General features: G+C 43.7%; 1 protein-coding gene across 1 annotated transcript; it reads left to right on the forward strand.

The window, feature by feature from the left end:
- Positions 1–26,573: 26,573 nt before the first annotated feature.
- On the forward strand, positions 26,574–52,726 carry MMD (monocyte to macrophage differentiation associated). The gene is made up of 7 exons (XM_056127352.1): positions 26,574–26,879; positions 34,374–34,455; positions 38,996–39,156; positions 41,899–41,973; positions 44,055–44,156; positions 45,960–46,029; positions 51,871–52,726. The coding sequence occupies exons 1-7, from the start codon at positions 26,854–26,856 to the stop codon at positions 52,069–52,071; spliced, it is 717 nt and encodes a 238-aa protein (XP_055983327.1). The 5' UTR covers positions 26,574–26,853; the 3' UTR covers positions 52,072–52,726.
- The last annotated feature ends 19,363 nt before the right edge of the window (positions 52,727–72,089 follow it).

The raw sequence follows: 72,089 nt of genomic DNA on the forward strand, positions 1-72,089 counted from the left end.
TTTTTATAAAGGTCACCCCAGCAGTGCTATAGAACCTGGGCCGCTGGTAATAACCTGAGCTGTGTGGCAGCCTTGACAGGTCAGTGCTCAGCCACATGATGCTCAGAGGCCACCAGGGCCTCCTGGAAGTGCTGGGGGACCATGGAGTATAGAACTCAGGGCCTTGAATATGCTGGGTATATATTCTTGCTACTTCCCCGGCCCTTTGATTGTATTTCATATTATTTTTATGAAGGTAGCATGGTTTACAATAGTGTTCATGATTATACTTTAGTGTTCACTCTTTTTACGCTACACCCATGAGCAAAGTGCCAATATCTCTTCCACCATTGTTCCTAAGTCCCTTCTCATCTGCTCCCTCATTCCCTCACTCTCTGTGACTCCTCAAACTTTAACCCAAGATTTAAGGGTTTGCTTTCATTGGAAAGTGTCTAGTCCCTCATTTTATTTATTTATATACTGCACAAGTGAGATCATGTGTTTTTTGGTTTTTCCCTTCAGACTTATTTGCCTTAGCATGACATCTTCTATTATTATCCATGTTGTAGCAAAATGTGAGAGTTTATCTCTTCTCATAGCTGAGGAGCATACCTTTGTGTATGTACGCCATCAATTCTGTTTTTGGTGGTGGAATGGGAACACACAGCAGTACAGCAGTGTTCATGTGGTATGCAGGATCAAGCCCAGGGCTCCCACATGCAAAGTGTTTGCTCCAGCCCTTTGAGCCATCTCCCTGGCCCAAATATAATTTTTTTATTCACTCATCTGTTGTTCTGTACTTGGATTGCTTCCAGGTTATAAATGTTGCTGCAGTGAACACAGATGTATGTAAGTCTTTTCGTGTGAACGTTCTTGCATTCTTGAATAGATCGGTATCTATATTTTTTAAGTATCCTCTATGGCAACTCTCTGGTCTCTTTTTACCCCATGAGACTGTTTATCTGATAACAAAGTTCAGAAGCCCTTGTGATCTGAAGCATGAGAATTAAGGTTCTAGCCACGGGTTTTAGGGGAAGATTTAAAATTGCATATCTCTTCCTCAAACTAGAATAATCTGGCACTCAAATCTCAGTCTTCTCTACTTCCTCAATTATATATTTCACCAATCCCGGGGAATGTGCTACCTAAACCCTAAATTTCAGGTTAGAATTAGTCATATTGGTAACACAGTACACAAGACTTTGACTAAAATCATATCAAATGGCCTTCCCATCTTAAGATCAGCAAGACTGATCAAGGTCAACTGAGAGTGGTCAGAGTGACACAGATTCTAACAGTCTAACTGAATAGTCAGGATGAGCTCTGGGTTTGATTGTGATATTTTTCATGCTCGTTTTCTATGAGCTTCATATTTTAGGTGGAAATCTCCAGGCCAATACAAGTACAGATGATCTTGCAAGAAGGGGAAAAGGAAAGGAAGACAGAACAAGTGTCTGAGCTCCTACCTTGTGTTCTATTCCTGCTCCCACCAGTCCTATCCCAATACCCAAATAGGATGATTCCTCAGCATCTTCTCTATTTGGGGCTGAGGGGATGGGAGGATGCTGGAGTCATATTCTGCAAGTTCTCAGGGATCCCTCTTGGTGGTGCTCAGTGTACCATATGCAGTGGAGGGATCAAACCACCATCAGCCCCATGCAAAGCAAGTGCTTTAACCTCTGCACTACCTTTCTTGGCTTCCTCTGAATGTTCTTACTTATAAAAAGGTTTCTGGGGAAAAAAAAATTTGCATTGTGATCATTTTTTTCCATTTATTAATTTCTTACCTTTATTTTATACACATGTTTGGAGAGTACTTAAATGGAGGCCCTTTAAATTTCCTCTGGAGGAATTTAAGGCTGCTAGAATTGTTGTCATTTTAGTTTTAAATATTTACACAGTGTCTTTGTCAGTTACAATTTATAGCACTACACTCAAAGGGTCTATCAAAGTGGAAAGAGACTGTCAAAGTGGAAAGAGACCCCTTTACTATCCCTGCCAGGAATCGTGGGAAAATGAGAGCTGGCCGCGCTGCTGGTCAGACTTGGCTGGGACCATGGGAAGGCATCATTCCACTCTAACAATGCCATCCTTGCTCCCTTCTTTCACCAGAACATTCTGCACCAGTACTCCTAAAATAGGATAAGAGAAAAACAAAGTATGAACTCTACATTCCATTCCTTCTGTGAAAATAAGTCCTAGGAAAGTTCCCTTCTTGGCAAAGGATCAGGGGGAGAATGTAGGGGGAGCCACCAGGCTGCATGCTTTCAAGGCCAATTATCCCTTATTCCCCTAAAAAGAGACTTTGAAAGACAGGTTAGGGCAGTATGGTAGCCCCAAAAATGTGGCTTGTGTAGATTCTGATACAAAACAGTTCTTGGGTGGGGGCCTGGAGTGGGTAGGGCATTTGCCTCGCATGCAGATGACATGGGTTCAATCCCTGGCATCCCATATGGTCCCCCGAGCACTGCCAGGAATAATTACTGAGTGCAGAACCAGGAGCAACCCCTGAGCATTGCGACCGGGTATGATCCAAAATAAAAACAAAAACAAAACAAAAAACAGTTCTTGGACATTTTTTTGTTGGTTTTGTTGTTTTTTGCTGGGAAGGGCAGGGGGTTCTTCCAAGCACTGCTCTTAGGGCCCAGAAACCACTCTCTGCATTACTTGATCAGGTAACTGGAGCAGGTAGTTCCATGCTTGAACCTGCAATGGAACACTGCACAGGCACAGCTATGCTGGGGATCATCAGGGTGATACTCAGTGAGCCAGGTTGGGGGAGGGATGGGAAAGGGACCAAAGGGGTCTGGGGAGAAAACATACAGTGCTGGGGACCAAAGTTGGAGTATTAATCATCCAAGGCATGTGCTCCAGTCCTTTGAGCTATCTCCCCAACCCATAAAGAGTACAATTTGTGTGTGTGTGTGTGTGTGTGTGTGTGTGTGTGTTAAGTAAGTCCAGGGATATTAATAAGGGATATTAATAACTCAGAAAAAGATTCTGAAAAAGTCTACCATTAAGAAACTTCTTATGTTTAATTCAAGATTTCCAAAAGCTACTTAATTATGTAAGCTTTTATCCTTTTAGGTGCTGTCTAGGAGGTACTGTTCTCAGGAACACAGACCAAGAATGCTGGTTTGATAGGAAAAGGTGATCGGTGGCATACTCAAGTCTAGTTTGGAATTAATAGCTGATGACTTTCTTGCTGTGAAGTCTGAGAAATATACTCAACCTCTCTGAGTTTGTTTTTCTACTTGTAAAAATGAAAATTCCAACTTTATAAGAGGACAGTAAGGGCCAGTGATGGCTCAAAAGGCTGAGCACATGGTTTGCATGTGAGAGACCTGGGTTTGATTGATCCCTAGTACTGTTGGGTCCTCTGCACTTTGCCAGGAGCCATCCCTAAGCACCAGTCACCACCACCACCACCACCACCACCACCACCTGCCCCCCCCCAACACACACACATACACACAAAGAAACGAGAGAACCATAAAGATGAACTAAGAGAAGATATTGCTGGAGCTTGGTAAATCATATTTTCCATTCATAAAAATGACAGCTATTGTGATTTTCAACACAGATACTGAAAGGTTGTCATGTATATTCCTTTACTTACTTTCAGCACTCAGTTCTTGTCCGCCATGATCATTCCCTGCTATTATCGGCATACTGGTCCCTTTTCTATTTTACCTATCCTCCGTCCTCCACACACTTGTGGTAGATTCCAACCATTGACCAGTCTTTCTGGCCCCTATTTTATGTCCAAAAGGTGAGAGAGAGAGAGAGAGAAAGAGAGAGAGAGAGAGAGAGAGAGAGAGAGAGAGAGAGGTGCCTACCATAGAGGTAGGTTGGGGTGGGGGGAAGTTGGGGGGTGGGGGGAGGAAAACTGGGGACATTAGTGCTGGGAAATGTCTGCTGGTGGAGGGATGGGTGTTGAAACACTGTAAGACTGAAACCCAATCATGGAAATCTTTGTAATGGTCTATGTCACAGTGATTCAATTTAAAAAATAAAAAGAATGACACCCACAGCATGGTGGTTGGAGGCACTTTCCAGATTTCTCTAACAAAGTAAAGGAAGGACTTGCTTACTCAGTTAGTTGCCCATAATGCAGTCAGAAGACAGCCTTCATCTCTCAGCCCTCAACTCTCAGCCCTCAGAGACCCCATAGGCTAAGGACCTGTCCACCCTCAAGGCAGCTCTGGAGAGCTCACAGTTGACAAAGGGCTGACGTCTCTTGCTGTTTAGGGGACCAGTCCAAAGAGTTTCAGCTATTCCCTTGGGGATTGCTGAGGTCTTTCAAGACTGTGTTGCAGCCTATCTTTGCCTTCTCTCTTAATCTTCCTCCTCTCCCCTCCCCTCCGCTCTCCAATCACCTCCTCTCTCTTCTACAGCTATTAATCCAAGGCAACGACTTCCTGCCCATGAAGATTCTACACAAAAATTTCCTACACACTTCCCACCTCCTACACAGAATTTCCAGCGCCAAGTCAGTTTCCTGGGGTCCCAGCCAGTACTGCTGCGATTCTAAGAGTACCCTATCAGGACTTTGTTGCAAGGAGTGGCAGGAAGGAGAAGCCTCGGGGGCCTCAGTGCGACCTGGGTTTGCATATCTGATAAGAACTGAGTTCCTTCACTCGTAACACTCCCTCCTTTGCAGCTCCTCCCTTGGCTGATTTTAATCTTAGTCATTCTGCTACAGTAAACCGTATCTGTGAGTTCTCTGAGTCCTTATATTTAAAAAGAAAAGTGAATGAGTTCCTTCAAGAAATGCATCCCAGGCCAAACAAATGTGCTCCCCTCCAATCACTCTGTCAGACTAGATAAGACAGTCTACAGTCTTGCTTCTTAGTCCATGAGCCCATTGGCATCATCTAGCAGCTTGAAAAATATGGGGCTTGCCAGGTGTACCCCCTAACTGTCTTTAAAGGAGATCTCGGATACCAGGAGTCAACATGCGTGGCAAGCCCTCCAGATGATCACAGACGTTGGACAGTTTAGAGCCACTCCTGTCGAATTGTCATTTGTTCTGCAAAGGACACCTAGAGGTTTGAAAGGTTATAGAGTCTCTGCCAGATCTACTCAACTCAGTCATAGACCCACAAAGTCGGCGACTAACAGTACATAAAACAAATGAACATGACCATATTCCAATTAAACCTTTATTTATAGGAACAGACATTGGGCAGGATGTGGTCATAGGCCATGTTTGATCAACCCTGGCCCTGAGCTTTACAGTCAAGGGATAATCCTATGATCATCACTTTCACCTTGGACCCCACCCTCAACCCTCATTCTCGAAACTGACAACAATCAGGTTCCAGTCCCAGAATTATGGAATCAGAAGCTAGCTACAGCTTAACAAACTGGTTAGATAATGTATTTGTGTTCAAGAAGCAATGCTCCAGAGCATCTAGTGGGTCCAAGCTGATGAATGGGGCTGTCAGCTGGCAAGCTTCTCTCAGTTCAGTGATCACAGCGAAAAGACCGAAACCGGGGTGGAGCCAGCTGTCTTGCAAAAGAGCACCATCTAGGGCAGATCAGCTCCCTGGATCCTTTCAAGGATGCTAGCCAAATGAGCTCTGACTCTCTAAGGAGGAGACCAGCAGTTAATGAATGTGAAGGTCACACATATGTAAAATGACCTACATAGGTATAGAGAGAAAGGGAAAATCACCAGAACAAAGAAGAAGAAAATGGAAGTTGAGCGGAAGAGATCAGCTGGGCAACTCGCCTTCCTAGTTCCTGCTGTCCTGTTTTTCCAGTAGACATGTTGCCTTCGCCAAATGATTCTGCAACATCATTTAAATGACAGAAAATGTCTGCTTGTGTCTGAGCATGACTCCGGGGGCGGACTCTTGCTGGCCCATCTGTTTCTCCAGAGAATAGAGCCAGAAGTAATTCTATTAGAAATAACAGGCTCTTTTTGGCATGAGAACTCTGGTAAGTGAATTAAAAAAAAAGTCTGTGTGGCTGCAGAATTGTCCTCAGAAGGGAAATTATCACTTTAAGGGCAGGTGGCTCTTGTTCTCTGTTCCACCTGTGCTCTGAAGGAAGCCCAGAGATGCATTTTTTAGCTGGATTTAGCCAGTCCATCTTTGGAAGATTGGAAAACACTTTCTGGAAAAAGCCAGAGTTACGGTACTGAAGACTTTGTCAGCATCACATCTCTTAAAACTGTTCAGCTCTGCCTCTAGCACTTAGACAGTCTCTGTGGGTATGTAAATAAAAGAGAGTAGCTTATCTATGTAAATTAACAGGAGTGTCCTATTTAATAAAACTTTTACTGAGGCCGTCAGAAAACTGGGTTCTACTTGGTTTTTTGGAGGGTTCCATTCACACACAGTCTTGGGGAGGGGTTATTTCTGGTTCTGTGCTCAGGGATCCCTCCCAGAGGTGTTGGAGGGAACAGGTGGTGTGATCAAACCCTGGCCACACACATGCAAAGCATGTGTTTCAACCCATTGAGCTATCTCTCCAGTCCCAGAGCTAAATTTTTTTCAGTGAGGTTTAGTTTTCTGACTCCTGGCCTGAATCTGGGTTTCTTAAACTTTTTCCACCAAAGACACCTTTTCACCTCAGAAGGGCAACATAGGTGAATTTATCCCAATGCACCTCAACTCATTATATGGCTTGAATTAAATTTTGGTCATTTGGTTATTTAAATTTTGGTCATTGCTTATTCAGAAACTTTTCACAGTAGCCAAGTTTATCATGACCCCAATATTCAGTTATGTGACCAATTTGAAACTATGGGACAATATTTATTTCAAAATCAATTTATGATTTATCATCAATAATGCTTGATTTGTGTACCTATTTTTAAGTGAAATGAGAAAACAATTTTTTTTATTTTATTGGTCTTTGGGCCATATTCAGCAATGCTCAGAGGTTGCTCCTGGCTCAGGAATTACTGTTGGTGGTGCTTGGGCAACCATATGGAATGGCAGGGATCAAACCCCAGGTTGGTCGTGCACAAAGCAAGTGCCCTGCCGACTGCACTACCATTCTGTGTACCTATTTTTATACACAGCATTGCATAAAATTTCTCATGTGAACTTTATAAATTTTAATGTACCCTGGAAGCAGCAAGCTATCTTGTTTAAATGCAGATTTGTTCAATAAATGGGTGCTGTGGCTCTTTTTGTTGTTGCTATTGTTTGTTTGGGAAGGGCACTCTTGACTGTGTTCAGGGTTTACTCCTGGGTCTGCACTCAGGATCGTTCCTGGGGGGATCTGGGGACCATATGGGGTGCTGCAGATCAAACCCAGGTTTTTTATGTGCAAAACCTATGTCCTACCCACTGTTCTATCACTCTGACCCCCAGTGATTCTCCATTTGTAAACAGCACCTACTTGATGTTGATAGTGTAAGTCTAAGATCACATTCTGAAGGATTGAGTGTAGAGTAAGACTTGTCAACTTTGGTTACCCCCAAGAATCATTTGCAATTTGAACAATACCTCTGCCTGGTTCTCATTCTACCACCACCTGAAATTCTGATCTCACTGATCTGGGTTGTATCAGGTTTTTGAATACTTCCCAGATAATCCATATTTGCAACTAAAATTAAGAATAGTGATATCAGATGAATGAATGGTTCCGAATTTTATTTTGTTTTTCTGTTTGGTTTTCTGGGCTGCACCCAGTAGTGCTGAGGGATTACTCTTGGAAGTGCTGCGGATCAAACAGGGGTCATCCATGTGCATAGCAAGTGCTTTATGCTCTGTCTTATCTCTTGGACCTCTTTGTTTGGGTGGGGATGGAATGAGTCATTATTCAAAAATTTTTAATGAGTCATTATTCAAATGTCTATGATGGCACATTTGCTCAGATCCAAATTTTCTTTTAAGGGAAGGAAAAGATTTCTACCTGGAGGGATGGCATGATTGCTTCTATGTAAGTACTCAGTCTTCTGAATTAACTTGGAGGGTCCAATTAAGAACCTGTCACTGTCACTGTCATTGTCCTCCCATTGTTCATTGACTTGCTCAAGCGGGCCTAGTAACATCTCCAGTGTGACACTTGTTACTGTGTTTGACATATCGAATATGTCACGGGTAGCTTGCCAGGCTTTGCTGTGCGGGCGAGATACTCTCGGTGGCTTGTCGGGCTCTCCGAGAGGGGCGGAGGAATCAAACTCAGGTCGACCGCATGCAAGGCAAACGCCCTACCCCCTGTGCTATCACTCCAACCCATTAAGAACCTAAATGGACAAATAAGCTTTATAAAGGTAAGGTAAAGGTAAAGGCCCTCCCGTTGATCGTTGATTTGCTCGAGCGGGCCCAGTAACGTCTCCATTGGAGACTTTGTTGTTACTGTGTCTGGCATATCTAATACTCTGGGTAGCTTGCCAGGCTCTCCGAGAGGGGCGGAGGAATCGAACTCGGGTCGGCCATGTTGGCCACGTGTAAGGCGAACGCCCTACCACTGTGCTATCAAGAAAAACAAGATTTTCTTAGACTAAAGACTATAAACTGTGGTACATATCAGCTGTCTTATCAAAGAAAAAATATTCAGCCACTTAGTGGCTTGCAAACACTTTGTGAATATCCTAAAGAAAGTTACCTGTCCAATGTAGGACTTAAAAGAATTGTGAACATTTGGAATAACTTTTAAATACACTAAAAGAAGATGAAGAGTAGAACAAAGAGATATCCTGGTTCTATTAAAGATTATTTCTAAAAATATTAGAAATACTTTTCAACTGAATAAGAAGAAAATTTTCTGACTTTAAAACCATCCAAAGTTGTCAATGCCTTTCGTTGGAAACGGTGAGCTTCTAGTAACTGAACGGTTTCAACCACTAGCAAAATTAGTACTTCTTTCTCTCTCTTTCTGTTTTTGCTTTCGTTTTTGTTTTGTTTTTTTGGGGGGTCACCTCTGGCAGTGCTCAGGGCTTACTCCTGGCTCTGTGCTCAGGGATCATTTCTTGCAGCATTCCAGGGACCATATGCCGTGATGGGAATTGAACCAAAGTCAGCCACTGCAAGTGCTTCCCTCCCTTGTAATCTCTCTGAAATCAGCAGTTCTCATCAATAAAACACATCAAAAATAGCCTACTCTGGTGCTACTAGTGTTTTTTTGCTATTCATGGTTAAATTGCCAACCTTTGCAAATGTGTGATTTTAAATTTTTGGTAGGGAGGGGATTGAACCCAAGGCTTCATCCAAGCAAGTTACAATGAGCCACCTCCATCCCTGGCCCCTTTAGAATAAAATCACCTCTGACTCTGTAATAGTATCCTTCCTAATTATTTGCATTATTGATTTACTTTGAGTGGAAGGAAAAGGTGTGGCATGCCAGGAACTACACACAACCCACAAACAGTCTTATCTCATCAGCAGAGGTAATGTATCTTGCTTGTGAGCTTTACCCATTCAGTGTGGGGTAGTGGAAAAAGGGGTTATGGACTGCTGAGACATACGATAATGTGGTAGTGGGGGAATCCAAGAAATGAATTCAGAGTGATGCTGCTGAGAGAAACAACAGTAAAAAGTCCTTCCAACTCTGGTAGACAGTGATTCTAAGAAAACACCTGTGCTTCTGCTTATTTTTTTGATTGGAAAGTAAAAGCTTCATGTTAGAGGAAGAATGAGCCAGTGCACATAAATTATTCAGGGATTTGAAGACTTGTTCTCTGAACTATTATTGAAGCTGGGATCTTCTCCCATATCCCAAGTCTAGAGTCAGGCCATGTTTATTGATCTTAAATATTCAGAGAAAAGCCAGACCTAGATAACTGGTCACTGACAGCCAGCTAACAAAAATAACTAGACTTCCTCCTCTTTATGATCAAAAAAAGCATCACCTTATGTATAACTTGAGATCAGTTTGTTTCCCTAAAGACCAGAATTGTTTTTTATTGTTGCTGTTTAATTTTTTAACCGTATCTAACAGTGCTCAGGGCTTTCTCCTCAGGAATCACTCCTAGTGGGACCATATGGGGTGCTGGAGATTGAACTTGACTAGGCTGAGTACAAAGTAGGGATACTACCTGCTGTAGTATCTCTCCAACCCTGGATTGGTTTATTTTTATTTTTAAAATATTGATGAGGAGAGGAGGCACACCTAGCTGTGCCAGGGAACGAATCCAAATTGACCACCTAAAGACAAGCACCTTATCCAGTGTACTATCTCTCTAGCCCCAAGTCCAGAATTGTTGACTGAGCTACCTTAGATTTTGCTGCAAAATGACTTTTGCAGCTAGCAGAGGACAGAGTGGCATAGCAGTCAGCCTGGTGTATGAATCACCTTTATCACCTTCCAGGTGGTAACCTTTGGCTGCTTTCTGTTCAGCGCTGCCTTCCTCTTCAGTAAAATGAGGGTAATGATGCTTACTTCAGTGGGTCATTATGAGGGCATAATACACATCGAGTGCTTAGATTAGCACCTGGCAAGGACAAAGGTGAGGAACTCAGGCTAGGTTAGTTATTATATAATGGCTGTCTTCTAGGAGCTGGGAGAAAGATATGCTTAAGAAGACACACTTTTACAACACATGCAGCCAACAAAAATGAGAACATAAAACAAAATTAGATAGCAAGCATTTTATTACTTCTCTTTGACAGGTTCTACTTGTTTATAAAATTAAGCACCAATTCTTAAGCTTGGCATCAAGGTCCTTTGTGATTTGATGCCAATGTTCCTATAAAGATTCTTCCCCATTAAATAAATAACATATGCTTGAACAAAACCAAATCACTTACTGAGGTCCACTAGGATTTATACAGTGCCATCTCTGAAAATATATTCATACTATATAGAATATACTTTATAACTTGGTATTCTTTGGGCAGTACTAGAGATCAAAGCCAGGGCCTCAAACATGCAAGTCAAACACTCTATCCATGAAGCCTATCCCCTGGTCCTTATATATCTTTGACCCATCTTTTCTGGCTAATATCTTCTCTTCCTTTCCTATCTGGGTCAAAAGACTTTCCTTCATGAGGACTTATTTTCCTTCTCACAATTCATATTCTGAGTGCTGTTTATAGCTGGCATATTTTTATTTTATTGGTTGAATTATATTTTTGCAGTTCTGGGGGGGAATCTAACCCAGGGCCACTCACATGAGAGGCACACACACTCTACATCAGAGCCATGTCCCTGGCCCTCCAGAAGATTTTCCTCGAATCCCCAGTCTCCAGAGCATATCTATCCCTCTCTGTGATGTTTTAACACTTTATTCTTCCATTACCATAGTTATCATATATGGGGCTGGAGCAACAGCACAGTGGTAGGGTGTTTGCCTTGCGTGCAGCCAGCCCAGCCGAGCCAGGTTTGATTCCTCCACCCCTCTCGGAGAGCCTGGCAAGCTACCGAGAGTATCTCTTCTGCATGGCAAAGCCTGGCAAGCTACCCGTGACGTATTCAATATGCCAAACACAGTAACAACAAGTCTCAAAAAAAAAAAAATGGAGAAGTTACTGGGCCCGCTAGAGCAAATTGATGAACAACGGGAGGACAGTGTTTTTTTGTTTGTTTGGTATTTTCAAGTTATTTTTGTTAAACCCATCTGATTTTAACTGCCTTGAAAGTCAGAAATTATACATTTTTGTACCTCATTCTCCAACCCAACCTTACCATCTATCACCACTTAAGAAACAGTAGTACAACAGGTAAGGCATTTTCCTCGCATGCAGTTGATCTGGGTTCGATCCCCAGTATCCCAATGGTCCCCAGAGCACCTCCAGGATTAACTCCTGAGTGTAGAGCCAGGAATAACCCCTGAGCATCACTGGGTGCCACCCAAAAAGAAAATAAAAAGAAAAAAATGCATGTGGTGCAAACTAAGGTCCCTTATGCTCAATAAGCATTTGATAAATGAAGGTTGAGTATATGACTCCCTGGGAGGTGGGAAAGCATATAATTGGTATGGAAATGAGAAAGAATTCTCTAGCCCAAAGGGGACAAAAAAGAGCAGGAAGGTAAACCCCAAGGGTTTCACACACTTTTAAAATTCAGTATTTGATACCTGCAAACAAAAGCTTTCACACACTTAGTATTAAGCATCTTTCAAAAGCTAGTCATACGCATACACCTTCCAAAAACACTACCTTTCACTCATAGTCCCTGATGACATTTGAGTAAGTCAACAGTGCGTCAAGTCCACCTTCCAAACAGTTGATTGGATCAGTGCAACCAATTCACAGAAAACCTAGTTACCTAGTTACCCACAAGACAAGCTCAAGCAATATTTGTCTCCACTGAGAATTTTGAATTGGGACTTGGAAACACCCAACCAGGAGCTATAAACACCAGAGTTGCTATAATAGTAATAACAACAGTAGCTGCATTTCTAGACTATGAGCCATATACATCGCTGTGCTCAGTATTTAGGAACATTACCTAACTTACTCCTTGTAATTTCCTCAGAGTTGAGGCTGTTATTAGTTCCATTTTACAGATGAGGCTTCAGAAACATGCAAAAGTGAAGAGGTAAGGCAGGAGTCACACTCAAACCATCTATCGAGTTTGTGCTATAAAGCTCAGCTGTACATACGTGCACCCAGGTGCTTGAATATTTGTTTCCCAGGAGTGGGTAGGTCAAGATGAAATGTCCTAAAAACTTAGAGATGGGACACTTCTTGGAGGACCATAGACAAGTCCGTGAGTAAGAGAAAATCTGTGTAGAGAAAAATAACAACAACGGAAGGAGAAGGGAAGAGCAAGACATCAAGGAAAGATGAAGCAGGCCCAGAACGGCCTCACTTCCGGTCGCCTATACAAGTCCCAGAGGATGGGCAATCCTGTGTTTCCTGCAGAAGGGTTGTTTGAACCTTGCTGCTTAGGATGACCTGATATTTGTGTGAGTGAACTCTGGGGCTTCCTGGCTCAGAAAGGAGCCTATGCACATCAGTGCCAAGCCTGAATCTCCCCCTGCAAGCGCAGCCGGGGCTCCAAGTCCCACTCCTGGCGTGTCAGATCTAGCTGCAGACCCAGCCTGTGGAGAAAGGATCCTGCTACCACGCTGAGGCCTTTGTTGGAGCTCCAGCTCTTCCTCTTATTAATGGTGTGACCTTGAACGAGTTCCTGAGGCTTTTGAATCCCCAGGGCTTCATTTCTAAAAAGGGGGAGAGGACAGCCAATAACAGAACATTGGCTCCTGCCTTCAGTCTCCAGCGAGTTATAGCTGCGGCTTAACTCTGACATAGGAAAAGACTGTACAATTTTTTTTTAACCTTCTCAGTGTTTTTTAGGGCGTGTGTGTGAAACACGTCTTTTATCAGTGGTGCTGGGCAGGTCAGTGAAGAAAAAGAGAATGTTATCACCATGGCATTGCCCTCACTCGTGTCTTTGTTTACAAAGCCATGGGCATTGCCAGAAAATGCTCACATTTCTTTGTTCTCACTAATGAGTCAACCCTGGAAGCTCGGATCTCTTGATCGGGTAAGAGCGATCTATTTTTTCAGGGTTTTGTTTACTATTCAGCAGAAATACTCTTCTGCCCTGCTACTTCTCCAGTCTTGGCTCTGAGGCTTCTCTGTTTATCAGCTTTCCCCAAACCTACCTTCTCTGCCAACTAGGGCCTAGATAGCCTCCCTGCCCCTCCATCCTAAAAAAAAAAAAAAAAGAACAGAGATAGGTTGAAGTGATAATACAGCTGGTAAGACCTTGACTTGCATGTAGACAACCACGGTTTGATCTCTGGCATCCCAATATGGTCCCCCAAGTCCCCATGAAGTGAACCCTGAGCACAGAGCCTGGTGTGACCCAAAAACCAAACCAAAACAAAACAAAAAGGAAGTTGTTATTTCTGTCCAGGAGACCCTTCATTGGTTGTTTGGGGAGAAACTTACTTATAACTTTGCCACAAAGTGCTCTACTAGATAGAGAACAGCACTGAGGGCCTGGTCAACCACTGTATAATCATTGGATACAGTTAAGTTTACAAGATAAACAGGCATGTTAAAGTTAGCTTAAGCTTTTTGGTGGGTTTGTGAATGAACCATGCCAGCTTCATAAATAAGACTTTGTGGAGTTTACTCAACTTCAGAAAGGTTTAGTATCTTTCAGAAGTTTTAGCATCTGTCAAAACCACAAAACTCACTAGATTATAGTCTTCCTCTCACAAACTCATGCATCCTGACCACCAATTCCTGCAAAGAAATTATGTGATGGTTGATGCTTTGTTTATTAGGTTATAGAATGGGATGGTCCCTAGGAAGTTATAGAGTTGTCAGATAAACTATAGTTAAGTTTGTATTTCAGGTAAATACAAACTTCACTATAAATAAACAACCAACATTTCAAGAGACAGACTCATACTAACAATGTATCTGTTGTTAGTTGGGTCTCCTGTATTTTCGTTTGTTATATCCAACAACTCTACCCTGTTGTCACTCTCACAAACAGCTAACGTTTAAATCATCCTTTATAAAATCCTCTGCTCAGAACGTTTAATGAAATGAAACTTCCAGTTTCCTGCAGCTCAATAATTATGTAACTTTATGACTCAGTACTAGTGAATACTAAACGTGTTATTGGTACGATCATTTACTCTCTAAGAGGATCAATTTCCTTATCTTGGAAATAAGAATGATTAAACCCACATCACAGAACTGTAAAATGAATACACCTCTTTTTGTCAAAGAGAGACAAAGCTGGGCATTATTCATTAAAGGGGTGAAAACAGATTTTATTCAGCAAATCCAGACAACCTGAGCTCCATTCTGGTTCAGGCAGAGGCCCTTGGGCATTTAATTGGAAGAATAAGGGACCTCAGAGTCACAGAGAAGGCTGTAAAGAGCAATGGGAAGGTGAAGCCAAGACAGTGAACATCACAAATGTTGATCAGTATACAGTTACTAAAGAGATTTTTTTTTGCAGGGGAATAAGGGGGAAGGAGGGAGGTTTAGGCCCTGCTCAGCAGTGTTTAGGAGTTCTTGCCCTGTGTGGGGGATCCAACTGGTGAGCTCTCTGCTTTTGGAGAACAAACGCAGCTGCTCTTAGCTCTTGTTTGAGGATTGAAGTAGGATTGACCACCACAAGGCAAGCACCTTAACCTCTATGCTATCAAAAAAGCCCCGATTGAAGAGAGTTCTATTTTCCTGCATAGATTGGGAACAGAGGCTTCGTGATGATTACATTTCCAACCAGCGGCTTTCAAGTCTTAGAAAAATAGTCTGTAGGCAATAAACAGAGGAAGGGGTCACAATTCTAAGACTTTTTTTAGTAATGTTCTAAGAAAGAGAGGTCGGTCAGGGGCCTATTGCCAAGAACTGGGTAGAACAAACAATAAATTATTGTGACTGCCCTAAGCTCTTCCGAACAGGAACTCCAAAGGGGGATGGGTCATCCCAGGAACATGGCCTAAGGCAGCTAGCAGTCCTGCTAGAGTTGGCTGGTCAAGTGTCTCCTGCAGAGGGTGGAAGTAGTACTGTCAGCGGCCCAGAACTCTCTGCAGTTCTCATAGTCAAAAAGTGCCTGGTATAGGAATCTATGCTTAACAAATACCCATTTATATGCTCAAAATATTGTGTCGGCCCAGAACTCTCTGCAGTTCTCATAGTCAAAAAGTGCCTGGTATAGGAAGCTATGCTTAACAAATATCCATTTATATGCTCAAAATACTGTGTGATTCTTCATAATTAAACTGGATTCAACTAATTTTTATTAAGAGAAAAATAAAGGCCATCCTCGGAGGGTGCCAAGAGCCCAAGAGTTCCTCCCACTGATGCTTTACCCAGTGGTTGATACTGGGACCATTTGGTGTCAAGAGATAAATATTAGGAACTTGAACTAAGTAGGTATGTGCTCTGACCATTAGAGCTATCTCATTGCATCAACCAAAATTTTTGTATAATTTAATTGCATGCAAATAAATACCTTTTGATACAAAGTTTTTAGTGTTTAAAAGAAAGAAAGAAAGAAAGAAAGAAAGAAAGAAAGAAAGAAAGGGAATGGGAAACTTGCTTAACTTGCTTAAAATATCTTTAAGTCTTAGCAAATTGTTGGCAAGCAATGGATATGTTGCAATTTAAAATAAATCTTGTTTTTTCACTAAAGCATCTCTAAAAACTTGTCATTGTCAACTTAGAATTGTGATCTGTGGTCATAACATATACATATTTAAATTATTCTGGAGTTTGTACTATATGTTATTTCTTAGCTTGCCCAAAGCTGACGAAGCTTTGTTTGGTCCAAAATAAAATTTCTGAATAGGTCAGGATACTACATTGATTTAATTATATCTCCATTGCAGCAGTTCTGAGTTGGGTCTGAGAAAGAGCTAATGCCCTATTTTTGTTTCTCTTTACTCATTAGATTTCTATTTTTAAATGGAACTGAATTGTGAGTTTAACATAAGGCTCACAGAAGTCCCGGGTAGAACTGTATTTCTCCTTGAATTCTTGAAGATCTAGGCTTTGTACAAGAACCTTTTCCTCCTTCTCACAGTAGTCCCTTTTCTTCTGCTCACACTGATGTTGCCTGAGCTGACCTTCACCATTTCTTGTCTGGAATTATTCTAATCTTGTTCAAACCAGTCATTCTACTTCCAGCTTCCCTCAGTCTCTGTTAAGATAGTCTGCATGTGGCAGAAGCCCAAACTAAGAATGTTACATATAAGATATGCCTTTCTCTCCTGCTTAAGACTGACTGACATGGCAGAGGACCAAATCCTGCCAAGCCCACAGTCCCTTCATGTGGCTGCTCTGCCACATGATCCAGATACCCTACTTCTGTGTCCATATTTTAGCCTGTAGAGAAAAAGGAAAAGGTTAGCATCGCCTTTAAAGGCATCACTCAGAAGGCATAACCCGGAAGTTGGATTCAGCTCCCATCCCACTGCACAGAACCTCGGCACAGACTCAGACTTAGCTATGAGGCAAGTTTGAAAATGTGCCCTTTGCTGGAGTTAAGCTTGAAATTTCTATTAGTACAGCTAAAGAAAAGGATTTATAGTGGGTTTCACCTAATAGTAGGTACTTAAATGGTGACTGCTAATCTGAATCACTTATCACTTATCACTTAACTTCCCGTTAGTCGTCGATTTGCTCGAGCGGGCGCCAGTAACGTCTCCATTTGTCCCTGTCGCGTGCTAGTGTAGCCCAATGGCATCTCTTCGCTCCGGGAACATGGAGGGCCTCAAACCGATCGTTCATGATCTTGACAAAGAAGTCTGACCATCTGGTAGGTGGGCGGCCACGCGGTCTCTTGACATCCCGTGGAATCCAATCAGTAACAGCTCTAGTCCAACGGTCGTCTTTAAATCTCATTACGTGACCAGCCCATCTGATTTTCGACACCTTGGCATATGAGACAGCGTCCCTGATCCTTGATCGTCGACGGATGTCAGAACTCCGGATTCGTTCTCTCATTTGAGTGAAACGTGTTATTCCAAGCATAGCTCTTTCTATTCTTCTTTGGGAGACCTGAATGGCGTTCTCATCTTGTTTGCATAGGGCCCAGGTCTCTGAGGCATATGTTAATGCAGGAAGAACAGTGGAATCAAAGAGATGTGCCCGGAGCCGGAGGTTCTTCGTCCTCTTAGCTATTTCTTCGACGTTCTTGAAGGCGTTCCAAGCCGCTCTCTTCCTCCTGCGCAGCTCGGGTGCCAGGTCATTTCTCATGTTGACCTCTCGACCTAGGTACACATAGCTGTTGCATTCGGAGATGGTCGTTCCATTGAGAGCGAATGGGGCGTCAGGAACAAGGCTGTTTCTCATAAACATTGTCATAATCTGAATATTTTTTTAAAATTAAGTGACAATTTTAAAAAATTCAGTTTCTGTGCTGGTCAGATAGTTCAACGTGCTAAAGCACATGTTTTGAATGCAGGGATGGGGGTTGGGGGTGGGATGGGGCGGGTTTGATCTTCAGAACTCTATATGGTTTCCTGAGCACTACCAATAGCAACCCCATACAGCAAGCCAAGAGAAATCTCTGAGTACCTCTGTGCATGGTGTCAAACAAACCAAACATTTATTTCCTCAGATGCATTAAGCCCTTTTCAAGTACTCAGTAGTATAAGTGTCTAACCATTTTGGTAGGGACAATAGAGATAGAGAAAATTTCTATCATCATTGAAAGTCTGCCTTTAGAGGTTTGCTCCATGGCTTGGAGGCCAGCCGCACATGCTGGGGGAAAAGGTAGCTCAGATAGAGAAGGGAGCACCAAGTAAAGGGTGTTGGGCGGATCTTCCCAGGATGGGAGATGCATGGTGAAAGTAGACTATAGATTGAACATGATTGCCACTCAATGCCTCTTTAGCAAACCACAGAACCCGAAAGGAGAGAGAGAACAAAAGGGAGTGCCCTGCCACAGAGGCGGGGTGGGATAAGGGGTTGGGGAGGGAGGGTGGGAGGGATACTAGGATCATTGGTGGTGGAGAATGGGTACTGGTGGAGGGATGGTACTCGATCATTGTATAACTAACCCAAGCACAAAAATCTGTAAGTCTACAACTGTACCTCATGGTGTTTCACTAATATTTTTTTTTTAAAAGTCTGCCTTTAGACTAATACCAAGTCATTTTGATTAATATAGCTTTATAGCGGAGTCTGGCAAACTCCCCGTGGCGTACCCAATATGCCAAATACCAGTAACAATGATGGGTCTCATTCTCCTAAAGAGCCTTGAATATAATCTCAGGGTTAGGATGAAGGAGACGTTACTGGGGCCTGCTTGAGGCAATCGACGAATAACAGGATTATCTGTGATCTGTGATAGCATGATCAGGAATTGCAATGCTGCCTATCTTTTATTTTCTCAAAATTTGCTTTGGCTATTTGTAGAGTTTTATGAATCCATACAAATTTTAGTCGCATTTGTCCTAAGTCCTTGAAGAATGCTATTAGTATGCAGCTATAATAAAAGATGAAATCTTGCAATTTTCTGCAACTTGGATGGAAGTAGGGTACATCATGTGAAGATAAATATGTCAGAAGATCCCACTCATCTGTGGTTTATAGAGGAAAAGAAAACAAACAAGGGTATAGACAATATCTAATGATGACAAATCTTTGGTGTTTGAAAACTGAGATTACCAAGCAGTGGGGGGGATGAGAGAAGAGGCAGAGTAGAGGATGCATAAGGACAGTAGTGAATGGTTTCAAGAACTTTGATAGTGGTGAAGGTGCAATAACTTTTTACATTATATCCAGGAAAGATAGCGCTACCATAATCATGTTACCCAAACTACAATAAAAAATACTGTATTTTTTTAAATTTAGGGGCTGAGAGGTAGCACACTGGATAAGGTATTTGCCTTGCAAAGAATTCAGCAGGGTTTGATCCCTGGTACAGAATACGGTTCTCCAAGTACTGCCAGTAGTGATCCCTGAGCACAGAGTCAGGAGTAAGGCCTGAGCACAGCCTGATTTGGGGACTAACTCCAAAACCACAAAATTTTTTAGTTAAAAAATAAGATAACACTCTGAGGAACAGAGATGATAAAGACAACTAACAGCCTCACCCACACCCCATGAATGAATCATTCTCCATACAAAAATATTTTTGAAGGGACACACCTGGTGTGGATGTGTGGCTACTCTCAGATCAGAGCTTGAGGTCATGGCACCATGCAATTCTGGGTACTGTGCCTGGGGTTTCTGCTTGCAAGCACTTACTCCAGCCCCTTGTGAAATCTCCTTGTCCCCTCCAAACAAATTTTGTTACAGAGCTCTTTCAAAATATAAAATGATCACTTCCTTTATGTGTTTATAGAATTTTTTTTCCCCTGTGGATCTTTGCTGGCTGTTTTCAGTATGAATTAAAATTTCCTTGGCTTAGCACATCATATCTTTGTTTAGTCTGAACCCTTTGCTAACCACCATTTTGTTGTTGTTTTTTGGGTCACATCCAGCAATGCTCAGGGGTTAGTCCTGGCTCTGCACTCAGAAATTACTCCTGGTGCAGATCAGGATATGGGATACGGGGGATTGAATTTGTGTCTGCCATGTGCAAGGTAAATGCCCTACCTGCTGTACTATCTCCTGTCCTGCCCCCCCAAACACCTTAATCTATTGCATTTCTCCACAAACACTAATCTATTTCATTTTTCTTTCATCTCTATTATATGGGATTGTAGATCTTCAAAGCTATCATAGTACTTTAGCATATGCTATGCCCTTTCTTTCCTCTAAATGTCAATTTCTGACCTTCCTTAACTAGCTAACTCTCTCACCTAATCACTGGATGCTAAGTTCCAAATGTCACTCCCTCTTAGAAGTCTCCCTTTCCCACCCCCACTCAATATCACTACAAATTCTTATATGGGCCATTAAAGTGTAATAAACAATAATCATCTTTGTATTGAATATAGTGAATAGTGATTTATGGTCAGCTGTTTTCCCTCCCATCACTGGAAATTCTTTGAGGATTAAGTACTTTTGGGGGCAGGGTTTGGGCTACATCCAGCAGTTCTCAGTGGTCACTCCTGGCAGTGCTTTGGCGATTATATGCAGTGCCAGGAATCAAACTAAGGTCAGCTGCATGCAAGGGCAACCAGCCCAAGTCTAGGGTATCTTATTCAGCTTGGTATCTAGCTCCACTATTAGATGTTCAATGTTCATTAAATAAATATGTGATAGGGAAAAATTATTCTAAAACTCTACCTTCCTGCATCTTTCAAAAATAGCTAGATTACCATAAATACTTTCAGATTTGTTCAGTGAATCTTGTTGGGGGATGCCAACGATGTAAGCAAATGATAGATGTTCAGCAGAATGGCTGTTGGGTGATGCAAATGATATATGCGAATGCAAATGATAAAGAGAAAGAACACATTACTTTCCATGAAAAAATGTAAAGACAGACCCTATGGAGGTGGAGGGTTTTCCCCCAGTTGACCTGGGGAGAAAATGCTGAATGGGAAAATGGATTTGTATGGGAGAAAGAAATGGAAGCTCCCACAAAATGCAGAACTTAGGAGAAACAGATGTTTAAGAATGATGCATAATATAATCCCTTTTCCATATTCATAATAACTTTGGTAATTTATGGTTGTCTGTGCCTGAGAGAATGATTTTGGGTTTTTTGCTTCCAAGTATTAGAAATCTATACACCAGGTGCAAGGGTTTGCCCAAAGAGGCTCAGTGGCACTTGAGCAGTTTTGTTTTATTTTTTATTTTATTTTATTTTATTTTTGCTTTTTGGGTCACACCTGGCGATGCTCAGGGGTTACTCCTGGCTCATGCACTCAGGAATCACTCCTGGCAGTGCTGGGGGGACCATATGGGATGCTGGGAATCGAACCTGTTGGCTGCGTGCAAGGCAAATGCCCTACCCGCTGTGCTATCGCTCCAGCCCCACTTGAGCAGTTTTAAATGAAAGACAAGGGACCTGGCACTACCAGAACAGGTGAAATTTTGGGGAAAATCTTTTCATTGTAAATGTTTAAGAAGTTCAAATGTTGCATTCACACCAACATGCTCTGCTTCGCTGTGTTCGGAAGAAACTTTGCTGTGTTTAGAAGAAACTATGCTTCATTTTCACCAACACTTCTTATTTGATGTGAGCAAATAGACTAGCTGAAACCTAAAGAATCTCTCACATCTACTTTAGAACAGGGTTGACTTTGTTTGAATAAAACTCCTCAGAATTGACTACTTCCAATGTCCATAGCTAAGTATCAAGGTCCATGGTTGAATGACTCCAGTGAAGGAGCATTGACATTTTTGTTAAGCAGAATTTTTTCAGGCTTGAGACACAGTACAAGTGTTAAGAAACTTGCCTTGCACATAACCAGCCCAAGCTCAAAACCCTGGCATCACATATGGTCCTCTGAATAGCCCCAGGAGTTGACCCTGAGCACTGCCAAATGTGTCCCAACCACCACGCCCCAACCCTCACCACAAAAAAATTAAAAGTGCTCAGAAATATGTATTATTTTTGACCAAAGCTAAGACATAGAAATGCATTTTATACAGACCGATACTAATCTGTTTGTGTAAAGTTGTGGCCTCACCCACATTCTGAGAACTATGGCGACCAACTTTTGTTGTTCCTACTCCTCTTTGGGGGAGTCTTTTCTTCAGATTCCACTGCATTTCCATCTCCTTTCTTAATATCTCTTAGACTCAGGTGGGGGAGGAGGAGTGTTTCCCAAGCAGTGTCAGGAGGCATGGAGGCCCTGCCTGCAATTCTCTGGCAATCAGAATATTAATATAATACAAGGACTCAAGGATCTGATGCTGCCAGGGCCCTGCAGTGCCAGTGCCAGAGGCCTACAGGGCTACACCCAGTGATGTTCATGATATCATGTGATGCCAGGAATTGAACCCAGGTTGGGCACATGCCAGGCATGCATCTTAAACACTGTACTATTTTCCAGCCACACCTCCCAAATTTTCTTGAGAAGGAAGAGCTACAGAAGTCCCAACCCTCAGTGCTGAGCAGGGGTTTTTACAATTATCCAAGGCAAGGTTTTAATTCTGGATTCAAATAATGCCCCTTTTGGTAATTGTGGAAGAGAAAAACTAGAGCCAATAGACCATCAATGACTGATAGTCCACTGAGCACAGAATATGACTGGCTGTAGTGAGGAATAACATGCAGCCATATACTGAAAAAGGGGAAAATCACTGGATTTAGTATCAGGAACTTAGACTCAAAACTTGGCTCATATTAAACACTTAGCAATTCATATAACTTGGGGATAGGAGAGATAGTACAGCGATTCAATCACTTGCTTTGCACATGGCTGACCCTAGTTTGATTCCCAGCACCCATTGAGGGTCCTCCAAACTGAGAGGAATCCCTGAGCACTGCTGAGCATAACCCTCCACAAGAAATTTACACAACTCACAACTTCTGTGCTCTCACTTTTTCAGCTTAAAAACAGATATGATATTATGTACCTCTAGGAATGGTGTTCAAGATGAAATAAACTAATAGATGGAGAGGTCCCAGGACATCTTAGGGAAGCAAGAAGTAGACTCTGTGTGTACACCTTTCCTCCCGATACCTGTAAGGAGTCACTTTCAAATAAATATAATGAAACATTGAGAATAGTAAAAAAAGAACTCAGTTTTTTCTTAGCAATAATTCATTACCAACACTTAGGAAAACTCACAGTCCCTTCCTACTTTTCTTAGATCAGCATAACTAAATCCTTCCACAACTCACAAGTTACTTCAACCAAAGTCCCCAGATTACAGAATGCGTATTTTCTAACTCATCTTCATTATGGCACTCAATATAGCCTGTCTACCCAGGATATTTGCTCCTGTTATTTTCTCTCTTGGGGTTTTCATCATCAAAGTCAAAGAACTGAGCATGAAAAGGATAGATATGCTACAAAGTTGAAGTATGTTAATCTATTTGATAATTATCATGCAATATCACTGGAGGTACAAAATCCAAGATCGGAGTGCCGTTATCCTTCAGGTTCTGGTAAAGTCCATCTTCTGGGTTACAGAATGCCGACTTCTTCCAGTGCCCTCAGACTTTTGGGTCAGCAGCTCTGTCAGGCCTCTTAATGAAGGCACTAATCTCATTCACGAGGGTGGTGGCTGATCTAGTCATCTCTGAAAGGCCCCACTTCCTAATATTATCACATCAGAGGATTTCAACATGTGGATTTGGGGTAGGGGAAGGGCACAAACATTCAGACTATAGCACCTGGGACTGTCAGCAAAAAAAAAAAGTAGAAAGAAAGAAAGAAAGAAAGAAAGAAGGAAAGTGCCTGCCATAGAGACAAGCTTCGGGGGAGGGTGACCGGAGGGAAACTAGGAATTAGTGGTGGGAAATGTACACTGGATGGGTGTTGGAACACTGTATGACTGAAACCCAACTGCTTTGTAATTCTATTCATGGTGTTTCAATAAAAAAATAAAATAAAAATAATAATAAATAAGTAGAAAAAAAAACATTCCTCCTTTCTGGAGCATTCTGAGTGAGTACATTTACATTTTTGTGTGTTTGTTTGGGAGCCACACCCAGCAGTATTCAGGGTTTACTCCTGGCTCTGTGCTCAGGAGTCACTCCTCGTGGAGCTCTGGGTATCAAACGTGGGTCAGCCTTATGAAAGGCCAGTGCCTTACCTGCTATACTATCTCTCCAGCCCTATCACGCATGTTTATATTTTAATGGTTGCCCTATTTAAAGAGACAGATGAAAGCCAGTCACAGAATTAGAGTCAGCAGAAGTTTGGTCAAACTTGCTGAGGCATCTGGAGCAGAGCTGCTGCTCTCTGATTGGAGTGGGCTAATCCCAGCTAGAGGATAGGCTTCCAGATGCTTCCTGGTAGGGTCAGCATCCAGTCCGGGAACCCCACGTCCTCAAAGAGCAGAGCAGGTGCTCTCCCGGGAGATTTCTCTGCAGCTGCCATCTGCTGCAGCACAAAATATTCTCTTCTATGGCTAGGCAGTGTCCATGTAAATGAGTGTCTGCCATTTTGCAGAAGGAAGAACTCTGTCTCTGAGTTCAACAAAAATGGTCACATCCTGTAAATACAGAAAACTTTCCATTTCCCTTAGGTCACACTTGTCTCTAAGTGGAATCTAGTGCTGCTTTTCTTCATACTTGGGATTCCTCCTCAGAAACTAATTCAAAGGGACATCTCACTTTAAAAAATAATAAAGTGGCTGTTGTTTAGATAATTGATTCAAGGCAGTGTCTGGTGTTTTATTTGAATCTTTTGAAGAGTTTTTCCTCCGAGGGTGGAGGTAGATTTTTTGTTTGTTTATGTTTTTGTTTTGTTTTGCTTTGGGCAGTGCTCAGGGGTGTCAGGGAATGAATTCAAGTCAGTGGCATGCAAGGCAAGTGCCATACCTTTACATATTATCTCTCCAGCACCTGGGGGTGGTGAAGACCAAGGCATTTTATTTTATGTGATTTTTATCTAATTTTAGTTTCATGTCATTCTTTTTTTTAATTTTTAGAATAAATACCATTTACTTACAGTGGTATTTGCAAACCTAAATAATCTCTCATCAATTTTCTGTATTGACCATTTTCATCTTCGTTGAAGCCATGCTCGTCTTTGGAAGGCAGTGCCAGGACATGCCCATTATCTCGTTCGGAATCCATCTCCATTCCCTAATTAGCCCCGCCATACTGATAGCCTATTTCTGCACATTCCTAGCTCTGAAAGGATGTGATTTGGCATCTGTGGGGTAGTTTTTTTTTTAACCCTTGCATTATTTCATATTGTTACCTATATTTATTATTTTATGTTAATCTTTTCCTTACAACCAACCAATTCACTTGGCTTAGCTGCCTTCACATACCAGATTTTTAATCTATAGTTATTCTTCCTACTTGGTGTAGAAAAAAAAGTTTACATTTTTCTTTTTTTTTTTTTTAAGAGAAAGAGAGGACTCGGGATGTAGCTGGGACATAAGCTTTGTGTGTATGAGATTCTGGGTTTGATTCCTAGCTGGGCGGTGGTGGGGGAGAGAAGGGTGAAGGAGAGAGAGACTACTTCAAACCTACAGAGAGGAAATATGGATATTAAAAGTATCCAATACTTTGACCTTAGAAAAAGCTGAGTGCAAAAATCTTTATTTTGCTTTTAGTGATTTTCAAGACATATTCCTATAACGTTGCAATGTCTGCCTGGAACTCAGACCTCACACATGCAAGGTAAGAGCTCTATGACCAAGCCTCATTCCCAGTTCCAGATTCCCTTATCAGTGAAATGTGTAAGATAATGCCTATCTATCCCTAGCATTGAGGGAAAATTTAAAGATAAGCATGGAAAGTACCCTTTGAGATCCTGGACCTTGGAAGGTTTTAAAGGGAAGGAAACCAGAATTGTGAGTGAGAGAATTTCCAGCACTTCAGAGCTCTACCGAATAAACACTTCTAGCAGGCTGACCTAATACGAGAGGCTCAAGTTTGTGCTGGGGGGATGGGGGGTGGATATAGACAGACTATGTGCATAGAAGGAGGCACAACTGAATTCTGGGAGAGAAGGGAAAAGATCAAGACATTACGCGTTCATTTATTTCTCAGATCCTCATTTCCACCAAGCCTTTTCGTTTGGAGTTAGCGATAGTACCTTGCTTCAAGTCCACCCTGGGTTTATCTGATAGCTACTTGAGTTAAACACGTGCACATACACACAGGTACATGATATTTCCTCCTGCTTGTAATTTTCATCATACAAGAGTGATGCAGATGTAGATGCCTTCGTGACTTCTTCCAACTCTCTCAGCAACAGACTCATGGAAGGTTCGTAAATCTGCCCTGGGGCTTCTCACTGTAGCCTACCTAGAGCTTCCTCAACATGCTGAAAAAATAAACGGAGGGATAAAACAGTCCACGATGAAGAAGAAATGACTCACTCAGAGCCAGGACCAGAAGGCAGAGAGGAATCTGATTGCTGCTTCACAATCACCTGATGGTTCTGGGGGCTCAACCTGCTCCACCGTGCACCTTCCTCTTGCTCTCCCCCGCCGCCCCTTCTCGCCCCAACTGTACCCCGCAAAACCCCAGCAGCCAGCCCCCGCAGCTAGCCTGGCGTAGCCCCTTGGCCCCGCCCCCGGACGGAGGCCCCGCCCCTCGGCCGGGCCCCTGAGGGATGAATGGCAGCGTGGCCGCCGCGCCGCTCGGGGCCCTGATTGGCCGGCGGGCCGGGTGACGCGCCGGCGGCCGCGGGAGCACGCAGGCGGGCGGAGCGGAGGGGGGCGGAGCCGGGCTGCGGGGCGGGGCGCGGGCGCCCGGGGGCGGAGGAGCCGGGAGGCGGGAGGCGGGAGGCGCCGGGGCCGTTTAAGCGGTCTCCCTCCCGCCCCCAGCCGCCCGGTCTGGCTCCGGCCCTGTCGCGACCCCCGTGCTGGCCCACTCGAGTCGTGCCCCGCCGAGCGGTCCGCGGGGCACGCGGGCGGCCTCCCGAGCAGCCCCAGCCCATGAGGGCCGCGCGCCCGGCCGCTGGCGCTGACGAGACGGAGCTCCCGGCCCCCGAGGAGGAGCGGAGGATCAATGCGGTTCAAGAATCGATTCCAGCGGTGAGCGGGATGGCGCCCCCCGGCCCGCCGTCCACGCCGGGAGCGGGCCCCGGTGCCTGCCTCCGCCCGCGTGGCTCCCGGGCTTCCCCACCTGGATCCATCCTCCCCTCCGGTGGCTCCCGCGCCCTGGCCGGGGACCAGCTCCCCGGGGATTCCCCGCCCTGGCGGCCCGGGGATCCCTCGGCCCGCCCCGATCACCCCCCACCCGCAGCGCTCCGCCCCCGCCCACCCTGATGGACCCCCCTCCCCTCGGACCCTGGACCCTCCCTGCCCCCCGGAGGCGGGGGGTCCTCTGCTCCCTCGGCTTCTCACCCCGACTCCTGCCTGGCACTGCTCATCCTCTCATCGCCCGATCCCCGAGGCGCAGGCGTCTCCCGGCACCCTCGCCCCTGGCCTGATCCCCCACCCACCCAGCTCTCAGCCCCAGAATGTGTTTGGGGAGAGGTGGCGAGGGGGGCGGAGGGGCACCCCAGGCGTGCAGCACTGGGGCCGAGGAGCTGCTGCTGCGCCCTGCAGTTTGCTGTGCCGTAAAGTGGGGGTGCTGGGCGGTTGGGGTGTTTCGTGCGTGGCCCCAGCCAGCAGGGAAACTGAGGACTTCCCCCCTCCCCTCCCTGCTGCTCCAGCCTTTGCTTGACCAGGTCCCCGGGGAGGGGGAGGGTCCGGATTCTCGGGGCTCCGAGTCCCACAGGGGCGATGCTGTTTCGGGCCCGAGTCGGGAGGGGGACCCTGGAGCCGGGTGTGTGTGGGGGTGCTGAGATAGTGCAGTTGGGGGATGAGGAGGCACCCAGGCGGCACCGCTTGCAGCCTGGCTGGGTGCTGGAGAGATGGTGGAGGAGGCCCCGACCCAAAATCCCGGGCCACCCCGGGATCTTGGAGGCCGGCCCGCGTTCGGGAGCAAACTGTGAGCCCCTTTTTTGGTTTGTTTGCGTACATTCTTACCCATTGAAGTGGGTGAAAGTTCAGCCCCCCCCCCCCCTTCCTGTACCGACTCTCCATCCATCCCTTTGTCTGGATGGGGCAGCCACCCCTATGCCCAGTGCCCAGTCTGGCCAGTTTCGTGCGTGCGGTGACAGGCAGCGCTTAAGAGGACAAAAAGGGATGAATGCGTGACACCCTTCCCCGGAGTTCATCGCTGAGTGTTCGGGCACTGCCATAGTTTATGTCCCATCTCAAAGTGCACTTTTTTTTTTTAATGTGTGTGTGTGTGGGGGGAGGGGTGGTGCTGGTCACTTCAACTGAGTGTTCTCTCTCTGCGCCCCCCTCCTCCGTTAAACGTTGATCTCATTTCTTCCCTCGACCCAAAGAGAAAGCAGCCAGAATTGTTGAGGAGGAGTCCCCGCGGACTGAGCAATCAGAAGGGAGATATGGAGTAACTTCTGATTTGTGATCAGCACTTAAGAGTGCTGTGAATGCGTGATTCTAGCCCCCACCCCACCCAGCAGCAAGAACGCGGTGCTCCCCAAAGGCGAAAAGGAACTGCTCCAGTTCTGGCCTGAGACCCCAGTTCTGGCCTGAGACTCAGAGAGAGAGAGAGAGCGTACAGCCTGGGGGGCCCGGGGGGCAGCGAGGAATGCAACATGCACCCCTTGCAAAGGCCTGTGCCTCGTGCACGTGGCTTGTTTGATCTGGTTTTACTTCTCTGCACATCTGTGCTCTTCCTGTTTTCAGAGAAGAGTGGTAAAAATAATGTGAAATTACCCGTCCTTATTTGATTATGAGTTTGTTTTTTCCTGTTATTTAATGACATTTTTTTTTTTCAGGAAAGAAACACAAAAGTCAGTGTTCTTATTCATCACATTGATATTAAAATAGTGTTAAAGGAAGTTTTAAAAATATTTTAGAGGGTCTTAGCTGGTTGATCTACTTGGAGGTGGGGGAGCTCTAATCTCTCCAGTCGTGATTATCACAGTAATGATGTGGTTTTGCACTCTGTGCTGATGGAAGTGGCAAGAATAAGCATTTTCCTTTGGTGGGAGTCCTGTGGTGGACTGCACAGTTTTTGCCTGTGGCTGTACAATATCAGTGGCTATCTCAAACCTACCCTGGTTTTGTATTTTTTCCATGAAAATCGCGTGATTCTGTTACTTCTTGATTCTCTTTTATAGACTAGATTTTGAAGAACTTATTTCTGGGGGTCAATTTGAATGTAGAAATAAAACCTGCAAATAAAAAGTAAAATAACAAGGTCCTGGTTTTTTTTTTGTTTTGTTTTTTTGTTTTTTTGTGGCCCACACACTGAAAGGTTATGCCTCTAACACCACAGTCTGTTCTACCACTTTGGAGCATGCAAGGTAGCTACAGGTCAAAAAAAAAAAAAAAAAAACAACAACTGTCAGAGGGCTGGAGGGAGGGACCTTCCACCTTTGAGTACCGTACCGAATGCTGCTTCTCCTGATATATTCCTCAGGATTTAATTGTAGTGGACCAGAGTTTGTAGCTCTGCCTGAATTATGAGAAAACCTGAACACCTTGCCGGTGTATTCATAATGGAAACTTGGCAGATGTTGTGGCTTTGGCTCAATTTCCGGAGTTCTGCCATTTCTGTGGAGGAAGGCTGGAAGGAAACAGCCCACGCTCTGGGAGGAGGACTCTGCACAGATGACTTCAAAGCTTAGCATGAACAAAATTCTCCTGGGAGAGAAATACTGAATTTTAGTCTTCTCTTCACATGGGCATCTATCTCCCGACAGCAGCCACACATACTTACACACAGAGAGCCATCTCTTCATCCTAAGAAGTCCACCTGACTGATAAAATAACAGCTAACATACCAAATGTCTTTCCTGTACCAGGGTATTGTCTGAGTCTTGATAAAGTACCTGGTACAGGAGAGTGACTGAGGAATCTACTGATAGATTCCACTGTAGCCCTGGAACTCGTCAAATTGCATCCCTTTTTATAGAGGAGCAAGTAGGGTTAGAGGATGAAAGACTTTAATCTCACCGCAAGGAGGGCCAGAACCAGCCTCTCTCCTCTCTGTCATCCCAAAGCTTCCCTGAGAATAGCCCAGAGCCCGCATGTCTTGTATCTTCTCTGTAACTTTCTCCCACCTTAGAACCGAGAATCCTAGGACAAAAGGTGCTCCTTTCTTTTCCTGCCCCAGTTGCCTGCCTGACCACTGGGGTAACTTCAAAACTGAATATGATGTAAAGCTTTAGGAAGTCTTCTCAGACGGGAGCACTGAGTGTTTGGGAAGAGGTAGGCTCCTCCTCTGTGTTTTCTCTCTGATTTAATGATAACCATTGCCCACACTTGTGACAATAGATTCATTGCTTGAACATCACGCTCCAGCATGGGAGCTCACCAGGTGCTGTGTACGATGATGCGGAAGGGGGAGAGTTTTCTCTTCATGAGACTCAGGGTTCTTTTGGCCCAAAGGCTCCCGGTTTGCCTTGCTGCAGATTTCCAGTGAAACTGAAAGAACTCTGAGAAATCTCTTGATAGAGATAAACAGTTAGCAGGAGGTAGCCTGTCTGCTGCCCTTTGGTCATTATTCATTCGTTACTCCTTATTCATTAAGCTCTAGCAGGAATCTCTGTCTTATGCCTAGGCTTGGGAATGAAAGGATGTGTACCATGGCCTTTAATGCAGAGTTCACGTTACAGTGGGGGGAAAGAGGAAATAAAATGTGGTAAAAGTCCGATTCTTAACTGATGGAGCCCAGGGCTCTGGTGGCTGGATAAAGACACTATAAATAGGAAGGACCATCAAGAAAACCTCTGAGGAGGGAAAGCTGCTGAGCTTGCAGGACAGAGAACAAAGTCATTCTGGAGAAGAATGGTCTGGAGGAAGGAACAGATGCAAATGCCCTGTGGCAGATAGAACCCCAGCTGGGTTGGGGGGTGGGGAGCAGCAGTTGGGAAGCTGGAAGGAGGTGGAATTGATAGAGAGTGTGACCTAAGGAAGATAGGACAAAGAGGCAGCCAAAATAATGAAAACCAAGGGCCAAGGCCTAGGTACCACTTTGGGAAGCCAGAAACAAGTATTTTTTTACCTGGAAGCTAGAGTGCTCTGACCACACAGGTGCTGTATAAAGAAAAGCGTCTTCAGGCTAGCATGGACCCATTAAGATAAACAGCCTGTTTGCAGACCACAGATGTCATCATTTCTATTAACCTGTGTCCTGTCCTGTAAGATCTGTGGAACTCTAGAGGGTTGAACTCTTGGATTCTGTTCTGAAGGTAGCTTTGAGAACAGGGCCTCTGGAGGATGAGCAACAGGCAAGGGAGCCTGGGATTTGATCTGAGGTCTCTGGTCTGCTGGGGGGTTGCAGGTCTACTTTAGGCTACATTTTAAATGTTTTCAGCCTGCCCCAAACCTCTCTGGGTCCCCACTCTTAGCTGTTCATTCTTTGCTTGATTTATTTATTTATTTGGGGGAGGCAAACCCAACAGTGCTTGGGACTTTCTCCTGGCTCTGCACTCGGGGATCATTCGTAGCAAAGTTCAGGGGACCCTAGTCAGGGATTGAAACTGGGTTGGTCACGTGCTAGGCAAGCTCCCTACCCACCACGGTATCTCTTCAGCCCCAAAATGATGTCTTGGAGAGGAGGAAGACACAAGAGGATAGGTTAACTGGGTAAGAAGGAAGAGGGAGAGCATTGAAAAGGGGGAGTGAGGAGATGAGTCTATAAACCCTGCTGAATCAATGGCTTTATGAAGTATGGTATCTATCCCCAGGGCCAAAGCACCTTTCTTCTAAAACAAAACAAAATAAAAAAGCTCTGGAAGCATGTTGGATCCTTTCTGGCCCTGGGTAACCTTTCTGGTGACTTCTCCTTAGGTAAAGGTGTCTTTCATAAATGGGAGCTGTTTCCTGAACACTTTTCTCATCCTTTGGGGGGGAAAGAGAATAGTTTCTGTGTGGAGGAGTTGATTTGCATTTTACATCTGCTTTTTAACTTAAATCTTAGGAGCGATTTTATTTATTTATTTATTTATTTATTTTTTCAGAAAGCTCTGTTGGAGGCAGGATCTTAGCCTGTCAGGTCAGAGAATAAATGGAGAATTTGCATTGTAATTTTCCCAGCAGAGCACTGTGCTGCCTCTCAGGAGTGCCTCCCCGCCTACCCGCTCCTGAAGCAGTCAACTCCAAGCAGAGGGGGGCTCCCTCTCCCTTATTAGCCGAGACTGCCTCATCCATAAGGAGAGACCCTCTTTAGTCTGTTTTCCGGGTGGTCTATTTTCCTACACATCTGAGTTGTTTTTTTTTTTTTAAGCTGAGCTTTTCCAGGTGGGTAGACAGAACTGTCACACATATGGCCATCCAGCCTCTTTGCTTTTAGGAGAAAATGTAAAAGTTATCCCGGTTGCTGTGTAATGGCTTGACTATTTTTAGATTGGGCTGCCAGAGATATAAATTGCTATTTTAGTCTGCAGCCTGGTGGTGGGTATACTAACCCGACTTACTGCACCCTGCATAGAACACTGTCAATTTAATCTGTCCTCAACCATCTTGGGACTGTGCTCTTTGCCCCTTAAAATTCCTAATAGGGCAAGCTACTTATAACGCGGTTGTTATGTCTCATGGTAATGATGTGGTAGATCCTTGAATGCTTGGGACGCTTTGAAAGCATTCTTCCCAAGAGTGTAATTATTTTCTTTTTTACTAATAAGAGCTGTATAGCAACACTTGCATCCCTTAGGAAATTAGTAAAATTATTTAAAGGATTTAAAGGATTATCAGGGGAGAAAAGATTTATTTATCTGTGTTCAAGAATAGCTTGGATAAATTCTAACACTGTTAACTGACTATTTCTCTTCAACAGTTCTCAGTTCTTCTGGCGAATTCTACTTATTTAGTGCATATTTTATATAGTTAGGTAGGTAAGGAGCTAGCTCCTTGGTGCTCCAAATAAAACACCTTCATTGTTTCAAACTCATTCCCCAGTGGATTATCTACCTGAGCTCTCTGTATTGGGTTAATGGGGAAATGCCAGTTTATTTCTGTTTACTTATTTGATCATCTTTGTTCAAAGAGAATATACTAGCTAGTCTTATAATTGCAGGCTAACAGTATAGAGTGACTTGTTTTAGCCAGTTATCTTTTGGGGGGGAGGTGGAGTTGTGTGCCTTACAAACCTCTGTGCTCAGGGATTGTTCCTGGCAGTGCTCAGGAGCACCATGTGGTACTCAGGATTGAACCTGGGCCTCTTGCATGCAAAGCATGTGCTCAGCCTCGTGAGCTCTCTCTGGCTCTTGTCTTGACCGGTTCATGACAACCTGACTACAATTTTGTTCAACTTCGCATTGTTTTTTTCATCATATCAATTTAATGAGGTTTCACTAGTGGCAAATAAGGAAATCTCCCCCATTACTTAACCTGCAAAAGTAAAGGACAATTCATGGTTCCCAGCCTGTTGATATCTTGCAGGCTTCAAGCAGGAAACCAGTGTGGGCTTGTGGATCGTCAAGGCTCTTGTCTCTGCCTTGTTTCTCTGCCTATGCTGCTTTCAGGCATCTGCCTTATTTTATTTATTTATTCACTTTTTAAAAAAATGACTTCCAGAGTTGTCTTGCTTCTTTCTTCTAGAGAACAGACAGGTTAAACCAAAACCCCTCATAAGCCCTTGCTCATGGGGTTTGACGGGGACCTTCCCCACACACCAAAAGCAGGGGGTGCTTCTTGTCCCTTAGGATATTTTGTATAAGTCTGCTTTTCACTGAGTTGCTGATTGCTTTGTTAGCCCAAAGGGAAGTGTGAAATATGGGCTTACATCTTCAGTAGCTTTTCATATTAAGATATGCACACACATTGTCAGTTCCTCTAGATTTTATAACCAGAGTGTTGAATATTTGTTATTTATTTGGTATTTGAAGCAAGCTCATTCAGTTCAGGAAAAACAGGCGAAAATGAACCTCGTAATTCAGGTGGCTTAGAGGCAGCCAGATATCATTTATTTAAGCTGTCTGTTGCTAGATCAGGTAATACAATATAGGGAAACTAGTTGAACGCACATACTAATCAAGAGACACAGGGTTTAAGGATCTGTGCATTAAAAAAAAAAAAAGGATCGGTGCATGTAAAACTTTACAAATTTTGAGAGGAAAAAACTGAGAAACTTTTAAAGGCAATGTATCCCAATTCGTGTAGTGATAGTCACATCTGTAAAGTTTAGAAAAACTCCCCCTCTACCCCCTTTGTTTTCTGTTAAGATTTGGCTGTGCATTGAAAAATTTTTTATTGCCGTGTGGACTAGCAGTTGAACGTGTAGGGTAGATATGGTTTTAGTTTACTCTTGACTGGTAGGTTTTTCTTGTGAAAGAATACTTAATCCACTAAACTAGGACATTTGTTTTATGACCTTTGCAGTTGTCTCAGTTTACACCAATTGAAGAGTTTTTGGTTTTGTTTTCCGGAACTAGGTATTACCATAGTCACCTCTTTATTGAACCACCCCTGGCAGGCTTCCTCCCCTTCTCCCCCCACCCTCCCAACCCCTGTTGTTCTTCAGACTTTGGACTCTGCTCACTTGAGAGCTTTTTGTTTCCACAGGTTCATGAACCACCGGGCTCCAGCCAATGGCCGCTACAAACCAACTTGTTATGAACATGCTGCTAATTGTTACACACATGCAGTAAGTATGAGTTACCTGCCTTTCCCACCCTTCTCAGCGGGTACTCTGAGGGAGCAGAGCCAGTCACCTTGCAGGGCTAGTGTGGTCGCCCATCTCTGTGAGCTCACCTCCCAGGGGATCTGGGTTGGTCATGTTATCAGGAAGTGTGAGCTTGTGGACCCCTGACAGCTATAACCTCCAGTCATCCCTGGTTCATCCCTTTCTCCATCAGGACCCTCTTTTAAAAAATAAGAGTAGGGGGTTCCCGAGAGCACTCAGCGTGACCATATGTATGGTATAATAGGGATAGAACTCGGGTTAGATGTACGAAGACAAGTGCCCTACCCACTTTACTATTGCTTCAGCCCATGAACTAAATTTTTGACAACAAGGTTGTGTTTATTTGTCAAAGAAAGTTCACTAGCTGTTGACTAGCGGTGCTTGGGGGCTGCTCCCAGTGCGGTGCCCAAAGATGAAGGCACTGTTTGGTACTGGGGGTTCAACCTGGAGTTCCCATATGCCCAGCTTATGCTCCAGTCCTTTATGCTATCTCCCTGCCCATTTTTTAATTTCTAAACTAAGTGATCCTTCAAAACAAGTGGCTATGCCCTTTCCACTCTCATAGAGCCCTTTATTTAGCAGAGCAGATGTTGTTCCATATTGAAGAAAGTGCTAATTTGGTTCCTAAGTTCTTAATTTTTTTTCACCCTTATAAGAGCAAATATTCTTTAAGAGAAACTTAGAAAATACTGAAAAATAAGCAGGAAAAAGCTACTCAGATCATTAACGCTCATGTGCTGTGTTTGATGTCTGGCATTTTGTGCACATGTACCTGTTTATAGTTCCCCATTCATGTCATGAGTGGTATTTTCTTGCATCAACATAAAGTATTCTTTGTGATTGTATTATTCCCTTTAGAATTTGTTGTTGATGTTGATATTGCTGTTGGTTCTCAGGGACTGTCAGTGGTACACACCCAATAGTACTGGGAGACACTGTGCTGAGATTAGACCCGGACCTCACTCTGGTCTCTTAGTAACATTTTATATTTTATTTTCTTATAATAATTTTTCTTCTCGGAAAGCCTGGCAAGCTTCTGAGAGTATCCCGCCCGCACAGCAGAGCCTGACAAGCTCCCCGTGGCATATTCGATATGCCAAAAACAGTAACAAGTCTCACAATGGAGACATTACTGGTGCCCACTTGAGCAAATCAATGAACAAGGGGACGACAGTGCTACAGTGCTATAATTATTTTATTTTATTTTATTTTATTTGGCTTTTTGGGTCACACCTGGCGGTGCAAAGGGGTTACTCCTGGCATTGCACTTAGAAATTACTCCTGGCGGTGCTTGGGGGTACCATAGGGGATGCTGGGAGTCAAACCCGGGTCGGCCTCATGCAAGTCAAACACGCTACTTTCTGTACTATCGTTTCAGCCCCTCTTATGATAATTTTAAAGGAGATACCCCTAGCATGCTTGAACCTGATGTGCTTACGGACCACCGGCTACACCTTACAGTGCTCAATGACCCTGGAGGTTAACTGTACCCATGTAATGAGGCCTCTTCTTCTTTCTCCTCTTCCACCACTTTGCTTCCTCTTCTTCCTCCTCCTCTGCCTCTTCCTCTTTTTTTCCTCCTCTGCTTTTTCCTCCTCTTTTTTCTCCTCTTCCTAGTCCATCTCCTCCTTCTCTTTGACTTCCTTTTCCTCTTCCTCCTCTTTCCTCTCTTCCATGTTGGGGATTTAGGTGGGGGCCCTGTGCATGCCAAGCCATGCTCTCCAGCCCTTTGAACAATCCCCAACACTTTTTTTTTTTTTTCTTTTCGGGTCACACCTGGCGATGCACAGGGGTTACTCCTGGCTTTGCACTCAGGAATCACTCCTGGCAGTGCTCAGGGGACCATATGGGATGCTGGAATCGAACCCGGGTCGGCCGCGTGCAAGGCAAACGCCCTGCTCGCCGTGCTATTGCTCCAGCCCTCTTCCAAATATACCCCAAATTAATTTGTTTTTGGTAGATTTTGATTCTTTTATAATAGAACAGTGCCGTTTGGTCATTACTTAGGATAAGTCAAGCTTGATAAACCATCTCTTTTATATATTGTAATCAGATATTACTTAATAATGCAGAAACACCCTCATTTATCACTGACAGTTCTTTTTTTCCTTCAGTGCTAAAAATATTCTTATTTAAATAATTAATATGCGGAAATCATGCTAAAATATTTTTCGTTAGGGAAAAATGTGTACCTGTCAGGCCTGTCCTGGATTCCATAAAAGGGTTCAGTATTGAAATTCAGAGTCACTTCTAGTGGACAGTCTCTCTGGACCCATGGCATAGATTCTGAGGACAGGGAAGGTTTACTGGTCTCTTGACAGGGGTCTTTGCCGTAACAGCTGTTTCTGCCATAAGAACTGGGAGTGAGTTTAATAATTGCACTACAGCATCAGAATGTTTAAAATGTACAGCCTACAATTTGATTTTATTCTGTAGTTGCTTAGTATCCTTTTTTTAAATTCTTTATTAAATTTTTGATTAATTTAGCAGAGCCTAAAGTAAAATTACTTGTAAGTAAACAACTGTGAGGGTCAGGGATTGTAGCTCAGTTGTAGAGCACATGTGTTGCGTGTGTGAGAACCTGTGTTAAGATTTGGATATCAGTACTATAAATACTTGAATCACAGTTGTTGTTTTTTTGCTTTTGGGCCTTACCCAACTGTGATGGGGCTTAATCCTGGCTTAATCACTCCTGATGGGGCGCTGGAAGTTAAACCCAGGTTCGCTGTGTGAAAGTACCTTACTCACTGTACTGTCTCCCTTCAATCACAATTTTTGTGGCTTATTTCTATCATTGCTCCAATCTCCATCCATTATTTTTTCAATATACCACTTACAAAAACACTGATGAAAATTCTAGGGAAAAGTACCTTGATAAGCTTTATACCACTGATCAGTAAGAACAGCAAATGAAGTGTTGATTGCTTAGTATCATGTTGGTGATTTAAATGAATTCTCAAATCTGAGAATCATATTTGCTTGAGATAGACCCAAATCATCCCAGGATTTATCTTTTCTTGATAGATTACAGGGACGTTTGCACAAGCCAAAAAAAGAAAAAACTGTAAAAATCCCCATGTTAATTTTTTAGAACAGAAAATGCATCTTCTTAAATTATATTCCTAACTTGGATTTCAGAGACCAGTAAGATTTCTGAAACAAAGCACTTTTGTCATCATTTCATTAAAGAACATGTTTCACTTTCACATAAAAAGAAAAAAAACTAGAACTTAGATAATTTCAAAATAATATTATGAAAATCTTAATGTCCTTAATTTTTTTCTTTTGACCTGTGGAAGCATGAGCGTTTGGAAATTCAGTGTTATCTAAGGAGATTTAATATTCTGTTGCAAGAGGGTGAAAGTAGGCATTAGGAAGGGGAAAAAAATGATTGCTCAAGTTTGCTTTCTTTGCTCGGTATGCTTATTCTAACATTGGTATGGTTTATTTCTCCAAGGATGTGCTACGGAATGTTTCTTAGTGAAAGTTGCTGATAGAAGACATTGACTTTTTTTTTTGGACTATAAAAAAAAAGATACAGGAAAGCAAAATTCTATTACTCTGGTATATTAAAATTCTTTGCATATGAGGGAGTCAACTCTCTTTGCTTACTTGAAAGCTGCTATTAGAATTGAAATATCTAAGAGAGAGAGAGAGAGAGAGAGAGAGAGAGAGAGAGAGAGAGAGAGAACCCTGTTCATTCTACAGTAGTTCCCAAATCAACAGATTGTATATATCTGAACAATTGATTTGGCGGGGCAGGGTGCATTGTGTATGTGTGTGTCTGGAGAGAGGGAAAGGGGCTTGGGGGAAGGTGTCCATTGTAAAATTTACTGTTTAATCAGACACCCTTGCCATGCTATTGGGATTTCAGTGACTTCCGGGGGAAACAGGAAGGAATATTTTAAAACCAAAATTTTCTGGGGAAATCTGAGACACTGCTTGGCATATGAATGTTTTAAGTTCCTACTCTAAAGTGAAAGCACATGAAAGAATCGGATTGGCTGTGTTTTAATTTAATATATCAGGGTAGAGCACATTTCTTTTGTGACTCTTGAGTAAAGTTGCATCCTTCTCGCCAGGGGTTGTCCCAGTGATGGACAGCATTTCTGTGAACAGCAGGACCTGTGTGCAGTGCTGAAACTGACAACTTGGTGTGACTCTTGTTATATACTTGTCTTGCCCAGGAAAGGCAAATGCTTCAAATTATATTTCCTAAAGACAAGGGAGATGGCACAAAGGGCTGGGCTGTGTGCTTTGCCTGTGGAAGGCCCAGCTTTGGTCCCCCAGCCTGGTCCTCTAATAGCACTGCCAAGTGTGTCCCCCCAGTAGCCCTCCCCCCGCCTCCAAAAAAAAAAAAAGAAACCTAAAGTACAAATAAACGATCTTTCTAAAATGGGCCTTAGTGCACTTGTGTTTGTCCACCTGTCTCTCTGTCTCTAACAATGGACTCCATGCAGTAAGACCCAGGCTATGTGCTTTTGTGTCCCTTTCCCCTCAGTTCCTCATTGTTCCGGCCATTGTGGGCAGCGCCCTCCTCCATCGGCTATCTGACGACTGCTGGGAGAAGATAACAGCATGGATCTACGGCATGGGCCTCTGTGCCCTCTTCATCGTCTCCACAGTATTTCACATTATATCCTGGAAAAAGAGTCACCTCAGGTACCATGGACGGCACGCTCTTTTCAGCAGATGGGAGTAGCTGACTCAAGTCAGCCTCCTACAGTGGCCTGTTTTCAGCTGCTGAAGTGGGAGGAGACATTTCTCCTCCTCTCTTTGCTGCAATGCTACCCCACTATTGGGAAATTTTCTCTGGACCTGGCAGAGTTTGGGGACCCCCGCAAGTGTACCTAAGGGCGCATGCTTTTGCTGAGAAATCTCAAGCAAAATAACACTGCTGTCCCCAGGACGTAGAGTTTACAATCCAGAGGCCTGTGCCTCAGAGCTGTCAGGTTGCTATTAGCACCTTCCTGCAAGTGACAGCTGTTGTGTAGTGACAGGACTCAGCATTCAGACATCAAGTCCAGCCCTACCACTTACCCTTAGGTAAGTCACTTGACCCGATTGCAGCCTCAGTTTCTTCATCAGCGAAGTGAGAGTAATAATGTCTGACTCACAGGGTGATTGCAAAAGGCGGACGAGATAATGCATGTGAAAATGACTTGAAAATTATGAAAACTGAAGGACTGATATAACAAGGTCTCCGCCACAGCCAGGCTTCAGGGTCTTACTTGGTTCAGCTTTCAGATCTGGGTTCTGTACATCCATTCAAATAAGAGTCACATGCTCTCGCTGCTGTCAGCTGCCAGGCACTTTCCAAGCCATACCATGGACCTCTGTCTCCCAATGAAAAGGCCGTAAGAGCTCTCCTCATCCGAGGGAAGGCTTATTTGGATGTGAAGGGAGCAGCACACCATTTAGTTTTTTTTTATGGAATGGATTCTGCACAATCCAAAGGAGTGGAATTTATTCTCCTTAAAAGTAGATTCAGAGCAGACAGAGTAATTTAAAATAATTTGAGCACCACTCTCCTGGGCGCAAGCACAGTCAGGTCTGCTGAGCAAGGCGGAATAGCTCCAGGAATATCCCCTGGGCTCCCTGAAGACTGCTCGACTTGCTCCCTTCCCTGCTCCTGCAAGGAAAAAAATTGTTTTGACTGGGATGTAGCTCACTTGTAGAGCACATGCCTGGCATGTGTGAGACCTTGGGTTTAATCTCCAGCACTAACTCAGATAGATTTTATATATATACATATGTGTATATGTATATATGTGTGTATACCTATGATACATATATTTAACAGTAAGCCTTTAGATTTAGCATAACCCTTAACTATTCAATCTGATATTTAAAAGACATGCTTTATCTAAGAGTAGCATTATAGATTTACAAGACGATTATTACTCTTTCACATACAGAATCAGAGTTTTAGAGTTGGAAGTATCCTTAAGGGTCATCTGATTCCATATGCCTTGATTTCCACCTGGGGAAACTGAGGCTCAGAGACGGGGCCTAAGTTTGTTTATAACAGCAGAATTTGATGATCCCAGGATCTCTGACTCCAGACCTGTGCTTTTGCCCGCTCCCTTGCTTTGCCATTCTGCTTGTAGTTTGCAGTTTGCTACCTGTGCCTATAAAATGACAGTTCCCAGGATTAAAATAAAACCAGAGCATTGAATCACAAGGGCATTCTGGGACACACAGGAGCCTCAAAAGTACCTGTCCTGCGCCTAAAACCACGCTGTCATGGAATCTAGAGACCAGGGCACTTCATTATCTTCTTGGCACAATCTAACACTGTGGTTGGCTGGGCTGACTTGGCTTGGATTTCTAGATTTCTGAATCAATAAAGAGTTGTAGCCTACTTCAGTAAGCAGGTCCTCTTTGCCAGGGGCTGGGGAAGAAGATGTAATAGAAACCAGATTCTCTGGAGCCTCGAAATAGCCCTGCTAGAATCATAAGCCACGTGTGGGTTTTTGCTCTGCATTACATTAAAAAAAAAAGTATTCAAGTTTAGCCTTAATTTAGTAAGAGAATGCAGGAAATGAATACTATTTAAAGTACCTACTACATCCTAGGGGCTGGGCTATGTACATGGACCAGATGACCTTATTTACAACTTACACATATTCTTGTGATAGTTATGTCATTTCTGTTTACCTGTGAGGAAAGTAAGCTACCTATGGAAAAGAGGCCGGAGGATCACATATACAATCACACGTCGAATTTTCTCTGCTGTAACAGTCTAGGAAGCTGACTTTAAAAAGGTCTCAGACCTAGCTAGGAATCATAATATTCCCTCCAACCTGTATTCTATTTTCTAATCCCTTTAAATAGGAATCTTCCAGACTGGAGTCCGTGATAAGAGTTTATGAGTTCTCAGGACAATTTTGCTAGGCACTCAACTTAGAGAAGCATTTCATCCAGTGTTTGCTTTTTAGAATTATGGCATTACTTCTGCTACTTAACTATAATACATGACAACCCTCAGTAAGTCTAAAACATCTTCGGCCTGGCTTTGATCAACTCATGTGTGTGTGTGTGTGTGTGTGTGTGTGTGTGTGTGTGTGTGTGTGTATGTGTGTAGAGTGGGTGGGCAGGGGTACAGATGTCAGAGCAGAGAGGCAACAAGAGACAGATTCTAATACGTGTTCTCCACCAAATCTAGTCTGCAACTCCTTGGACACTGAGAATTGATTCGAACCGATGTGGTGCATATTTTAGTACTTTGGATTTATCTTAGCCCTTTCATGCATATTCTTTAAAAAAAAAAAAAGCTGTATATTTAGGCCAAGTTGTAACTGCCTTGAGAAAGTAGAACAAAAATGGAAATTGCAACATAGCTGAGTGATAACCCATACTTTCAGTTCTGAAACTCTGACTTGTTTTTCTCCCCCCAACTAGAACAGTGGAGCATTGTTTTCACATGTGTGACAGAATGGTCATCTATTTCTTCATTGCTGCTTCTTATGCTCCATGGTAAGACAATCTTTCTATTTTTGAAGATACTGTGTTTATGATTAGAATTCCCCAGTTCTTACTTCCCCTCTTCTTCCTGACACTGCCCCATGAATATAATCCTCCCTTTACTCCAGTACACATAAATCTCTATATCCCTGCACCCTCCAACATGCGTGCATACACACACACACACACACACGTTTCATCTATTTGGGTCAGATTGTAGATTTGAGGAATATTGCTGTTAAATATATTAAGGAAGAGATGGCTAAAAGATTGTTACTCAGAATTCAGATTGTTCCAGAAATGCTAAGAGCCTGCATGTCGTAGCACATACACTTGTGAAATCTGTCACCTTTGCCTTCCTTCTTCCTCTGTGTGTCTGCTGCTGTTCCAAGTATTACAGCATCTCATTGTTTAAGCAGAAGTGCCGAAAATAGGTGTGAGGCGTGCAAGCTTTTAATTTGTGCTATTTGTCTTTCACAGTGCACAGTAGCTACTAGAAAAACAGTACATTCCTCATTTATTTAGTTATATGAGTAACAAAACTAGTCAAATAGCTATTTTAAAACACCTAGTGAGGGGGAAGGATGGGGAAGAATAATACTCTGTTTCATTGATCTTCTTATGCTTTTGGTATGTATCAGATATAATTTTTTGTTTTGAAACCCATAATTAAGGAAATATTTCTTTTCCTTTCTTTCCTTTCTTTTAAAGGTCCAGTTTTAAACCCTCAGAAATTTGTATTATGCCATCGACAGCTATCGTCATTAGAAACAGTCAGCCTCCAGATTCTGACTAATACAGCATCCCTCATTCAAAAGAAACCTAATTATCTGTCAGAGTGAAAAGTGCTGTCTGCCTCCAGCACTTATTCCTGAGTTATAAGTCTGCATGTATCGAAGCAAGAACACTTAAAGGATTTTGTGAAGTCTACCTCAATTTTTAATAAGTAAATAAAAAATTATGAATGTAGGCTGAGGAATCAAATATCAGTGAGCAATTTATATATCATCAATATACAGGTGATAGCTTTTCCATGTGGAAATACTAATATTGTAGTAAGAGCCAATCAGGACAGTTTTTCTCTGTATTTTATTCTTCACATAAAATTAGTACAAATGAATTTGCAGAGGGCTGGAGCGATAGCACAGCGGGTAGGGCATTTGCCTTGCATGCAGCCAACATGGCCAACCCGAGTTCGATTCCCCTGCCCCTCTTGGAGAGCCCGGCAAGCTGCCCAGAGTATCTCGCCCGCACGGCAAAGCCTGGCAAGCTCCCTGTGACATATTTGATATGCCAAGCACAGTAACAAGTCTCACAATGTTACTGGGCCCGCTCGAGCAAATCGATGAACAACAGGAGGACAGTGATACAGTGACAGTGAGTTTGCAGGATCTTAAAATTTAGGCTTCACAAAAGCCCATGGTTAGGGTCTAACAAAACTTCTCCCCAGAAGCCCAGAAGTTGGCCGAGTGCTTTCCAAGATTGAAAATTGTGAGGCAGAGAGTTCAGACCCATTACTACCTGTGTGTGCCGAGGCTGTTCCAATTACCCTCTGCGAGGGGCACAAAATGTCTCCCATAACATGTTGGTCTAATCTTCTCATGTTATTTCTTGGCAGAAAGATTGAGACTAGAGGTCCTTGGTCTGGGTACTAGGTATCTTTTATGGTCAGGTCACCCCAGTTTGCGATTTTGTTCAGAGTTCTTACTAAGCTGTGATAGGAATCTACTTATAATTCAAGATCGGAAAGCAAGCAAGCAGCCTCATCTGCGGTCTACTTAAAGAAGAAAATGTAGGTGTCACAAATGTACTGGGACTCATTCTACATGCTTCCCTCTAGCTGGTTCTATTTTAGAACCACAGTAGAATGAATCCTAAATCTTAAAGGTCAACTGACAATTTTATCTTTAATTTTTACACCAAATATCGCCATAGGATATTGAAATTGCAGCACAATGAGGTGTAGCCTCTCTTCCTGGTCTAATCTTAGGAACTCATTTTCCCTGCTTTTCGGTTTCTAGAGGAAAACTCAGGTTTTATGAATTCCCTTCATTTATCACTTCTATTCTTTTTTGTCATGTTTACATTTTTAGGTTAAATCTCCGTGAACTTGGACCCTTGGCATCTCATATGCGTTGGTTTATCTGGCTCATGGCAGCTGGAGGAACCATTTATGTATTTCTCTACCATGAAAAGTAAGAGAAAATAATTTCTGTTTGATGTTAGCTGTCTAAATTTTGTATCTATGTTACAACACAATTTATGTTTCCCTCTAAAATAGTAGAAATACATAAATAGACTATCTATTGTTTGAACAAATCTTCAAAACCATCTGGCATTCTTTACTGGGAGACAAATTTCTGTGGAAAGAAATGAGTGGCAAGTGGCCAGTTTGAGAACAAGGTAGACTCACAGTTGGGCCTCATTCATATCCTCAGGCAGAAAAATAGCTTTACTCTCTGGATGTAGTCATCACATGAGAAAAATCACTGCTTTTTTAAAGATTCTGTGAAAATTGTAGCTCATGGATATTAAACAACCCATGTACTACTAATTTAGAATGGATCTTGAAGATGCTCAAAACTGCGATTCCAGGAGAAAAACAATGTCTGGAAAGGCATCTAGTCCCTAAATATTCTAATTATGGGCACATTAAAAAGAACATTATTCATAAATCATAGCCAAACCCATAAAGCAAGATAAAAACAAACTCTGTTGAAATTTATATTTCAGTTTGAGAGGAGACCTTCAGAGTCACCTGGTCCAGCTTCATGCTTAGAAAAGGAGAACATTTATCAGATTAGTGACTCATCTACGAAGATGAGCCTGGAGTGCTAGTTCTTTTTCTGTGTTTCTTTTCACTCTTTCATATGCTTGAAATTCACAGCCATTAAGATGATTGCTTTGGATACTGTTTATTAGTTTCTTTATTGTGGTTAGCAGAATGGCCCTCAAAATTGAATATAATTTGTGTTTTACACAACATACTAAATTATTTACCTTTATCAGGAGAATATGGGTCTCTCTGACTTTGAAATTCATTCAGAATCACTTTTGAACATAATTAGCAATTTCTGAGTGGTGTTCATACAGTAAACAGAAATGCAAGGGAGTTTATGTCTTGGGCTTAAATTCCTAATTGATACTGGAGTGAAATAAGGCAGCTAGCCTTTCTCTGACTGTAAACCTTCTGGTATAAACCAAATCTACAAACCCGTTCTTTCCTTTCTCCTGATATGATTTCTTCATCATGTTACTGGTGCCCGCTCGAGAAAATTTATGAACAGTGGGAGGACATTGCTACAGTGCTACAGATTTTGATTATAAAACACTACAAATTACATATGTGTCACCCTGGGCCATTCAGTTTGGCACTTATTAGGGAGAATGTACTTAAATCATACCAAGAGACTATTGGAAGTTTTGCAGATCCACACATAGATAAAACTTGGCCCCTGCCTCGAGGAACTTAAGGACCTGGTACAAATAGGCAGAATGTGAGTTGAATTGTAATATAGTGTGTTTCTAAGTATATCCAGAAGTTTTATAGCCTAGTCTCGCAAACAGGAATTTGTGCAGATGCAGAAAAGTAAATAGAGTCAAACAAAAATACAGGCCCTTTATTACTTAGAGCCCTTTGGTGCTGATAATACTAGGTGCTGAGCTACTTCCTTGTCCATCCTTATAATTTCCATTTCTTGTAGCTGTGTATTACAATGATAGTGAAGGAGAAAATGAATGGTGGATTGAGTTCAACAATGTCTTTTTAGCAGAAAACATTTCTAGGTAGCATTTGGACTTTGTTGCCTTATAAGTCTGTAAAGAAATGCTAGTTCATTGCTAACTCATTTGCTAGAGGCCAATGTTTCCTACTGAGAAAATGCATTTCTTTTGAATAGTGAAGAGTTTACATTTCCTTTTCAAAAGAAGGAAAGAAAACCTGTTATGGAAAGGGTGCACTGCTGTAAAAATAAATTAACTGCATTTCTGTCCTACAGGTATAAGGTGGTTGAGCTCTTTTTCTATCTCACAATGGGGTTTTCGCCAGCCCTGGTGGTGACATCAATGGTAAGGAGTAGCTATATAATTTTATTTCACGCAATTTCCTTGTGAATCAACAGAATACTTCACGACCACTATAAATACATAGCTTTTCACCATAAGAGGAATGCTGCCTATTATACAAAAAAAATTTTTTAACATATGTATATTATATATATATTTGCATGCGTATAGTTTAAACATAATCCCATTTCTCACTGGGAGAAAGTTGAAAGGGGATGGGGGTGGGGGGGCGAAGAATATTAATGGTGTGATGCTTGAATTCATAATGAAGGGTGACATACATGTCATACCTAGTATTTTATAACCAAGAGACAGGAAAAAATGGGTTTGTGAGTTTGGTTTCTATTAGAAGGCCTGGATTAGAAGGGGAAAAGGATAGCTGCCTTACTTGGTGGTAGTGGTGTGTGTGTGTGTGTGTGTGTGTGTCTGTGTGTGTGTGTGTGTGTGTGTGCCTTAAAGACCAAATTAGGCAGTTTGGTCCATCAATAGAATATAAATAGCAGTACTAACACCTTGTACTAGCTATTCTCTGTAGTTTGATAAAGCTCTATATTTAGATGTGTTTCTTTCTATGTAGAAATCTTTTGTATTCTCTTCTACCCATGCACCCACATCCCCTTTCAACTTTCTCCCGGTGAGGTATGGGATTACGTGGAAGTGGGTATTTCTTCTTGCGAATTCTTAGTGTCTTAGACCTGAATGCATGGGAAGGGGTAAATTTTGAAGTGTGATATAAGGGGTATAATTTAAATTACCAGCCTCTGAAATCTTCAGAATTAGAAGGACCTTAAAAGATTGTTTAGTTCAACCTTTTATTCTATTTTTCTGATTCTTTCACCCTTATTTTTCTTTCACTTGCTTGTAAGTCATATTACTGCAAAAGAAATACCTTTTTTGTTTGTTTGTTTGTTTGTTTTGTTTTGTAAAATATCTTACTTGAAAATGTCTTGAGGAACTTTCAAGGATAGAAATGTACCATCACTTGTAAGCAGTTATTAGGAAATTTCTGTTGATCTGAAATAAATATTTTTACATCTGCATGATTCCACACAACTGGCTACTTGTGTCTTTAGCTTGGTTACTTGTGTCTTTAGCTTGTATATTCCATTGCCTTGTACTCTACACTTTTAGGGTGCTAGAAGTTACATGTGTTTAGTTTGAACTCTCCTCTCAGCATACAATGGTCAGAAGAACTACATGATCATTTCACTCCTGAGTTCTTAGGCATGTTAGAAAAATATCATTCCACTGTACATAGTCTTGTCCAGGTTACAAAAATATAAAAGTTTAGGGAGTTGTAAGTTGATGTTTTTTTTTCCAGAAGAAATGTCTTGAGAATGTAACAAATATGTCTCTTTGAGAAATGAGCCTCATGAAGCTTTTAATAGCTACCTAGCCCCCAAATATATGTAGTTCAGTTGATAAAGATAAGAGTAGGGAGATGGAGATAAGTTAATAACTCCAGTGAGAAAATCTGCCTGAAAGACCATGTAGGGCAGTTCAGGACACCCAGTATAAACAAGGTTGTGTAGATACATTAGTGATCATTAGAATAAAACTTCAAGCCAATTCCACTGGGTATCATAAGAGCAGGTTTGTCTAGTACATTTACTAACCTAAATCTTTAATTGGCATTTTCATAAGAAGTAAAATAGCAGGTGACTAATGTTGGCAACCAGGCAGGATAATCCTCACACTTAACACCATAGAACTTAGTATCAAGCAGGAAAATGCAACTCATATTAAATAATAGACTATAATAAAGTTTTATCATATCTTTGTTTAGAGAAAGTGAGGCTATTCTGGGAGCACATGTTAGATGTACCAGAGGAAGTTATCTTAAGTAAATGCAGAAAATCTGGTAGAAGCCAAGAGTAAGTTGGAATGATGGATGTGGTACAGGTAATTCTTTGTTTAGAGAAAGTGAGGCTATTCTGGGAGCACATGTTAGATGTACCAGAGGAAGTTATCTTAAGTAAATGCAGAAAATCTGGTAGAAGCCAAGAGTAAGTTGGAATGATGGATGTGGTACAGGTAATTCAATAGGAAGGAAGCCCTGAGGACGAAGAGGCACTGGTGTCTCTGAAGAATTGAAAATAGTTCATTGTTTGTTACACAGGTATTAATACTGATTCAAGCTTGCATCAGTGCATGATGGATTATTTTCTAGGTAGTGCAAATCTTGTGAGATGCCTTATGGAAATTACACAAAGACAACTTCAAAAAAAAGAACCTCATAATCTACCTCAACTAATAAAATGTAGCTGTGAACTAATGCCTCACAGCTTTAATCCTGGTCTTCAAATGGGTAAAACATATTCATCTGCCATAAAGAATGATAAAACTAGGAGAAGTACATCAAATAACCCAACTTGCGTGTGTGTTGGGAGGGGGTGGAGCATGGGGACCAGAGAGGGTGAGAGAAAGACAGACAAACAGACAAACTTTACAGGAATATGATTTTTAAAGGAAGAGAAACCAAAAGATCAGCTTCCAACTCACCCTGTTTTCTGCTTGGGAACATGTTGCAAACTCCAAGAAAAGGAAGTAGAGGCATGAACTGGAGAGGTAGTACGGTGGGTAAGGCACTTGCCTTGTACACTGCTGACCTGGAGTCAGTCCTTGGAAACTGATTAGGATTCCCAGAGTACTGATAGGATGGTCTCTGAGCACTGCTAGGTGCCACCCATTTAAGAGGGAAGGAAGGGAGGGAGTTAAGGGAGTAGGAAGGGAGGGAGGGGAAGAAGGTTTTACCCAATGGAAATGGAAGCATATTATATTCACAAAGATTTGTAAAACATAAGTGTGAGTTTTATTCATAATTGCTTCACAGTAGAGCAGAATTGGAAAACGGGGTCAGAGCAATAGTACAGTGGGTAAGTAGGGTGCTTGCCTTGCACATGGCTGATCCAGGTTCCCCTGACACCCGATATGGTCCCTTGAGCCTCACCAAGAGTGATCCCTGAGTGAATAATCAGGAACAAGCCCTGAGCACCACCACATATGGGCCCTCCAAAACAAACATAAAATTGAAAAACAGTAGATTGTTTATCAGCAGAATACCCAGTAGTAGGAATGAATATCTAATATGCACAAGCATAGGAAAAAAAATTCAAAACCCGATTGAACAAAATAGGAAGACACAAGGAGCCAGAGTGATAATAGAGTAGGTAGGGCACTTGCCTTGCACCTACAAACCTGAGTTCAATCCCCAGCACTCCTGTGGTCCACTGAGCACCACCAGGAGTGATCTCTTAGTGCAGAGCTAAAGGTAAGTCCTGAGCATCACCGGGTGTGGCCCATAAAACAAAGAGGGAAGGAAAGGGAGTAAGCCAGACACAAAACTATAGAGTGTATTTCCATTTATATGTAGTTTGAGAACAGATAGTGGTGATGACAATAAAAACTTGGTTGCCTTAGTGGAATGGGGTGTTTGGATAATTCTGTATTTTGATAGAAAGGGATGGGTAATACAGGTATCAAAACTTACACTGTCTACTTAGATCTATGCATTAAACTGTGCATATCTATGCATTAAACTCTAAATTAATATTCAGGGTTGTGATTGTTGTTGTTTTGTTGATTGGTTCATTGGTTTTGGGGCCACAGCCAGCTGTGTTCAGGGCTTAATCCTGACTCCGCTCAGGGATCACTCTGGGCTCAGGGGACTACGGGGATTCTCCAGCACTGACCTTCATTTTCCCTTCCAGCCCATACTCAGTTCAGATCCTGATTATGGCCCTTATAAGCTGTGTGGCGTTGGGTAAACTATGAAACCTCTCTGTGTTTTAGTAATAAATCTAATTTAGAGTGGCAGAGATTAAGTGAGTTAAGCACTTGGGAGTGCTTCATATACATAGTTTCCCAATAATGAGATTGATAAAGAAGAAAATAGCGTTTGTTTTAAAATTACTTTTATTCTGTGAAAGTTGATACGACAAACGTGGAGTATTAAGCAATTATCTATTAACCAAGTGGTTGTTAAAACCAACCTGCTTGCTTGGTCGAGCTCTTGCTTATTGTTTCAGCACAATGAAGGAAAGATAATAATTTGGGGGAACAGTAACCAGGTATATGACTTTGTTTAGGCAACTTCATTTCTCTACTGTTTCCAAACAAGGAGGTTGTGTTAGGTGAGGGATTTTTAACATGTGGAAGGCCTTTTTGTGTGTGTGTAGGGAATGGGTGATTTGTTTTATTTCCACAGTAGGACTAAGGCTCTCATCACACTCTCAAACTGACACACTGATTCCAAGATAGTAAGAGGGACTAAAGAGAAAACTATTATCGGTCCATTTGAATTGGTTCCCTCCCCAACTTTGGATCCTATAAAAACTCAGGGGACTTCCTTAAACTTTGAAGATTCTCGTCCCTGGCCCCAGATCCTCATAGCTAGTTCTTTCTCACCCATGGTCATCTTTTGCTGATGTTGCTTTGGCCCTTTAATATAAAAAGGTTTATATTAAACCTTTTTCCTAAGCTCCCTGATGAGCTTTTCCATGGGGGCCTGCTGTACAGCCATTAGCACCCAGGCATGTGGTAGGACACCTGTACCTCAGCATCGACTAGAAATTTACTCACCCTATAGAACCTGAGACATCTTTATTCCAAACAAGGAGGTTGTGTTAGGTGAGGGATGGGACTGGAATGGAAGGGACTGATGTATTCCTTCACCAGCTTCCAATCTATGCACTGCCTTTCTTTTCTCTTTTCCTCTCATTCATACACCCAGTTATGCATCTGGGCTAGATATTTGGGTTGTTGTTGTTTGGAGGGGAGGTAGGAGAGCAGTGTTTGGACTATACCCAGAAGTGCTCAGGGTTTACTCCTCTGTGCTTAGGGATTACTCCTGGCAGTGCCAGGGATTCAACTGGGTTCAGCCATGTTCAAGGCAAGTACCTTAACCACAAGCACCTTAACCCCTGAACTATCTCTCAAGCTTCTGGGAAACTAAGTCTTTGAAAAGCAACAATAGCCCCAAAATTCTCCTTTATGTGGTAGAATACAGATAACTGTTACTTTCCAACTCAACCAAGAGATGCCCAGACTCAGACAAAAACAACCCAGCACTTGGGGCTGGAGCGATAGTACAGTGGGTAGGGCATTTGCCTTGCACACGGTTGACCTGGGTTTGATTCCCAACATCCCATGTGGTCCCCCGAACACCGCCAGGAGTTATTCCTGAGTGCAGAGCCAGGAGTAACCCGTGAACATTGCTGGGTATGACCTAAAAAAGAGAAAAAAAAAAACCGGCCTCATCCAGAAGATACAGACTGAGATGATACTCCACGATCTCTGATCACAACCGCTGCTCGCTGTCCTTTTCCTGTTACAGCCCTCAGGAAGCTGAATGGCTCACACAAAGCAAGGGAGGTCCCAGAAAAGCTAACCGTGTTTGAGCAATCAGTCAACAAGAGGCAGAAAAATTCAGGCAGAGATGTGAATTATAAATGCAGCGGTGTGGGCGTGCCTCGTTGGGGAAGAAAGCCTTTAAAGGGGAAGATGAAAGCCAGGGATTGCACTTTATTGAAATGAACTGTCCTGTCCGGATGTGATCGTAGTCTGCTCAGACATGCTGAAGCAGAGCAGACTGGCTGCTTTCATCTGGGACCTGTAACCTGACTGCCTGGTCAAATCAGGCCAGTACAGCCGAAGGTAACCCAAGGAGAAAGAGACTGTTCAATTGAGTTCATATTTACAGAGCAGAATTCTGTCCTTGCTGAGCCACTTATTTTCTAGAAAACCTGGAAGCTTAGGAGGGGATTGCAATACCTCTCTTAGTTTGTCACATCAGAATAACATCAAAACTTCTTTTTTGTTTTGTTTCTTTTCCTCTTTTGACAGAATAACACCGATGGACTTTACGAACTTGCCTTTGGGGGCTTAATTTATTGCGTGGGAGTTGTGTTCTTCAAGAGTGATGGCATCATTCCATTTGCCCATGCCATCTGGCACCTGTTTGTGGCCACGGCAGCTGCGGTGCATTACTATGCCATTTGGAAATATCTTTACCGAAGTCCTGCAGATTTTATGCGACATTTATGACCAATTTGTACTAGGTCTCCAAACCAGTATTATTTTAATTATGGCACTTGGGAGTCGGGTAAGACCTGAACATTGCACAGAGGGAAAAAAAAAAAAGAAGATACTGCACTGACTTTATCTTTATATCTTTTGACTATATTTACTGTGAAAGTCTAAAAGCTGTGTTCTGGAATTCTTCCCCTCACAGCAGATAAATAAGGTAGTGAATTAATTCTTCATTCCATTCCACTATCATGAAGGACTCTGCATAGACTTGGCCAACTGATGTTTACAAACCCGGATTTTGTATTTTCATTTTACAGATTTTACTACATGATTTTTCTAAATTACTAGGGCAGGTTGTAAAAGTCAGTGCAATTACCAAGCTTCCTTTTTAAGAGAAATTGTTTCTATCACTTTTCCCATCAGCTATGTAAAGAATCATGAACAGAACTTACACTACCTTTACCATGTTTCATCTTGGCATAACATGGTTATTTTTTAAATAGAAACTTTAGTTTTTGTAAATTTTTAAGAAATATTTCATTGAAGTGCATCTCTGCAGTTCCTCATTCATGTGAATTTTTGCAGAAAATTTTCAACATTCCACAAACAAACATTATACCTCTTCTGGTCGTTTTATTAAGCATGGAGAGAAATTGCCAATTTTTAAAAAGCTACAGTTTTCCAAACTTTTCTGCCAACCTCTGACTCTGAATTCCGTGCTGCTTTGGGCCATATACTTGACCAAGTTTGGTTTACCAGTGATGGAAAAGTATTTTGATATCATTAACTTTTTCAGAAGATTCAGCCTTTTCTCTCTGCCTTTTGCCATGTTTTCTTCAGGGGTGTTTTTTCCCCAGTGGATGAGTGTCCATGTCTGTATTCTGATAGTATTGTCGTGTTGGCCTTCCACTGAAAACTCCTGAAGAGCATTATGAAGTACAGCGGCTAAGTGGTCCTGCCTGTTTGGTGCCTGACAGTTAAGTCATTGTCACTTAGCTTTGTATTATCCACATGACACGCATTTTAGAATTGTGGAATTAGATGCATAAATTCACATTTCTGCCTTTCTCCTGCATCCCCTGATGTGATTTTCTTTTTCATAGAAAAAGATTTAAAGCATTGTTTAACAGAAGCTCACTTGTCTGTAGTCCACAAGTTATAATATTAGCTCAGTGGAGTGGTATTTAATATATTGTGTTTGGTTTTCCCTCAGTGTCTTATATTAAGATTAACATATTACTTGCTTTATTGATTAATCTCCTGTTGGTGTTTTAATAAGTGAAATAGCCTTGCCTTTAGATTGGGTACAGAAATGACCTGTTTTCTTGTAATGGGTTTGATCATTGTTGGCTTGACAATACATTTGGCTTATTCGTGTAATTTTGTACTGATAATGGCTTTAAAAGAGGATTGTGTGTGTGTGTGTGTGTGCGCGCACGCATGCACCTGTGCATGTGTGTGCCTGTGTGTGTATGTTTAGAATTCTCTGATGAATTGATGAATTATCAGAGAGTGAAGAATAGAAGAACTAGCATTTGCTAGCGAATTCTTAAATCGTGTACCCAGTGAAAACACCAACCAGACCACTTTTGTCTGCATGACTCTCTGAACATCTAGAAACCTGTTGTTTTATTGTATATATTTTGCTTTAATATATTAACTTGTGTGGATTTATTTAAAATCTGCTCAAAAGTAACACTGTCAAAACCACTAAAATGTATGTAAAAAGTGTGTTGTAGACTAGAATAAAATTGTTACTTGGATTTGTCCCACTGTCTCTAAGTAAGATAACTGTGGAAATGTTCATGTGTTTTTTTGAGAATTTGAGTTCATCTAGTATTTGCATGCAATTCATATATACTAGAGCCCCCCCACCCCCTTTTGTAAAAATTAGAGTGGGAAGGGGAAAATGACTCTGGGGACTGGAGTGATAGTACAGCTGAGAGGGCACTTGCCTTCCTGGCCCACCAAAGTCTGATATCCCACGCCCCCTAGGGTCCCCCAAGTCCTCCAGGAATGATTCCCGAGTGCAGGGCTGAGAGTAAGCTCTGAACACTACCATTTGTGCCCAAAAACTAAACAGAAAAACAAAAATTGCACTCTGTTATCTAGACCTTTCCAGCCCCATCCCCTGGTCTCTTTTGGTCCTAAATAAGAAACCCAGGGCCTCATACCAGTGAGATGTGTACTCTGTATACCCTTGTCTCTAGTCCATGTTTTAATAATGGAAATGCCAGGGCTAGTTTATATATTAACCAACAAGTATTTTCTATTTAAAATATTGAATTTAATCAGTCCTAAACGGACCCCAAAGTTTGTACATAGAGTACATGATGTAATCATTACCCAAGGAAGCCTTTTTGCTTATAGAATGTGAAGGTGGACGGATGTTACGGGCTTTTATATCACCAACCAGATACACATCGCACTGCAAACCTAACAACTCTTGCGTATCACTCTCCAGGCCTTTCCAACAATACCGTGCCTTCACAGTACTTTTGTAACGGCTTATGCACCGGTTATTTATTTTATACCTGGAATGCCTTTGCCTCAGCCCTCTCCTGCACTGGCAAATATTTGCTCATTCCAATCCTTCATCTGATGGCATCTGCTGTGTCATTGGCTCAGACCCCATTTCGTGGTTAGTGCCTTCCTTTTTCTCTCCAGCACTCCATGGCCCCTGTCACGCACATGGGAAGTGTGTCTGTTTGTCCTCTTTCTCTGGGGTCAGTCCTGGGACTCATCTCTGTCATTCTCTCCACCTCTGTCTTCTAGCATGGCTCTGATGGAGCCCCAGAAGTGCAGAAGAGGGCTGTGAAGGAGAGAAAGTGGAGAGGGGTAGGTTGGAGGAATCAGAGTAAGAATAAAGCGTTCTTCAGGCAGGCATGGTTCTGATCCAGTTCACAGTGTTCATCTCAATCTCTGGGGCAGGCTCCCACTGAGTGACTGGAATCTGACTGTCAGCTCTCCTCCTGCATTCCCCTGGAGATCCCTTCTGCATTCCCCTGCGGGGTGGGCCTGAGGCTCAGAAAGGCACAGGAAAGTGGATGAGGAATTGCTGTGCAAATGTTAATGTGTCCAGGTGGCTAGAGCGATAGCACAGCGGGTAGGGTGTTTGCCTTGCATGCAGCCATCATGGCCGTCCCTGGTTCGATTCCCAGCATCCCATATGGTCCCCCGAGCATCACCAGGAGTAATTCCTGAGTGCATGAGCCAGGAGTAACCCCTGAGCATCGCCGGGTGTGACCCAAAAAGCAAAAAAAAAAAAAAAAAAAAAATTGCTAGCGTGTCCTAAAGAAAGAGAAACCCAAACTTAGTTGTTGGAGCTCCTGGAGGAACAGATGTATCAAGTCTGGAGCATCATCTTTCCTAACCTGTTTCCCTTCTGGTACATTAATTTTTTTTATTTTTAAAATCTTTATTTATTTGCCTTTTGGGTTGCACCCAGTGATGCACAGGGGTTACTACTGGCTCTGTACTCAGGAATCACTCCTGGCAGTGCTCAGGGAACCATATGGGATGCTGGGAATCGAACCCAGAGGTCAGCCGTGTGCAAGGCGAACGCCCTACCTGCTGTGCTATCGTTCCAGCCCCTGGTTCATTATTTTTATTTTATGATAAAATGAATAGAAACAGCACTGCAGTTCCGGTCTTACTCCACCTTTGAAGTATTGTAAACACTTTTTTTTTCAGATTTTTTACTCTACAAGCACACAAAATGGGGCTAGAAAAATAGTACAGTAGTTAGGGTGTTTGCCTTGAATGCAACCAAACTGGATTTGATCCCTGGCATCCCATACTGCCAGGAGTTATTCTTAAGCATCCCCAGATGTGACTCCAAAACAAACATACATACACAAAAAACTTTGGAGAATGCAAGACTGAAGTAGAGAACTCAAAAGTAAAACTCAACCTCATGGTGATTCATTAAAAAATAAAAAATTATAAAAAAAAAAGTTTAACTTATTCATCATCTAGTTTTGTTTTTGCATAATTCATGACAACTTTCCTCCCCTCTTTTCAGTATTTGTTCTTTGTTTCATTCAATGATTTCAAATATCTGTCTATGTAATTTTACATACTGCTTTTTTCGCTTATTTCTTTTATAAACATTTAGAAATATTTATGCATCTTCAGTATTCTTTGTTTCATGCACTCATTTCAAATATGCTGTCTATGTAATTTTACATACTGCTTTTTTCACTTATTTCTTTCATAAACATTTAGAAATACTAGTATATAGTTTTTGTAGCTAGTGGTTTCTTTGTCTCTGCCATGGTCTTGGACTGGATATGCAGTCTGTTTCGTTTAATCATCTACTTGATTTTAGATCCTGTAGATTGTGTCCATTTCTTCATCATGACAGCAGACATGTTGGCATGGTTTTGTTCTTGTTTGTGGGGCTTTAAGGCCTTAATGAACAGTTGGTGGATTGGCTACTTAGTGTGCTACTTTACACAGATCATTTCATCTTTACCCAAAAACCTTCTGGGCTGTTGTGTATTTTATACTATCCATCTTACAGAGGAGGAAACAGCTGATGAGTTTCCTCATCCAAGGTTAAGTGGCTGAGCCCGAGCCCAGGAAGGCAGGGGTCAGCTTTTATTCTCAGGAGTCCAATTTCCAGGTCAAAGGAAACCCAGGGTTCACCCAGAGGCAAACCTTATCAAAACAAAGCTCCTTCCAAACCACTGCATTTCCCTTGTTCATTGGGTTTATGTCTGCTCCTTCTCCAGTGCTAATTACAGAGTGGGTGGGAAAACCTCCAAAGGAAACTGACCTGGAAGAGGCTGGTTCACCTCCCTCCTTGTGGAGCAAAATAGTTTCCCAGGAGGACCCAAGGCATGTTTTGAGTTTAAGGAGGTTAGAATGACTTGCATTCATGTCTTTCTGCTGCTCTTGCTATTTTTAACAGACACTGCCAACATGTTCTCTGCTGTTGCCACCTACATCCCTGCAGTGTATCTGTGGTGTTATTTTTTCCAAGAAAACGTGCTACTGTGCACTCTGGCTGCTCTGTGGTGCAAGGGGAGTTAAAGATTTTCTCATCTGGGGCCTGTTCAGTCCACCCAACAAACTTCCTGCTATTTCTCAGCTCCTTATCACTGGGACTTTCACTGCACTCAGAATTGTTACATTGAAACAGAGTAACCAGGCCACAGAGAAGCTTGGAAAAATGTGCTTTGGAATCTCCCTGATTGTCCCAGGAGGAGTCCCAGGCCAGCTGATTCTTCTGTGCCAGGCCAGTCTTGACCACACCTGGTAAAGTGGTTCAGTCACCAAAAGAAGTCAAGATTTTTTTTTCCCTCAAAAGGAAACTGTTGGGGCTGGAGTGATAGCACAGCAGGTAGGGTGTTTGCCTTGCAGGTGGGTAGGGTGTTTGCCTTGCACGAGGCCGACCTGGGTTCGATTCCCAGCATCCCATATGGTCCCTTGAGCACCTCCAGGAGTAATTCCTGAGTTCATGAGCCAGATGTAACCCCTGTGCATCGCTGGGTGTGACCCAAAATGCAAACAAATAAATAAACTGTTCTCTTAAAATCAGGAGCATTTTCTGACTTGTGTCTGCCAGCTACATGGGGTTTTAGTGGTGGTGGTAGTTTTGTTTGTGTGGGAGCTACACCTAGCAGTGCTCAGGGGCTACTCCAGGCAAGTGATCAAGGGGCCCATCTGGTTTAGGATGTGACCTGGGCCTCCAACACGAAAATCGGATGCTCCAGCCCTTAACGCTATTTTTCTGGCCCTTTGTGCTGCATTTGAGATACTGTGGGACTAGCTAGCCTGTGACAAATCAACTGGGTGAGCTTAGGTAAATTGTGGATCATCTCGAATCCCCTTCTGCCAGGGGAATAGAGCACCTCCCTCCTCCCGCAGTCTTCAGGATGAAATCACCTACTCCCAAGTGTCTAGTTTATGCCTTCTGGCATCTGATTGGCACTAGATAAATGTTAACTTCCTTCCCATATGGCTAGGCTTTTAAAATCATGGTGATAGCCCACCTGCAGAGATGTTTCTTGTAGAAACAACCTGAAAGACAAGTTTAGACTCTTAAAATAGTCTTGTGCTTTTTTTTTTTTTTTAGCTCTTATAAAAGGTCCTGGATCAAACTGTGACAAAGGCTAAACTTAAGGCAGATGGTCTCCCAGGCTCTCTAGTGATTTGTGCTCTTTGGGGGAAAAAAGGAAAAAAAAAGTTCTTTGACTATTCGCTCTTTCTTAGAACTGAGAACTCCGTGGAGAGGCACCAGAATTGAGAGAGCGGGCAGGTCTCTGTGCCCCCAGTGGAAGCATACGTGTCTCATCAGAGGTTCCTCTCACCGCAGCCACCGCTGTCTCTGGACAGCAGGTCAGTCAACATCTATTGTGCCACGAAAGGGTTCGTTGGAAGCCCATCTACCAGACCCACCTTCCCACCTTCAGTGGTTTTCCATTTTGTCTTTCCAGTCCCACTCACTCAACAGACATGTGTTGGGTATCAAGTATGTGCCAGAAGTCCTGTAGCACTATAGCACTGTCCTCCTGTTGTTCATCAATTTGCTCAAGTGGGCACAAGTAGTAACGTCTCCATTGTGAGACTTGTTGTTACTGTTTTTGGCATATCGACTATGCCATGGGGAACTTGCCACGCTCTGCCGTGCGGGTGGGATACTCTCAGTAGCTTGCCAGGCTCTCTGAGAGGGATGGAGGAATTGAACCCCAGGTCGGCTATGTGCGAGGCAAATGCCCAACCCGCTGTGCTAGCACTCCTGCCAGAAGCAACTTGATGAAATTAGAAGGTATTATGCAGTGAAGTCAATCAGAAGGAAAGAGACAAATACAGAATGACCTCCTTCATATGTGGGACTTAAATATGCACAGCAAGGTATCATCGGTGGTCTAAAGGCAACAACGTGGGAGAACCATGCCCTACAACTGAGATGAGATGAGGGGATGAGATGGAAGGGAATTGGGGTTCTTGGGGGAGGGAGATTGTTATACTGGTGATGGGTGCGGTGTTAGAATTATGTTGATGAGAAATCATTAATAGAATTGTAAAGACAATTTTTTTTCTTTTTGGGTCACACCTGGCAATGCACAGGGCTTACTCCTGGCTCTGCACTCAGGAGTTACTCCTGGCAGTGCTCAGGGGACCATATGGAATGCTGGGATTTAAACCTGGGTTGGCCACGTGCAAGGCAAATGCCCTACCACTGTGCTATCTCTCCAGCCCCAAAAGACAAAAATTTTAAAATAAAATAAAAAAATATTTATCCCCGTCAAAAAAAAAAAAAGTATGTGCCAGAGACTACAAGGCACTGAGGCTGCTATGCTGGAAATAAATCACCAAGACAACACTGTTGATCTGACCAGACAATTCCCTGCCCCTTCTCACTTAATCTCTAGATTTGAGTCCCTAGGTAACCTGGCTTTGGACACTCTTCTACAAATACCTCTGACTACGGTTGCGGCTTTGAATAGGCAAATAGGACAGAATGCTGATTTGAGTCGCGTTTCAATCCGAGTGCTTACTGGGTGCATTAGATCCAGGTTTCGGGGGCTAGAATTCATTTCCTGCCTGAAACCCGCCTCCGTTCTAGCTTTGGAGAGCACAGAGCAGCTTGTCCGTTCTTTCTTGCGTTGGGAGAGGTGTGGGGTGTGTGAGGAGGAAACGGGAGGTGGGAGTGGACTCAGGCTACCCTGCGGTGCCAGGGATGGAACCCAGAACTCCTGCCTGCAGATCATGTGCTCTCGCCCTTGGCACCACCTCCCCCCGTGCGAGCCACAGGCTTGTTATTTATAGGAACCCTGCCGTGAACTGCGAGTTCAAGTAAAAAAATTTTTTTTCTCTTTTGGGTCACACCTGGCGATGCACAGGGGTTACTCCTGGCTCTGCATTCAGGAATCACTCCTGTCTGTGTTGCGAGACTATTTGGGATGCTGGGGATCGAACTCGGGTTGACCGCATGCAAGGCAAATGCCCTACGTACTGTGCTATTGCTCTGGCCCCTCAAGTACAAAATTCTTAGGAGAGAGAATAATGAATGCCTCTAAAAGGTGATGGTGCTGTGGATCCCTCCAGCTCGGGGCCTCATCTGTGCTTAGTATGTGCTCTGCCACGGAGTCACAGCCCTGGGTCCGCAGATGCTCAGGTGGACCAGGCCTCTGCTCTCCTCCCAGGTGCAGGAAGGTGAATGAGAAACACCTGTCAGGATCCAGATGTTTTCCTGCTTGCTTCTGCCTCAGGGCTAAGCATGGAGCCTTCCTTGTTCACCTTTATCCTGTCTTCTTGTCTCACAGGTCTGTGAGTGGCTGGGGAGCTGGTGCAAGTATTGGCCCTGAGGGCTCCCGGAAACCCCCCCTGGGGAGAAGGACACAGGAACAAATTAGCAATCATAATGCAACCTAATGGCAGTGAGTGTTTGCCTGGGATTCTATTATTGAGAGAGGAAAGTGATTAGCTCTCCTCCCCTGGGAAGGGGGAGACTGAAGTCTTCCCTGCAGGGGTAGAGTTTGGGCAGAGACTTGATGGGTAAGTGAGCAGTGATGAGGGAGACAAGGGGGGCAGCAGAGGGTGCGGACAGGCTGAAAACACAACACCATTTCAAGGCACAGGAAAGAGCATGTCGCAGGTGTGTGGGATGCACGCAGATGTCCAGAGGGGACAATAATAACCTCATGTCCACTGGGAAGCTAAGAAGGGCCCTTTAGGCATTTCCAGGAAGATGATCTTATATGTATGGGAATTTTTCTGCAGCAAACTCAGAATCTAAGTGGATCTCTTGGTCCTAATATTTCTGGACTTCCTTTTCCTTTCCGTTTTTTTTTTTTTTGCCCGACCTCTCACAATCACTCAAACACAGTAGCGTTCTCGTGGAAGGCAAATTATCTCTTGTTTTTGTTTTTGTTTTTGTTTTTTTGTTTTGTTGTTTTGTTGTTTATGGCCGACCGGAGTTCGATTCCTCCGCCCCTCTAGGAGAGCCCGGCAAGAGAGTATTTCGCCCGCACGGCAAAGCCTGGCAAGCTCCCCGTGACGTATTCAATATGCCAAACACAGTAACAACAATTCTCACGATGGAGATGTTACTGGGCCCGCTCGAGCAAATCGATGAATAATGGGAGGACCGTGACCGTGACCGTTTTTGCTTTCTGGGTCACACCTGGTGATGCTCAGGGGTTACTCCTGGTTTGCACTCAAGAATTACTCCCAGCGGTACTCAGGGGACTATATGGGGTGCTGGGAATTGAACCCGAGGTCTGCTGTATACAAGGCAAACGCCCTACCCACTGGCTCCCACCCCAGAAGGCAGATATGTCTTGACTCCTCAGAGCTAATTCCTTCGTTCCTGTCCCCCTGTAAAGGACATGCTAAATTACGTGCATGGAGCATGCATTCTTGGGGACATGATCCTGTGCTGTTGGCAAAGACAAAGCAGAGCGAAGGGAATTTGCAGAGACCTTTGTTGAGGATTCTGGTTCATGCAACCAGAAAGTGCCTGCTTCTGCTTGCCAGATGCTCTATTCCGGGGGTTGGGGACTCTCCCTGAGGAGAACCCGGACTCCAGCACCTGCCTCAAGGCACTGACTTCCTCATGGGAGGGGAGCTGAAGGAGAGCAGACAGTAAAGGAAATGTTCATAAAACGTACAGCAGGGAAGAAGGTCATAAGTGCAGGAGCAGGAAAACAATCTGACAGGGGTGCCAGGTTCTGAGGGTAGGATGGAGGAGGCTTCTAACTAGGATGCTGAGGCAGTTTACTTGAGGAGGGGATATGGAGTGAGGAACTGCCAGGAAAGGCATGGCAGTGGGGTGACACCTAGAAGGCAGGAAGCAGAGACTTGAGTGGGGTCTTGATGATAAGGGAAAGACCTGGGGCCACCACGGGGTGATGGACCTTCCTTTCACCAAACATGCTTCCTCGAGTTCTCACCCTTACTAGTCCCTGACTGCAGGCTCTGTGTTTGGCTTATCTAGTCCACAGTATCTGCAAGAATTGCTTTGGTTCTTGAGACAGACAGCAGGTAGGGCATTTGCATAAGACCTCAGCCGGGTTCGATCTGGACATCCCATATGGTCCCCTGAGTGCCACCAGGAGGGAATCTCTGAGCACAGGGCCAGGAGTGATCCCTGAGCACTGCTGGGTGAGGCCCCCAAACAAAACAAAAAACTTGTTCTGGGTCTGTTTGGTGAGAATTCCCCTTCTTCAGAACTAATAAAATTCCTTTACATACAAGTGGTACAATATGGAAAGTATCATGCTAAGCGAAATGAGTCAGAAAGAGAGGGATAGACATGGAAAGATTGCATTCATCTGGGGGATATAAAATAACAAAATATGAGATTAATACCCAAGAATAGCTGAGATCAACACCAGGAGGATTACTCCATAGCTTAGAGGCCAGCCGGGTATTCTAGGGGAAAGGACAGTTCAGATAGAAAAGGGAACACCAAATGGAGGGTGTTTGGAGGATCCTCCCAGCAGGGGAGATGCAGGTTGAAAGTAGACTGGACTGAACATGTTCGCCACTCAATGCCTCTTTTGCTGATCACAACACCCAAAAGGAGAGAGAGAACAAAAGGGAATGCCCTGCCACAGTGGCAGGGGGGGATGGGGGGATGGAGGGGATGGGGGGGAGGGATATTATCCTGGTGGTGGAAAATGGGCACTGGTGGAGGGATGGGTATTTGATCATGGTATGACCGAAATCCAAGCACAAAAATTTGTAAATCTACAACTGTATCTCATGGTGTTTCACTAATAATAATAATTTAAAAAAAAACTAATAAAATTCCTTATCCCCTACCCACCCACCCATGCCCACTTATCTGCCTCAAGGAAGCTACCCACACCTTTGCCCCCCACCCTGCCACGAATCCCTGCTTGTCCTTACTGTTCTCAGAGTTGAGAGCTGAGATCTCTCCAGAGCTCAAGAGCTGACTCCCTGAGGCCTGGCTTGCCACTAGAGAGCCTTAGACACAGGCACGGGGTGCTTCTCACGGGGGGATCCCTGGCAGTCCCCTGCCTTGGGTTGGAAAGATCCCAATTTCTGACCCCTGGATGGCAGAGAAAGACCAGGCTGGGTTCCCAAATCCCAGCCTGTGTATCTTTAAAATACAGGAGAGAGTGGTCAGACCTCAACCTCAGAGAGCATCAGGCCTGGACAATGTTCATTTAATAGAGAATAGGGTGGGCTAATGTCCCCAGTCAGCCTTACCCCATGTGGTTGTTTAGGAGGGCAAGATTAGCAGCTCCCTAGTTGGAGGGAACTGCAGTTCTGACTGACCTTCCTCCCCACTCATCCCCCTCCTCCCTTTCCACTGTCCTTTGCTCCTTTAGAAGAAAACTTCTTTGGGTCCTGGCTTATTTGTCTTTTGCCCTTTCATTTGTTCCAGTGAAGCTCTCAGCAGTAGAAATCTCTCCCCATACTATTCTTTTCCACTTGTCAGTTTTAGGAGCTTGAGCTCCTGGGATAGAAGTCTGGCTCATCCCCTGGGAAGTGGCACCGGCTGTGACTCTTCACAGATCAGTGCTGGCCTTCTGCCCTGGACTCAGGCTGAGGGAGGAAGTAAACTCGCCAGTCACATTCTCCCTTTGAAAGGCGGGGCAATGCTATCAGCCTCCAACGCTGAGCAAGAGACCTGGCCCTTGGTAGGTGCTGAATTCCATTCCCCACTATTTTTCTCCGTCAGCGGTCGCTCTGAAGAAACAGACTCGGTGCAGAGGGTCGGGGCCAGCTGCGTCCGATTTCTTCCCAGGCTCAGGAAAGGCACTTTGGTCCTCTCCAAGGCTCTTCTTCAATCCCACCAGCTACACAGCCAAGCCCTGCCAATCCTGTCACCATTCAGTGCCCGTTCCATTCTCTGGGACTTGACAACACTGTTTACTTGCCCTTCTTCTAAATTTTTTTTCAAAAATGTATTAAATCACCATGAGATAAACAGTCACAAAGTTGTCCATGATTGCATTTCAGCCACATGATATTCCAATACCTATTGTTCACCAGTGTTTATTTCCTACCACCAGTGTCCCCAGTTTCTCTCCTTCCACCCCCATGCCCAGTCTGCTTTTATAAAAGACACTTTCTTCTCTCTCTCTCTCTCTCTCTCTCTCTTTCACTCATTCTCTCTCTATCACTCTCTCCTTTTGGTCATTATGGTTTGCAGTATAGGTACTATAAAGTTATCATGTATATCCCTTTACCCACTTTCAGCATTCAGTTTTCATTCACCGTGATCATTTTCAACTGTCATTGTCATAGTGGTCCCTTCTCTATCCTCATTACCCTCTCTACCCTCTCTCTCTTTCCCCAACTTGTGACAAGCTTCCAGCTGTGGGCCAGTCCTCCTGGCCCTCATTTCTATTGTCCTTGGGTAATAGTCTCATACTGTGCTTTTTCATATCCCACAAATGAGTGCAGTCATTCCATGTCTGTCTCTCTCCTTCTGACTCATTTCACTCAGCATGATACTCTCCACATCCATCCATTTATAAGCATATTTAATGATTTCATTCTTCCTGGTGGCTGCATAGTATTCCATTGTGTAGATATACCATAATTTCTTTGTCCAGTCATCTGTTGTATATCCCTTTACCTACTTTCAGCATTCAGTTTTCATCCACAAATTACCTACTTTCAACACTCAGATTCTGGCTATTGTGAATTTATTCCCCCTCTTACATTCCCTTGGCCCTTGCCTCTGACCTTGCTACCTCCTGTTTTCTCCATACCTGCCTGGCCTCCTGCTCTCCTATTCCTTGGCTTCCCCTGCTCTCTTATTCCTTCTGTTCTGGTTTCCTGAGCTTCCTCCTCAACCCTCTTACTTTTGTCTCTTTTTCTTCTCTACCTTGGAGATCTCCTGTGTGACCATTGTGAGGCTCTACCTCTAGCCCTCAACATCTCCTAGCTACCAAATCCTTAAGCCTTTAGCTTATCTTCTGGCTATTTCCATACCAATGTCTCTTACTCACTTCACCAAAGTCAACATTTTCACAGGTAAAGGAATCTTTTCTCTCAAACCCAACAGGAATTGTGGCCATGCATTCAATTACTTCCATCTCAGGCATCTCCAATGCACTCTCCATTTCCCCCAGACTTTCCTTCCAAAACGAGCTTCTGATCAGATTCTTTGAAATAGACACCCCCCATTCCTGCCCCCCCCCCACACATACTTCTCCTTACTAAGTGTCCCATATTGCATCTTGCACCTACTTGCCTCTGAGGACTCAGCTTCAGCTGTCCCCTCCACTAGGTCAGAATGCTTGTCACTGCTTACATATATCACTGTTTTATCTCACTTCCATACCTTTCCACACATTTCCTCTTTTCTAGAATCTTGATTGTCTGTGCTGTCTCCTTTATCCAGCAACATTAAAAACTCTCCTTTAGGACTCTCCTTCACTGCTGATGGGAATGCCGACTGGTTCAGCCCTTTTGGAAAACAGTATGGATGATTCTCAAAAAATTAGAAATTGAACTCTCATTTGACCCAGCAATACCACTCCTGGGAATATATCCCAGAGAGGCAAGAAAGTACAGTCGAAATGACGTCTGCACTTCTCTGTTCATTGCTGCACTGTTCACAATAGCTGAAATATGGAAAAAACCTGAGTGCCCGAGAACAGATGACTGGTTAAAGAAACTTTGGTATATCTACACAACGGAGTACTATGCAGCTGTTAGAAAAGATTAAGTCATGAAATTTATATACAAGTGGTACTCCATCAAAAGTATCATGCTAAGTGAAACAAATCAGAAAGAGAGGGACAGACATAGAAAGATCGCATTCATCTGGGGAATATAAAGTTAACAAAATAGGATACTAACACCCAAGAATAGCCGAGATAAGTACCAGGAGGTTCACTCCATGGCTTGGAGGCCAGCTGTACATGCTAGGGGAAAAGGCAGCTCAGATAGAGAAGGGAGCACCAAGTAAAGGATGTTGGGAGGATCCTCACAGGATAGGAGATGCATGCTGAAAATAGACTATAAATCGAACATGATTGCCACTCAGTGCTTCCTTTGCAAACCATAGGACCCAAAAGGAGAGAGAAAACAAAAGGGAATGCCTTGCCACAGAGGCGGGGTGGGATGGGGGGGGGGGTTAGGGTGGGAGGGATACTGGGATCATTGGTGGTGAGAATGGGCACTGGTGAAGGGATGGGTACTCGATCATTGTATAACTGAAACCCAAGCACAAAAATTTATAAGTCTACAACTGTACTTCGTGGTGTTTCACTAATAAAAATTAAAAAAAAAAACCTCTCCTTTATCAATGAGGTCTTAAGTTGAAGCATTCCTGAGCCCTAAAACTCTGATCTGATCCCACTTGACATGAAGCATATTTCTCCTTTACATGCTTCACTATGATAGTTATTCATCTGAGAGCCTGGCATGCTACCGAGAGTATCTCACCCACGCGGCAAAGCCTGGCAAGCTACCCGTGACGTATTTAATAAGCCAAACACAGTAACAACAAGTCTCAAAATGGAGACTTTCTTTACTGGGCCCACTCGAGCAAATCGGTGAACAACAGGAGGATAGTGACAGTAATTGTCTACTCACAGCAGAACTCAAAGTGAAGTGAGCTTTGTAATCATTATAACCCTGATCCTTCAGAGATTCTTGACACATGGAAGCTTCTTGAAATATAATTATTGACTAAGTAAATGAACAAGTTGAGATGATATGAAGACTGATGGTCAGCGACAGGGAAGGGAGCATTTGTTGAAAGGACATCGGTGATAGTGAGAAGATGTGAATCTGGAATTTCAGACCATCAGAGGAGACACTGACAAAGGCACTGAAGTCTTCAGAAGACACAACAAAAAAGGGAAGAGTCTAGAACGAGTCCTGATCCCAATGTACCTCCTTCTCCACACAGAACCAAGTTCAATCCCTTTGATCTTCTACCACCATCCCTCATCTATCTAGACCACATTTTCCTCCCAATCTGCTAAGCACCTGCTGACCAAAACAAATTCAGAAAAAAAATTATTTTTAAATCGTCACCATCCTGAATGAAAAGTTTCCATACTTCTTGAGATGGTTCCCTCTGAGATCATGATGCACTTCGAGCATGGGCCGTCAAGGAACACCAGCTCTTTCTTTTCCTCAGTATTCCATGTCCTAAGCATCAGAGCAAATCTCACCCCACAAACTAATGGGAGGCATCTTAGAGCCCCGGGTATAGCACAAGTTTGGGAAGACCTGAAATCCCATCATGACCAGTGTCCGTGCAGCCTTCATCCAAGCCAGGAGAGGCTCTGCGACTGTGGGACTGTAGTGAGCAACAAACCTGGTGACTCTTAAGAGTCATCTAATAATATCATCTTAGTGCAGGGAACAGAGTTCTATGCCTAGAGCCACATGGCACCCAGAGCCCCACTGGTGTGTCCTAGTGGCCCAAGACCATCAGGTCAGAGCACCCTAGCCCCCCTGAGCACTATGTGGGATCTCCCCCTCCCAATCCCTGCCAAAATATTTTGGTGGTAATGATGGCTCCCAGCTTAAGCCCTTGGATCACGACCATCCTGTTGTTTGTCGATTGCCTCGAGCAGGCCCCAGTAACATCTCCTTCGTCCTAGCCCTGAGTTATTTTTAAAAGTGCCATATTCAAGGCTCTTTCAGGGTTAGGAGAATGAGACCCATCATTGTTACTGGTATTTGGCATATTGGGTATACTACAGGGAGTTTGCCAGACTCTGCTGTGTGGGCAGATTACATTCGGTAGCCTGCCAGTTTGTCCAAAGTAGGAATGAGATGGCCACGCGCTTCCGGGAGCTGAGTGTGGAGAGTGGTCCCAGCATGGCCTTGGCTGGGGCCTGGAGGTCTTCAGATGTTGGGCCCTGGTGGAGACAGTCAAGCACAGGGTAGGAGACTCTGCCTTGGAATTTTTTCCTAATACCTTTATAGTTGTCATCCTGCACACACACACCCCCCTTTCATTTCCTTGGAAGGCTGTTTTATTGGTTAATGTCCTGATTCCCATATTACAGTTGGAGAAACAAAGCCACCTAGGAGGTAAATAACAACCCACCATCAGTGAATTGGAGATCAAGCCAGGACCTTCACGGGGGCAAAAATAACCACTGTACCATGGCTTCTATGAAGCATCCATCTGCTCTTTATTTAAGTCTGGGGGAAAATTAAATTTGGGAAAAAAAAGAATAGAGGCATAATTAAAGGATCTGGCAAGAGAATATAAAAACCCGGAGGGAACAACTCATTCCTTTGTGCCTTTTTTTTTTTAGCTGCTGAGCATGCACATGATCTTTCTTGCTTCTTATTCCCAAATGTTCTTGTCTCTTATTTTTAAAAACTAGATCTTAAAGCACTGAGGCCCTAGTCCATCAGCATCTGATGCCTTGAGGCCTGTTCTGTCAGAACCAGGGTCTGACCAGGCTACCCCCACCCCCACTCCTGAGTCTTTCCTTCCTTTTTAACATTGTATTGTGGGGATTTTTTATAATGCAGCAGCAACTCAGATCTAAACAGAAAAAACAATGCAAATCAAGGCAAACAGGCAAAATCCACAGGCCCAAGGGGTTTCAAACTCCAAGAGGATAGTACAATGGGTAGGACGTTTGCCTTGCACATGGCCAACCCAGGTTCGATCCCTGGCATCCCATATGGTCCCCTCAGCACCACCAGAAGTGATTCCTGAGTGTAGAGCCAGGAATAACTCCTGAGAATCACCGGATGTGACCCAAAAAGCAAAAAAAAAAAAAAAAGGTAAAGGTAAGGTAAAGGCCCTCCCGTTGATCGTCGATTTGCTCGAGCAGGCCCAGTAACGTCTCCATTGGAGACTTTGTTGTTACTGTGTTTGGCATATCGAATACTCTCGGTAGCTTGCCGGGCTCTCCGAGAGGGGCGGAGGAATCTAACTCGGGTTGGCCATGTTGGCCGCTTGTAAGGCGAACGCCCTACCGCTGTGCTATCACTCCAGCCCGCTGTGCTATAAAAAAAGCCAAAAAAAAAAAAAAAAAAAAAAAAAAAAACAGACTCCGAGGGTCAACAAAATAGCTTGGGTGTAAGAGCATATGAACAGCAAGTTCAGGGCCCTCAACCCAGTTCCCAGCACCTACTGGCCCGGAGCATCAGGGGTGGCCTTAGTTGCTCCCTAAGCCCTGCAGGAGGCAGGGGTGACATATGTAAGAATAAATCAGTGATGTGACTTTCCATCTCAGGACCTTGACCTGTTCTTCCCTGGCCTCGAGGAAGGATGCATCAAGACTCCAGACCAGCTGCCTCAGGCTTCCCCCTTAAGTCTCTTAAGAGACTTGACGAAAGCACTTGCTGAATAGGGATAATCAAAGCAGCAGCAGAAACTGGCTGTGACAAGGAAATGAGAGTACATCTGGGAGTCTGTCATGAGAGAAAGCTCTTCAAATATGGGGAGGTCATGACTCTTTCACAGGGCACAGAGCATCACCATACAGCACGCTTCAGAAAGAGGGACACCAATAAGGAGCCTGTGTACTGTGGCTCTAAAATGCCCACTCACCCCTCAGGCCTGACCACTCTCCCCTCAGGCCTGGCCACTCTCCCCTCAGGTCTCATCACTCTCACCTCAGACCTGACTACTCTCCCCTCAGGCCTGACAACTTTCCTCAGGCCTGACAACTCTCCCCTCAGGCCTGACCACTCCCCTCTCATGCCTGACCATTCTCCCCTCACGCATGCCCACTCTCTCCTCAGGTCTCACCACTCTCCTCTTAGGCCTGACCACTGCCCCCTCACGCCTGATCACCCTCCCCTCAGGTCTCATCACTCTCCTCTCAGGCCTGACCAATCTCTCCTCAGGTCTCACCACTCTCCCCTCAGGCCTGACCACTGCCCCCCCCCCCACGCCTGACCACTCACCTCACACCATTGTACTCTGCATCCACTGACTCCCAGCCCAGCTATGTACCACTCCTTCCCCTCCTCCTCATGGATGGTTTTGCCTCTCAGCCATATCTTCCCTCCTTTATTCAAGCTTCTTTGGGCCAACATTCTTATTTCCCCATATAGACCACCAAGTCAGGATGCCTTTGTTTAGAAAATCCTCCTCCTGGAGTTCCTGGGGGACCTCTTGGGTCAGCAAAATCCTGAACGACAGCGGTCAGAACCCAGACAGTTCCAGTCCCTGCCTTAGGCAACTTCCCCATCAGCGACTCACAGCTCTCCCCATGGGAATTCTTCATCTGACAACATTTACAGGGATGCTCTTACCCAGGTAAGACTCTGTGTAGGTGTTGGGGGGGGGGGGGGAGTGGAGCGTAGTTGCCAGGGATCAACCCCAAACAGAGCATGCACTTACCTCTGAACTACATCCCCAGCCTCAGGTGAGACCCTTTTGAATGTGTCTAACAATAGTAACAACAATCCTTGGCAAATGTTAATTCAACTGAATTGAATGGAAAAGCCAGAGCACTTCCTGGAAGGAGAAAAGACGCAGGAAGACTTTCGTGTCCTCAAAGACAAGGACGTTCCAAAGAAAACTTCACAGAACTTCTAGGTCACAGTAAATGCCATGTACCTGGAATCATTTCATCATGTATTCCACCCAGGACCATCATGATCTTCATTAAAAAAAAAAAAAGATTTTCTCCCTGCCCCTTCCCTTTGCTGTTGTAGATGTTGTTATTGGAATGGCTGGAGGCCACACACCTGGCTGTGTCCCTCACAGCAGTGGGCACTCCTTTCGTGGTGGTGCTTGCATGCATACTCACTAGGAACACCACTCTCAGCTGACACATGCAAGTGATGGTTGTGGAATCTCCTGGAGGGGGGAGGGGGCAGTTGGGGGAGAACATGTCTCCACAGAGCTCACATGTGTGCTCCCCAGGGACTGGCTTCCTGGCTGTTGTCCTCACACATCCTTTTAGTTACAGTGCTCACCAAGAGTCAGACTCCCCTTCAGTGGTGCTTATACACACATCGGGCTACAGTGCGACCGGAAATCACTGTAGTGCCAGGTTCACAGACAGCAGACAGCAGATCTGCCAGCATCGTGTTGGGTGCGTGTGGACACTGGATATTTGAACTTGGCACCGTACACTTGCAGGGTAGGTACTCTAAACCTCTGGGCTATTCCTCCAAGCCTGTTAGCATCATTTCAGGCATGAAGAAATAGAGGATGAGAAAAACTCAGGTCAGAGGCATGGCAATTGCTCGAAGAATTACTAATACTCAAAGCACTATGACTCTCAATCCTTTCTCTTTTCTGGACTTGGAAAATGACTGGGAGGGTGTGGGAATTCAGGTTCCAGAGGAGATAGAGGCCTGGCTGAGGAGCTGTGCACAGGCAACAGGTTCCCAAGAGTAAAGATTCTGGCCACAAATAGCAAGGATGATGTGTTAGTCCGTGGGCAGCAGAAACCCACCTACCTGTGGCAGGAACACAGTGCTCTTTCCTGCATCTCTCCTGCTGAGCCCTGTAGACCCTACAGAGCTACCTTGCTGGTTCTGGAATCTTTCAGAGATCAGCAAGTGTCCCTCATTTACTTATTCGAGATATTATTAGTGTGACTGAGGAATATTTCTTGCTTGCTTGCTTGCTTTTCCTTCTTTCCTTCCTTCCTTCCTTCCTTCCTTCCTTTCTTCCATTCTTTCTCTCCCTTCCTTCCTTTCTTTTCTATGTCCCTTCTTTCTTTCTTTCTTTCTTTCTTTCTTTCTTTCTTTCTTTTTATTTCTCTTATTCATTCTTTCTTTTTCCCTCCCTCCCTCCCTCCCTCCCTCCCTTCTTTTCTTCCTCCCTTCCTCCCTCCCTTTCTTTCTTTCTTTCTTTCTTTCTTTCTTTCTTTCTTTCTTCTTTTTTTGAGGGGAAGGGGGTTTTCCAAGTAGTGCTAAGGATCCTGGGGCCCCTCGCAGTGAGAGACTCAGTGTGAGGACACAGAGATGCAATGCTGCTCAGACACTGAGGTGCCTGGAATTACTGCCTGCCCCCCCATCCCTGGGTGGTGCTCAGGGGTGTCCAGGGCCATGTGGCAGTGCCGAAGTTCTCTAAAGCTACACCTGCTGGTGCTGTGTGTGCCATGTGATCATGTGGTGCCAGAGACTGCACCTGGGTAGAT

Source organism: Sorex fumeus, unplaced genomic scaffold (assembly GCF_029834395.1).
Source record: "Sorex fumeus unplaced genomic scaffold, SorFum_2.1 ptg000063l, whole genome shotgun sequence".
Lineage (NCBI taxonomy): Eukaryota > Metazoa > Chordata > Mammalia > Eulipotyphla > Soricidae > Sorex > Sorex fumeus.

Coding starts and splice junctions, on each gene's coding strand:
- MMD (XM_056127352.1), top strand. CDS start 26,854: ATGCGGTTCAAGAATCGATTCCAGCG. Junction 41,974..44,054: donor GCTGCTTCTTATGCTCCATG/GTAAGACAATCT, acceptor TTACATTTTTAG/GTTAAATCTCCGTGAACTTG. Junction 44,157..45,959: donor GTATTTCTCTACCATGAAAA/GTAAGAGAAAAT, acceptor TCTGTCCTACAG/GTATAAGGTGGTTGAGCTCT.